At 37.1% G+C, this 72,089-nt stretch overlaps 4 protein-coding genes and 1 long non-coding RNA gene across 6 annotated transcripts in view; 2 read left to right on the top strand and 3 right to left on the bottom strand.

Annotated features, from left to right (window-relative positions):
* The first annotated feature begins 22,482 nt into the window (after positions 1-22,482).
* Positions 22,483-25,943, top strand: GCL1 (GCR2-like 1). Of its 2 annotated transcripts, none has more exons than XM_079078983.1 (5): positions 22,483-22,903; positions 23,155-23,348; positions 23,483-23,597; positions 24,647-25,114; positions 25,244-25,943. In XM_079078983.1, exons 1-5 carry the CDS (start codon positions 22,742-22,744, stop codon positions 25,577-25,579), a joined length of 1,275 nt encoding a protein of 424 aa, XP_078935109.1. In that variant the 5' UTR covers positions 22,483-22,741; the 3' UTR covers positions 25,580-25,943. The 2 variants fall into 2 exon arrangements, with proteins under 2 accessions (XP_078935109.1, XP_078935110.1); XM_079078984.1 differs by having other exon boundaries at positions 22,486-22,903; positions 23,486-23,597.
* An 8,531-nt stretch (positions 25,944-34,474) lies between these two features.
* LOC145159929 (Myosin heavy chain-related protein) lies at positions 34,475-37,170 on the bottom strand. Its single transcript, XM_079078981.1, has 4 exons — positions 36,974-37,170; positions 36,717-36,870; positions 34,831-36,625; positions 34,475-34,737 (listed from the first exon to the last, which is right to left on the bottom strand). The coding sequence occupies exons 1-4, from the start codon at positions 36,991-36,993 to the stop codon at positions 34,625-34,627; spliced, it is 2,082 nt and encodes a 693-aa protein (XP_078935107.1). The 5' UTR covers positions 36,994-37,170; the 3' UTR covers positions 34,475-34,624.
* A 4,338-nt stretch (positions 37,171-41,508) lies between these two features.
* Positions 41,509-43,714, bottom strand: LOC145159928 (uncharacterized). The gene is made up of 3 exons (XR_013737966.1): positions 43,106-43,714; positions 42,768-42,853; positions 41,509-42,565 (listed from the first exon to the last, which is right to left on the bottom strand). It is a non-coding gene; the product is annotated as an uncharacterized LOC145159928 (long non-coding RNA).
* A 415-nt stretch (positions 43,715-44,129) lies between these two features.
* Positions 44,130-44,616, bottom strand: LOC145158090 (uncharacterized). The gene is made up of 2 exons (XM_079077035.1): positions 44,238-44,616; positions 44,130-44,140 (listed from the first exon to the last, which is right to left on the bottom strand). Exons 1-2 carry the CDS (start codon positions 44,614-44,616, stop codon positions 44,130-44,132), a joined length of 390 nt encoding a protein of 129 aa, XP_078933161.1.
* Positions 44,617-66,087: 21,471 nt separating this feature from the next.
* LOC145159927 (fanconi anemia group D2 protein) overlaps positions 66,088-72,089 on the top strand; it is a 7,534-nt gene continuing 1,532 nt past the window's right edge. Inside the window, exons 1-22 of the mRNA XM_079078980.1 lie at positions 66,088-66,557; positions 66,746-67,202; positions 67,282-67,533; positions 67,622-67,834; positions 67,925-68,056; positions 68,154-68,283; positions 68,394-68,440; positions 68,524-68,634; positions 68,714-68,925; positions 69,032-69,126; positions 69,219-69,297; positions 69,412-69,460; positions 69,546-69,626; positions 69,724-69,816; positions 69,922-70,025; positions 70,124-70,565; positions 70,755-70,790; positions 70,918-71,116; positions 71,178-71,311; positions 71,383-71,557; positions 71,649-71,878; positions 71,970-72,065. Coding sequence (XP_078935106.1) covers positions 66,169-66,557; positions 66,746-67,202; positions 67,282-67,533; positions 67,622-67,834; positions 67,925-68,056; positions 68,154-68,283; positions 68,394-68,440; positions 68,524-68,634; positions 68,714-68,925; positions 69,032-69,126; positions 69,219-69,297; positions 69,412-69,460; positions 69,546-69,626; positions 69,724-69,816; positions 69,922-70,025; positions 70,124-70,565; positions 70,755-70,790; positions 70,918-71,116; positions 71,178-71,311; positions 71,383-71,557; positions 71,649-71,878; positions 71,970-72,065 — 3,756 coding nt within the window. The 5' untranslated portion in view covers positions 66,088-66,168. The remainder of the gene's footprint in view (positions 66,558-66,745; positions 67,203-67,281; positions 67,534-67,621; positions 67,835-67,924; positions 68,057-68,153; positions 68,284-68,393; positions 68,441-68,523; positions 68,635-68,713; positions 68,926-69,031; positions 69,127-69,218; positions 69,298-69,411; positions 69,461-69,545; positions 69,627-69,723; positions 69,817-69,921; positions 70,026-70,123; positions 70,566-70,754; positions 70,791-70,917; positions 71,117-71,177; positions 71,312-71,382; positions 71,558-71,648; positions 71,879-71,969; positions 72,066-72,089) is intronic.

The following is a 72,089-nucleotide window of genomic DNA, read 5'->3' as shown; positions in this document are numbered from 1 at the left end:
CATCAAGTTGATGTTTTCAAAAATCGCATGTGTTTCTAGGGTGATGAGAAGCTCAGTGCAATAAAGCACGATATGCACGAAGATAGATAGGTTTCAGTCTAGTTGATGTATTTGATGCTATTAATAAAAGAAGATTTATGTTCTGTGATTTGTACATGCCGTCAACCCTCGACGTTTTCGCCGTTGGCTGGGGGTATGACAATTTCGGTCCATCGCAATTCAACTTCACGTTCTGTAATCTAGTTAGCGATGCTCTGGAGGTTTCAGAAGGATATAAGAATGTAAGTTTCGAAGTTGTGCTTGCGGCTATTCGAATTTTTTCAAATCAAGTAAGTTACACTTACTCTAATCTATAATATTCATAGTCATTGATATGGACCTATAGTACTAGATTAGTCATTGATTCTAAATTAGCTTCCCTCATTTTTTGCCCCATTCTTTTTCAAAGAGTCTCTCTTCCTTTCCCTCGAGCATTTCGGTCCCTCGCAATTTGACTTCTCGTTCTGTAATTTAGTTATCGAAGCTCTGTAGGTTTTGGAAGGATATAAGAAAGTACGCATCGAAGTTATGCTCGCGTCTATTTGGATTTTTTCAAATCGAGTAAGTTACACTTACTCTTATCTATAATATTCATAGTCGTTGATATGGGCCTATAGTATTAGATTGGTCATTGATTCCAAATTAATGTGTTTATTGGTCTACTTATGGGAGAGGTGTGTAGTATAGACACGTTGGCCTGGTTTTTGGATTTTAGAAAAGCTATATGTCGTAATCGTCCCGCCTCCCGAATGTCTTGATTGGCTGATCCTTATTTGATAGTCATGAAAATATATTTTGGGATTAGTGAAGGGTCTAAATTTAGTTGTTCTACTCAAATAGTCAGTAACCATAATAGTATATTATAGGTTGTTACATGTTGGTTGAGCTATCTACAAACCAACCTACTTAGCTGCTTCGAGACTGTGCAAGTGAGTTTTCTCACTATACTATATATTACAGTATGTTAGGATGTTGCTATGTTGTAAATGTGTTGTTAGGCAAATATACTAGTTTAGTTAGTTGCTTGTTGTGTTGAATTGTTTGTTTGTTTGTTTGTTATATATATGCCGACATGTCATGTTGTGAGTTGAGGGCGGTCCAACGTTGTGTTGTAGGACAATATACTCGAGCGGACCAACTTTATACTGAAAGCAAAAGGGGCTGATCAATTTTATGCTGAAGGCCAAGGAGACAGACTAACTTCATGTTGAAGGTCATTATTTGTATGTAGTGTGTGTGTGTGTGTCTGTGTATTATTATATGTGGTATTTTGGGGAACTCACTAAGCTTTGGGTTACAGTTGTAGATTAAATATTTTTCAAGTAGTTCCTCTGATTGTGGGAAGGCTCTAGCGTGACCATATTTGCCTCGAGGAAATAAATATGTTTTAAGAAAGCCGTTAAACTCTCTTTTATGTTTAATGAATGTATGATTATGACCTTTTAATGGAAAAATGAGGTTTTGAGTTGTCCTATTTATATTTTAAAAATGAAAATTTTGGGTTGAAAATCGGTACATTATATAATAAGATATGTTTATCTTTCCAACATCCTAAAATGAAATATATTATTGAGTTATATGACGAAAATGATGCAATCCACATAATAGATGGTGTTCATACCTCATTACTAAATATGGAAACATTATTAGTTGTCAGTGGTGTTTTGGAGTATAGATGTACTTCCCATGTAAATTGATCGGCTATAAATAAGTGATTGGTGAGTGAAAATTGGTCGATTTAAAACTGCTCATAAGCAATTAAGTAGATAATTTCAACCATTTTATGGTTACCTTAAATGTTGTGTATTAAAAAACAAAAACATGTTGTTTGGATTATGATTCTATTGTAAGCAATCAGGTCGGTAATTTCCTACTTAAGATGGTTACTCCAAATGTTTTCAAAAACATTATCTTCCTTTGTCCACTTAATAACCCGCTGAAAATTTGTCTTGTTAGTGAGAGTAGTATCAAGGTGTGGAACATCTTCCCAATGAGTATAAAAAGTTCTCCGAGCAAGGGTACCATCAAACCCATATATACTTTTTAAAATTCCAATGATCTTAAACTTTTGGCGGTGCCATGTGAAAACAAAGTTATCCTATAGCAGAATGGTTGATATTTTCAATAAGGATAGTATCCCTCCCCTGTTGCATAAAATGAGTTCCCAATCATAACCCCTCCATTAAACACTTCCTTTTCTTGAATGTTATTTCTTGTAATTTATGTGGATGCATGAAGATCCATATTGCTTTCATAAATACACAAGGAATATCCACGGACGATGATTCTTACCAGGGTTTCATCATCCTCCTTCGAGTCATAAACATGTTATGTCTTGTCTTCCTCATCACTATCATATACGGGATCTACCTCGTCTTTGTTGTCTGTAAAATAAATTGGAACAGTGTCGTAGAGTGAATCGATTCCTTCGATAGGATCAACCTCATCATCTTCCTTATATCCACCAAGATTAATATCATATATGATATGATTAAAATTTCTAATACTAACTTGATGTTGTCATATTAGGTATCATCCAAAAGAGCTGACAAAAACCAAATAAGGGATTGAATGCCCACCACATCAAGGAATCCACATCAAATATATAAAGAATATGGTAAATTCATCACTCATTGAAGTCCACCAAAAAGATACAATAAATAAATAAATCTTATAGCTTTTTTTTAACAAAAAATATAATATAATCCTGAACTACTCTTAAATCTACATATGTCTCAGTGAACCCTAAACCTAAAGGAGGGAAGACAATACCTGATACCGCTGGGCTAGAAGCTCTTTGGTAAAAAGGGAGGTGCAACACTAGGACTTCCCACTTATAGCTTCTTTATGTTAAAAAATTCTCAAACTTATCATATTGACTCCAATCACAAGTTCAACTATTTATAGTCATTTCGGGACATTTTCCAAACCATTGGAAGATCAAAAGACTCCATAAATAACTTAGAGTTCATTAAACATGCATATATATCTTAATTAAAAGACTATTGCAAGCTAAAAGATCGGTCAAAATCGGATGAATCTATCCACTAAACAATCTACAAAATTACAAGCATTACAAAAATCAAATGATTTACCGTTTCTTGAGTTGGAAATTAGACTTTCGAAGCTTTCCAACCATATACATGATACACAACTTTTCTCCTCTTTGATCGTTCCAGATTTCTTGTCGAAGTTACACTAAAAACCTAGTCTCAAGTTTGATCTCCTGAATCAACCGCGAAAAAACATAATAAACATCCTATTTTCAATGATACAAAACATTTAGAGCATATGAACAAAATGAGTTAGAATGATGCGGTGTTTAAATATAGCAATTAGCGAAGGGTGAGACCATAGCTTCAAAATCATGGTAGCATATTCACAATGACATCATTTTTCGTATTTTTCTAACCACGATATGATGATTTTGTCTCGGATTTCACGTTTTTACAAGTCAACAAGATTGAATTAATGCGGCATCATCCTTTTTCTTACTGGATGTCTCACTTTCCGTAAAACTTATATAATTTGTCCCGGATTTCACGTTTTTATCTCGACATCATCCTTTTTCTTATTGTATGTCAACATGATTTGTCCCGGATTTCACGTTTTATTATTTTGTAATTTACAATAATCTTTCGTAATGAAATATACGATTATTATAATAGTTATTTGTCAAATACTACCATAATCTAGTATGTTGTTTTTGTGATTATTTTTCTTGGGAAATATAACAAATCTATCCATTTCTCTAAATTATTTTCCATGAATTAGCCATATATTCAGATTTTTCCACTTTTAACCGGCGAAACTACACGAAAATGCATGTAGTTTCATCAAACTACTTGCAGTTTCAGACTTTCAGATTGTGTATGTATAAAAAAAATGTCGTTTTCTCCGACACGAAATTGCAGATGACTTAAAGTTATCTCCGATTTCATGCATATTTCCCTTTTATCCCTTTTTTTTATGTACCATCATTATTTCCCTTTTATCCTTTTTTTTTGTTTTTTTGTTTTTTTTTTTTGTCTTTTGTTATCAAATCAAATAAACCTTCTTTCTCCCTTATGTAAAAATCAAAATATTGTTTTACATACCTCTAGGTGAAATAAATAAACTCATTTTGATTTGACATCATAAAACACATTTTGATTTGATTTTTTTTATCATATTTTTTGTCTCTTGTCTTTTATTGTCTTATTATTATTATTATTATTTCATTTTATTTTTAATTATTTTTGTTTTAGAAAAAAAAATTATATATATTTTTATTTATATTTATATTTTTTTCGTCCGGACTATCCATATGTTATTTTTTCGTTTGTACTATTATTTGGTTAGTTTTTTAGTTCAGAATAGCATTATATTATTTTTTGGGTCAGATTATACCTATGTTATTTTTCATTCCGACTATCCTTCTGTTATTTTTTCATTCAAACTAACCATGTATTATTTTTTTCATTCAGACTAACAATGTGCTATTTTTTTGTTTTTGTTTAAAAAACATTTACAAAGAATTATATGTATGTTGATGTGTGGGTTTTATTTAATGACTACGATAATCGCAACAAAATAATAACACGAGATAGTTCGAACTAAACAATAACACAATGATAGTCTGAACGAAAAATGAACGAAAAAATAACACATGGATAGTCTGAATGAAAAAAATAAAATAAAGGATAATCCAAATGAAAGAATAACAGAGAGATAGTCTGAATGAAAAAAAAAATAACACAAAGATAGTCCAAACGAAAAAAAATAATATGGGGATAATTCAACCGAAAACAAAACAACGCAAGCATAGTCTGAACATAAAAATAACACAATGATAATCGGAACAAAAAATAACACATTGATAGTCTTAATGAAAAAAATATCATATAAATAGTCTGAACGTAAAAATAACACCAAGATAGTCGAAACGGAAAAATAACATAAGGATAGTCTGAACGAAAAAATAACATAGGGATAATCCAAACAGGAAAAGAAAAAATAAGGGATAATGACTTGAAGGGTAATGGACTTTCGACTTTGTTCACATTCAGTCACTAGAATTTTTTTCAATATCTATTTGTCACACTATTGAAACTGTTTACATTTTACCCTTATGACCGGTAACAGCCGGTCATAAGGGTAAAATGTGAACAGTTTCAATAGTTCAGTGACAAATATATAATGAAAAAAAGTTTAGTGACTAAATGTGAACAAAATCGAAAGTTCATTACCCTTTCAAGTCATTATCCCAAAAAATAATACATGGATAATCCGAACGAAAAATGAACACAATGATAGTTTGAATAAAAAATAACAAAAAAAAATAATGTTAATTAAAAAAATATATTTTTAATGTTAACCAGAGGGGTTTCCCGTGCGTTGCACGGGACGGAAGGTGTTCGTTTTGTCAAATGAAATATGTTGCTTGCATTGGTATCAATAGTAAAGTACATTGCTATTATGTGTAAATCGCCATCAATCGGATGAGCAAAAATGCAATGTAAGTCATGATAGTAAAAGAAGTACAATGCTATATTTGAATAGATTTTCAAAAACAATGAAAACACAATCTTATATCCGGTAGTTTTAAATGAAAGTACAATGTAATCTACAACAAATGTAGAAAGAACATTCTATTGATGCGAAAAAAAAATCATCTTTTGACCAATTTATGCAACCGAGACAAATTATTTTGTCTGGAAAGCATATTCTATTTAACAAAAGTGTAACTTATAACTTGTATTGAGCAGAGCCATCGAGTAATGAAAATTTTTGAAGAGGGATAACACATGTCTGTCCATACTTCCCTTCCCTGTTAAAAAAAGTGAGAAACAACGAAATCAAATAAGCATATATAGTATTTCTTCTATTTCATGCTACCACAAGGTTCTTCTTGATCATTAAAACATAAAATTTCACATAAGAAGTTAAGAACTTGGTACACTCATATACTTTTCCTTTGAAATGATTACCTTACCTTTGAGAGTAGAAAAATCCAGAACCTATGAAAAGAAAGCTTAAGCATCAGTGATCCAACAATTGGATCTCTCCAGTTTCATATATTGGAATTTGGAAACCTGAAAAAAAAAAAACAGATATGAAGTTTGACATAGAAAAAATTAAAATTACACCTCAAACCGATGTATAACGAAAGAAATAACAATGTACTTCCATTTTTTTCTTAATTATATATAAAGCTTAGATACTAATAGAGATCAAATTTACCAGAATCACTTATGGAGCCGGAACAAAAGAAAAGTAGAAATAAAAATGCAGTTGAATCCCTAAATATATTGGACGAAATGGTCATGAAAATCCCTAAATATATTGGACGAAATGGTCATGAAAATGTAGATAGACTACAATTTCGCAGCTCACTCGATAAAACTGCGGACATATTGGCCTCATATAAGGGTGTTAATCGGGTGAACCCGATCGGATTTCGGGTTAATCGGGTCAAGTTAGTCAGACTTATATATATATATATATATATATATATATATATATATATATATATATATATATATATATATATAATTTTCATCTGAAACCCGACCCTATTAAGCTACAGGTTAGTCGGCTTTGGGTCAATTGAGTTACGGGTTAATAGGATCGGGTTTATCGGGTTAAGTGTAAAATAGTCATAAATTATGTGGACTTGCTACAACTACTAGACACAATGTACACAAACATGTCACATAGGTTTTAAGCATTTAAGTATTTAATTTTTCTCATATACAAAAGGCAACGTATTTATGTTAATAATAATAATGTTCTAACAAAACTTACATAAAACAATTATAAAATAATCCATGATACTATAATGGAAGATTGCATCAAATATGCACAAAATAGCAGACTAGAAAACAATCAAACGGATGAAAATAAAATGCATCGCTAATAAATATCTTAAATTACTTTCAGTTTGTTAATTAAGCTTACTAAGAAACAAATTAATTTTATGGACTGTTTTTGTTACGACACATAAAAAGGAAAGAAAAATGAAGTACAACATTACCATGGCTATTCCCTTGGGAGACGAGCTAACCTACTTTTTACTTAATGGGAGGTGATTTTTCCATGGGAAGAAATTTATAGTATAATGACAGTTATACCCTCATGTTATCTAAGAGATTAATTATAGCGTGTTCATTATTAATATCTGTAACATCCCAATTTTCAAAGCAAAAAAAAAAATCATTTTTCAATTAAGTACCTCATGAAATAGTGTACCAAAACATTGTCAAGGTTACATCAACTTATAAAAACCATAACATCATGTTTCAAAATCACAATATCAAGAGTTATGAAAATCAGAATACAATCCTAGAAACTCCATGCGGAAATCATGTGTGTGTGTGTGATGCGCTGCTACACCGCCGGCTCCTTCCCCTTAGACGAAGAGGTACCTGAAACCAAAACTGAAACTGTAAGCACAAAGCTTAGTGAGTTCCCCCATCATACCACATACATATTGTCGGGCAATTCTGGGGCGCCCGACCTACCCATGTCAAGTCATGCTGGGGTGCTGACCTACCCATGTCAAGCCATTCTGGGGTGCTGACCTACCCATGTCAGGCTATTCTAGGGTGCCGACCTACCCTCCGGTCTTTCTCAACCGAATCCGGAAACTGTAAGCACAAAGCTTAGTGAGTTCCCCCATCATACCACATACATATTGTCGGGCAATTCTGGGGTACCCGACCTACCCATGTCAAGTCATGCTGGGTGCTGACCTACCCATGTCAAGCCATTCTGGGGTGCTGACCTACCCATGTCAGGCTATTCTAGGGTGCCGACCTACCCTCCGGTCTCTCTCAACCGAATCCGGGAACTATTTCACCCCCTACCGCTAGCATATAATATCATATCATAATCATGCTGTCAGACATATCTGGGGTGTTCGACCTACCCATTGGTTCTAGCGACTGAATCGGGGACTAGTCCCCTCCTACTGATACTATCTCACATAACATAGCATACTAGCATACATATATATCAAGCACAAGCAACCCAGATGATTATCACAAAGACAATCATCACAACTAAACAATTACCAGTGGGGCGGCCTTGGTGCCTTAGACCCACTTCTACTGGAAGGTAACTCACCTTGATGTCGTGTAGTGTCTGAAATGTCCTCGGCGGGTTCTCCTTCAATCATACCATCGGGACCATCTTCATCCGACTCGCTGAGTTCATCCTTGAACTCATCGAGTTCATCTCCCTCATAAGAATGTGTTCATTCTATGACTCGCCGAGTTGTATGAACAACTCGTCGAGTCCATCTTCAAAGATTGGGAGATTGCCTTGGACTCGCCGAGTTTGCTCAACCACTCGTCGAGTCCCATGATTCCCAGGTCCTTTATGAGCCTAAACAATTGAGGGACTTTCCACCCTATCATCTGATCCCTCCACAGAAAGGATTTGGTGGTCATTACACCTTGACTCGCCGAGTCCCAAGAACGACTCGCCGAGTCCATCCTTGGCCATTACTATACAGTCGATTTAAATGGGTCTTAACACATCAAAACCATAGATTTGGCCTCCTAATGTCCATTTTACACGTAAAGTTCCAAACTTGATGCACATGCATGGGGTCATTGGCTCAAAATCCATAAAAGGTGGTCTACAAGGTGCATGGGGTGTTTATGGCAACAAGGTGGGCACCTTTATGCCATAAAAACCCTCAATAGCCCTAGATCTGGAGCACAAACTCATTCCTTACACTAAATCCCGAATACATCCTCACTAGGGCTTAGAAAATGGGGGAAAAATGGACCAAAATCAAGATATACACAAAGAATAGATAAGGTTCAGCTTTATACCTCCAATAAGATGGAAATGTGCCCAAAGCTCTGGATCTTTCTGATTCCCCCTTGATCTGACAAGCCTCCTCCTTATTTTTAAGCTTCAAACACCCAAAGTAACACCTCAAGGCTCAAAACACACTAATAACGGCTAGAGTTTCGAGATAATGCTTTCTGGGAGTAATAGGAACGATGGAGGCTGAGATAAGTTGTTTAAATATGGTGCAAACCCTCAAATTTAGGGTTTCACTCAAACAGCACCTACTCGCCGAGTCGGTCTCCCGACTCGTCGAGTAGGCCACTTAAACTTCCCGCGAATCACGACTCTACTCAACGAGTTGGGCCACCAACTCGTCGAGTCCCAGAGGAAATACATGAAATTCTTGAGTTTAAATACGTACCAGGAATCGGGTGCTACAAATCTCCCCCACTTATTTTAGACTTCGTCCTCGAAGTCTGCTGCTTAATCTGTAAAAAGCTCGGGGTAGTGCTCCCTCATCTCTTCTTCCGGCTCCCAAGTCCATTTCGACCCCTTGCGGTGCTGCCATTGCACCTTCACCAGCTCCACCCTCTTGTTCCTCAGATCCTTCAACTTTCTGTCGAGGATCGCCACTGGCCGCTTGATGTAGTTCAGGCTGTCATCCACATGAATATCTGTGACATCCCCATTTTCACGGCCAGAAAAGACCGATTTTGTTTATGCTTTATAAAAATTAGAGTACCTCTTTTAATAAAAATGTTGCGGAATTTGTTCCCAGAAAACATGATAAATACGTTATCAAAGCATTTCCGAAGAAATGTATTTTTATTCCTTTTAAAACCTTGGGATGTCATCGTCAATACAGAAACATAAGCATAAACAGAACTTACGTTCATTTACACTAGTGATCTACATCTCTTTTAAATCTCTCGGTGTAAAGTAGCCTCGTATCGACACATGTGATACACATAAGCTTGAGTGGGTCAGGTTGGGAAACCTGGTGAGTACATAGGGTTTTCAACCCACAATAATATAATTATTATGTTTAAACATCAAACAATCAACCCAATTACTCATCCCCATTATCTTCCTCACTCTTAAGGGTCTACCCTAAGAGTCATCTATCCTGCATTCATTCATTCCGAAGTCCCTTGCTTCCAGGGTTTATAAGACAGGCACTAAGTCCATAGATGCCAATGCTCATTCGTAAAGCACTAAATCCATAGCTGCTAAAGTTCATTCATCGGGTACTAAATCCATAGCTACCAGTGTTCATCTAATAGGTACTAAGTCCATAGCTACCCACATTTATCTATCAGGTATTAAGTCCATAGCTACCAACGTTTATCTATCAGGTACTAAGTCCATAGCTACCAACGTTTATCTTTTAGGTATTAAGTCCATAGCTACCAGCGTTTATTCAATAGGCACTAAGTCCATAGTTGTCGATGTTATTTATTAGGCACTAAGTCTATAGCTGTCAATGTTTACTCACATCATCTTTTATCTCTCATCATTCATCTACCCATGTCATACCCAACATATTTGTAGATATAAAATACGTATACATTTTAAATCATTTAAAACATGTATAAAAACGTTCATCCAGCATAGACAGCAAGTATTCAGACAATATGCACACATAGCACGTAGTTTATGTAAAATACTTCATATCTATGTGTAAGATGAAAGTAACTATGCACTCACTTGATAAGGTGGTGACTCGGTACTCAGACAACACTTCGTTTACTTTAAACAACTCCTTTGACAGAACCTAGTATTATTACCACTAGATTTTAGTCTAATATTCGTCGAGACTAATTAATAGTCTAACTATTATTACTATTATATAAGCGTTAACACAATACTTTTCACCCACTATGTATAGACAGGGGCCAGATATGGAACACCGGAGGGCATGATCATTTTGGCATATAGCACTTCTGAATCCAGCAACCCAAGCGACCCTCCAAAACAGATTCCCCGTACCGCGAGTGGTTAAAAAAATATTATAACGACACTTATATAACTCATAATAATAGCCCAAATATTTATTATAAGGTCCTAATAACATTATTATATTTAAATAAAAGCTATATTAAATATAGTATAGGCGTAGCTCACTTACAGCGGATTTTTTATTAAAAACCGGGCTTCGCTGAAGCAGCGTTTCTGAGTCGAAAGCTCTTCTTCTCGGAGCCGTCGGGCGCTCCAGGGCTTCCTTCTAGTGCTAGGGAGGTTCCCTAGACTTGGGAGGGGTTTAGGGAGGCTAGAGAGAAGTTAGAGAGAGAAAGAAAGACTTATGGTGTGAAGAAATTATGAAGAGTTCAACTCTTATTTATAGGAGTTTTATAGTAAAGTAGCCCCTAAGTTTCGTTCTTATCTTCCGCGTACGATCTCCGTTTTCTACGTTCTTTATATCCACGCGTAGGTATTTACGATTACTACAACTTTCATTAAGACTTCGTCGGCTAATTCTCATTCTATCTCAGATTTACAAAACTGTATCGAATTTGTCGCGCTTTGAAGAGTAGAGACTAAGCTTCGTCCATATATTTCGCATACGAACTCCGTTTTCGACGTTCTTTATATCCACGCATAGGTAAAAATAATATCTACAACTTTCATTTTGACTCTGTCGGCTAATTCTCGACCGATCTTAAATTTAACAGTACGAGGAGATTATACTGTTAAATGTCCGCGTAAAATTCATAACTTCTACATACGGACTTCGTTTTCGTCTGTCTTTTTACCGTTAAGTTCCTATTAATGAGATCTTCAACTCTCATTTAGGTTGCGTAAGCCAAAAACCGCTCGAACTAAAATTCGAGTTTCGGGCTGTGCACTGCTATGCCAAATCTTAGAAAATTCATAACTTCCTCATACGAAGTCAGATTTGGGCGTTCTTTTTTTTGTATGTTCTCGGTTTAACGTATACTACAACTTTTGTTTAGATCACTAAGGCTAAAAAGTCCTCTATCGTAAATTCACTATTTACGTCTCCCGGTGCCGTGCCGGTTTTGCCGTAAAACTTCGACGGGCCATAACTTCTTTTTATAACTCGGATTTCGGCGTTCTTTATATGTACGGAACCCTTGTAACATATACTACCACTTGGTTAATATTATTCCTTCTAAATAATCTTCCATCAAAAACTCATTTTTGGTGCTCATTGTCTCTAAATTTACTAGCCCGGATCTACGGGCGTTACAATATCCTCCAAGGGCACCACTGCCGAGTCGTCCACCAGACATTTCCGCAACTGGGAGACGTGAAAGGTGCTATGAATCTGACTGAGTTCGGCTGGCAGATCCAGCCTATATATCCACCCGGGTTACAACCCTGAAGGGTCCAATATACCTGGGGCCCAGCTTGCCCCGCTTCCTGAATCGAATGACGCCCTTCCAAGGCGACACTTTCAGGAGCACCATATCCCCGACCTGGAACTCCAAGTCCGATCGACACTTGTCGGCATAACTTTTCTGCCGACTCTGAGCAGTCTGAAGCTTGCTCCGAACCTGTTGGATCCTCTCCGTAGTCTTGAGTACCACCTCGGTACTCCCCATGACCCTCTGCCCAACCTCACCACAGCATATCGGGGTCCTGCACTTCCTCCCATACAACATCTCGAAAGGAGGACGGTCGATACTAGCATGATAGTTATTATTATAAGAGAATTCCGCCAATGGAAGGTAACTATCCCAACTGCCTCCAAAATCTAAAACACACGCCCGCAGCATATCCTCCAGAGTCTGGATGGTCCGCTCGCTCTGACCATCCGTCTGCGGGTGAAGGCGGCGCTAAAGTGCAGACAAGTACCCAGCTCGTCATGAAACTTCTTCCAAAACCTGGAAGTGAACCGCACGTCCCTGTCGGAAATCACTGAAACTGGCACCCCGTGTCGCGCCACTACCTCCCTGATGTAGATGTTGGCCAACTTTTCAACCGAAATGCTCTCCTGAATCGGAATGAAATGGGCGCTCTTGGTCAATCGATCAACGATGACCCAAATCGAATCTACCCCTCGCGCGGTCTTGGGAAGCTTTGTGATGAAATCCATAGTAATATCTTCCCATTTCCACATAGGGATATCCAACGGCTGCATCTTGTCGTGAGGCCTCTGGTGCTCGGCCTTGACCTTCCTACATGTCAGGCATCTCTCAACATACCAGGCTACATCCCGCTTCATGCAGGGCCACCAATAATCGGGACGAAGATCTCTGTACATCTTCGTTGCCCCGGGATGAATCGAGAATCGGGATTTGTGCGCCTCCTCCATCAGAACCTGGTGCACACCCCCGTGGTATGGAACCCACACCCTGCGATGTAGCTTCAATAACCCACGGTTATCATAGTCGAAGGAGGAAACCTGTCCCACAATACGCTCGCTCTTCCTATGTTCCTCCTTCATAGCCTCCTGCTGGGCCTCTCGGATCTGCTCCAAAAGAGGAGTCACTACCGTTATCCTCATGCATATGTCTCTGATCGGCGCTGCCTTGCGGCTAAGCGCATCGGCCATGACATTGGCCTTCGCCGGGTGATAGAGGATCTCACAATCATAATCCTTCACCACATCTAACCACCGACGCTGCCTCATGTTCAGATTCGGCTGATCCATGAGGTATCTCAAACTCTTGTGGTCCATTTAGATGGTACAACGGACCCCATAGAGGTAGTGTCGCCAAATCTTGAGGGCGAAGACGACTGCCCCAACTCCGAATCATGTGTCGGGTGGTTCGCTTCGTGAGGCTTCAACTGCCTCGAAGCGTAAGCGATAACGTGCCCCTTCTGCATCAATACCGCGCCCAACCCTGAGATGGACGCATCGCAATATACGACAAAATCCTCCACGCCCTCGGGCAGGGCGAGGATCGGCGCCTCGCACAGTCTCTGTCTCAACGCCTCAAACGTTGCCTGCTGCTCTAACCCCCAGCGAAAAACAACGGTTTTCTTCGTCATTCAGGTCAAGGGTACGACTATCTTGGAGAAGTCCTGAATGAATCTCCGATAATAGCCTTCTAGTTCGAGGAAACTCCGAATCTCGGATGGAGACTTCGGAACCTCCCATCTCATCACGGCCGCCACCTTGGCCGGGTCAACCAATATCCCGTTCTGGTTGACAAGGTGCCCAAGAAACTGCACCTCGTGCAACCAGAACTCGCACTTGGAGAACTTGGCATACAAGCTCTCCCTCCCCAGGGTATCTAACACATCTCGCAAGTGCTCCTCATGCTGCTCCTGCGTCTTGGAATAAACCAAGATATCGTCAATGAAAACTATCACGGACCGATCCAACATCGGCCTGCACACGCGGTTCATGAGATCCATGAACGCGGCAGGAGCGTTGGTAAGCCCGAAGGGCATCACCACGAACTCGTAATGGTCATACCGAGTCCGAAAAGCAGTCTTCTGCACATCCTCCTCCCTGACCCTCATCTGGTGGTATCCTGACCGCAAGTCAATATTGGAGAACCAAGATGCTCCCTGTAGCTGGTCGAAGAGGTCATCAATCCTCGGGAGTGGGTAACGGTTCTTCACCGTTACCTTATTCAGCTCCCGATAATCTATACACATCCGATGCGACCCGTCCTTCTTCTTCACAAATAAAATCAGGGCTCCCCAGGGCGAATTGCTCGGTCTAATGAATCCCTTGTCTAACAGCTCCTGCAGCTGTGTAGATAACTCATGCATCTCAGGAGGAGCCAACCGATACGGTGCCTTGGCTATCGGAGCCGCACCAGGAACTAGGTCGATCCTGAACTCTACCTGCCTCTCCGGAGGTATCCCAGGCAACTCCTCGGGGAATACATCCGCGAACTGTCGTACCACTGGCATATCGCCCACCATTGCCTTACCCGCCTCCCGGGTGTCCATAACATAGGCGACATATCCTGAGCAACCCTGTTGAAGGTAGCGCCTAGCCCTCGCTGCTGAACATAAGGCTGGCCCTTGTTGTGGCCTCTCGCCCTGAATCACCAGCTCTCCCCCACTTGGGGTCCTGATCCGCACCAACTGTTGCGCACAGTCGATCACCGCCCCATTGGGGCTTAGCCAATCCATACCTATAATAACATTGTTCCCCCGCAAAGGTATGGGAACCAAGTCTACCATGTAGCGCTCCTCGAACAGTCTCAAAACACAGTCTCTGAAAACTTCTGATACTCGTACTGACCGGTCGTCCGCAATCTCGACCTCTAGAGGGCAATCCAACATGCCCGAGGACTCAGAAAACTTCTTGCTAAGCGCAAGAGAGACAAATGATCGGGTAGCACCCGAATCAAACAACACCCGAACTGGGATACCGTTCACATGGAACAATCCTAAACAGAGCATACATATAACATATCAAAATCACAGCGACATAAAATAAGAACATAAGGAAGAAATCATACCCGTCACCACATCGGGTGCGACGCGTGCCTCCTCGGCTGTCAACTGAAATGCTCGACTCCGCACCACTGGAGCCTCTGCCTTGACCTTCCAGCCATCTGCAACTCTTGTTGTCACTGGAGTCGGCGCCACCACTGGCGCTGCTGCTGACAATCTAGGGCATTTGGCCTTTTTATGGCCCCTCTGATTGCAATGAAAGCAAATCAGGTCTGATGTCTGAACTGTGGGGCGGGGGCAGTACAATCCCTGCTAAAGTTCCCCGTATTGCCTCACTTGTAGCATCCTGACGATCCCGATCTACAAGCTCCCTCATGCGGCCTGCCGCATTTCCTGCAGCGGCTCTGGCCCGACTGGCCCTTCGACCTAATGTCGGATCCCTTGGGTTTCTTCCCCGAAACCCCTGTAACCTGCTCAGTCTCCGCCTTCCTTTTCCTGAGGTGCTCCAAATCAATCTCCCTCTCCCGCGCCCTGGCAATCATGGACTCCAAGGTCGGGCAGGCTGAATAGCTGACATGCTCCCGGATATCAGCCCTGAACATATCATGGTAGCGGGTCTTCCGCATCTCCTCGTCCCCCGCATACTGAGGTACCAACAAGGCCCTCTCCCTGAACTTGGGGGGTGATCTCCGCCACTGTCTCAGTCGTCTGTCTCATATCAAGAAACTCTCGGGCCAGTTGTTGAAGCTCCACAGCTGGCACGAACTCAGCCCTGAATCTAGTCACAAAATCTGACCAAGTCATAGCCTCGATGGCTGGGGCTCCCAACGAGTCACCAACTGACTCCCACCAATCTCTATCTCTATCCCTCAAACATCCCGTAGCAAAGCGGACCTTCGACTCTTCCGGGCAGAAGCTCGTCAACTGCGCATACTCAATGTCTGCGATCCATCTCCTGGCAGCAATGGGGTCCTTCACCCCGTGAAAGTCCGGCGCACCACTCCCCCTGAAGTCCTTGAAGGACAGTGTGCGCGTACCCGACTGGCTGGACGCCGAGTCCCTCCTGAACGCCTGGAGGTGATCCTCTATTAACTCGATAATCCCCTCCTTGATCGACCCGAAAATGATAGGGGTCGACTCAAGGATACCTCTAGTGATCTCAGACGCGATGAACTCGCGTAGTCCATCATCGACCTGCTCGGACCCTGCACCCGAGCCTGATCCTGATCCTGATCCAGATCCTGAACTTCCTGCTCCATGCCGTGTGACCGCCATACTGAAAATAAACACGTAAACGTCAGGATCATACATACTCCCGAGAGGTCTCACACTCCCCAAGTTTACTGGTTCCATCTCGGCTCTCCCTGACTCGAGTACGGATCCTCTGCTTTCAGTAGTACGGGCCCATACTACCTCCCACATCTATCCATACTTTCCTCAAGGATTGCCTCAACTTCACCAAGTCCCTTATCCAATATCCCTTTCCAACTAATCTCATCCTAGGCTTTCCTTCGGCACCCTCCGACCTACTCTCCGCCATCAGCTGTATTAGGAGTCCCTACCACCCTTCCCCAACTAGCTTGCGAATATTGTTACATATCCGCTTACTAGTTAGTTAAAGTAAGCCAGAACCCCTATAGCACAAAGCAAGCAGCATTCGTGCATTGAGTAACCAATTCAAGCATAACCTAATCAGGCTATCTCACAGCACTAACATACGGCTCAATGAGCTCCTATAGCAGGCATACAAGGCATCCTTCCTAGATCCTTAGCCCTATTCTAGCATGCAGTTATCATAAACACATAACAGGCATACAAGGCATCCTCCTAGATCCTTAGCCCTAGTCTAGCATGCAGTTCTCATAATCATATCATATGTCATAACATAAAAATTATGGGTATCTTGGGGAAAACTTGCTTGAGCTCGGCCGGTCGCACACATCACACACCTCATTCTTTCTCAAAACTCTTTAATTTAGATTTTTAAAAAAACTATTTCCTTGTAAAAATCCTTCAAGCCCTCGGTATGAGTTCAGACACCCCCGAGGGTGTGTCCGAATCCCTCAAACCAAGGCTCTGATCACTTGTAACATCCCAATTTTCAATGCCAAAAAAAATCATTTTTAAATTAAGTACCTCATGAAATAGTACCAAAACATTGTCAAGGTTACATCAACTTATAAAAACCATAACATCATGTTTCAAAATCACAATATCAAGAGTTATGAAAATCAGAGTACAATCCCAGAAACTCCGTGCGGAAATCATGTGTGTGTGTGTGATGTGCTGCTACACCGTCGGCTCCTTCCCCTTGGACGAAGAGGTACCTGAAACCAAAACTGAAACTGTAAGCACAAAGCTTAGTGAGTTCCCCCATCATACCACATACATATTGTCGGGCAATTCTGGGGTGCCCGACCTACCCATGTCAAGCCATTCTGGGATGCTGACCTACCCATGTCAAGCCATTCTGGGGTGCTGACCTACCCATGTCAGGCTATTCTGGGGTGCCGACATACCCTCCGGTCTATCTCAACCGAATCTGGGGACTATTTCACCCCCTACTGCTAGTGTATAATATCATATCATAATCATGCTGTCAGACATATCTGGGGTGTCCGACCTACCCATTGGTCCTAGCGACCGAATCGGGGACTAGTCCCCTCCTATTGATACTATCTCACATAACATAACATACTAGCATACTTATATATCAAGCACAAGCAACCCAGATGATTATCACAAAGACAATCATCACAACTAAACAATTACCAGTGGGTCGGCCTTGGTACCTTCGACCCACTTCTACCGGAAGGTAACTCACCTCGATATCATGTAGTGTCTGAAATGTCCTCGGCGTGAAAGTCGACTCCCCTCGACTCCTCAATCCCTACACGACAACCCTTCTAAGTTATCAATTCGAACATGCAACCATGGCCAACTCAATTAATTCAAAGTCAACATTGGTCAAAGTCAACATCCAGTTGACCTGACTCGCCGAGTTGGTCTACCAACTCGTCGAGTCCATATTCCTCTAACTCGAACAAACCCCCGACTCTACCCGTCGAGTCTAGCAAGAGCTCGACGGGTTCTCCTTCAATCATACCATCGGGACCATCTTCATCCGACTCGCTGAGTTCATCCTTGAACTCGTCGAGTTCATCTCCCTCATAAGAATGTGTCCATTCTATGACTCGCCGAGTTGTATGAACAACTCGTCGAGTCCATCTTCAAAGATTGGGAGATTGCCTTGGACTCGCCGAGTTTTCTCAACCACTCGTCGAGTCCCATGATTCCCAGGTCCTTTATAAGCCTAAACAACTGAGGGACTTTCCACCCTATCATCTGATCCCTCCACAGAAAGGATTTGGTGGTCATTACACCTTGACTCGCCAAGTCCCAAGAACGACTCGCCGAGTCCATCCTTGGCCATTACTATACAGTCGATTTAAATGGGTCTTAACACATCAAAACCATAGATCTGGCCTCCTAATGTCCATTTTACACGTAAAGTTCCAAACTTGATGCACATGCATGGGGTCCTTGGCTCAAAAGCCATAAAAGGTGGTCTACAAGGTGCATGGGGTGTTTATGGCAACAAGGTGGGCACATTTATGCCATAAAAACCCTCAATAGCCCTAGATCTGGAGCACAAACTCATTCCTTACACTAAATCCCGAATACATCCTCACTAGGGCTTAGAAAATGGGGGGGAAAATGGACCAAAATCAAGATCTACACAAAGAATAGATAAGGTTCAGCTTTATACCTCCAATAAGCTGGAAATGTGCCCAAAGCTCTGGATCTTCCTGATTCCCCCTTGATCTCACAAACCTCCTCCTTCTTTTCAAGCTTCAAACACCCAAAGTAACACCTCAAGGCTCAAAACACACTAATAACGGCTAGGGTTTCGAGACAATGCTTTATGGGAGTAATAGGAACGATGGAGGCTGAGATAAGTTGTTTAAATATGGTGCAAACCCTCAAATTTAGGGTTTCACTCAAACAGCACCTACTCGCCGAGTCGGTCTCCCGGCTTGTCGAGTAGGCCACTTAAACTTCTCGCGAATCACGAATCTACTCGACGAGTTGGGCCACCAACTCGTCGAGTCCCAGAGGAAATACATGAAATTCTTGAATTTAAATACGTACCAGGAATCGGGTGCTATAATATCCCATAAATTTCCAGCCTGTAATCTTTCTGTCTCGCTCTTATCTCTCTATATCGAAGTCCACCGGTGGTGGCGCTGTAACTATTCCACCATCGAATTGTTATTGCAAGATTAAATTTAAGAACGAACCTTCCACGTTCGTCAAGATCAGTTCTAGTGACAATGGTAACATGAATCAAGTGAACGATCAAGTTTAATCTTTTTTTAATTTGAAGAAATCGGAGTTTGATACCCTTGTTGATAAATCGGACGTGTTGAAGACTGAGATTTATTCGAGTATGATGATTAATCCGATTTGTTGGTTTGGAACTGGTACGCTTCTGGGAGTTGTGACGTTGTGTTTGGAATCAAAGGTGGTTGTTATCGAGGATGTGTGGTGGTGCGAGACAGCTAGGTTAGGATTGATGACTAGCATTTCAAAAAACTTGGTTCAGTTTCATTTTAGTGTGTGTTGAACATGAGTGTGAATTGTATTCCAGTTCGATGGTGAACCTGAGTCTATCCCGTAAGTATTCCAAGTGAACGGGAATTTTCGTCAAGTTGTTTTACCTGCAAGTTCTCAGTTTCAGAAACAACAGAGAACATAATCTAAAATCCGAATAAGTTCCCTATTATTGTAGTCAAGATGTTTGACGAAATAATAATCATGGAAGTGGAGGGTAGGGAGGGATTTAGAGTAAACCTATCTAACTTGTGGAAGAACAATTGTAGAGATTTTTTTCAAGATCTTCATGGGAAAAACTCAATGAAGCAGCATTAAAATGGCTAGTTGTTAAAGGACTGTTTATAAATCTTGTACTAGAGAGAGAAATATTAATAGAAAGATATTAATGTTAAGAATCTTAGACTCGTTGACATAATGAATTTGTTAGAGGCTTATTAAGACAAATACACATGGACATAATCAAACACATACGCTGTAAATAGATCATACATCGTTAAGATTATCTTTGGAATTAATAGAATCATATACTTACACAGGAAAAAAAATCAGAGATCATTTATTGAAGGAGAAAGAAGGATGTCGAATGAGGAAGAAAGGATTGCAACTGCCGATAATTAGACATGATATCTTTCTCTATCTTCTATATCTCTAAATTTAAATGAAGGACATAATTGTCCATTTACTATGAAAATCCGTGGATGGATTAAAAATAGCCTTGGAAAAATCAGTTCCCTTACTTAATAGTTAATACTCATGAATTGATTTATCCATAAATATGCTAATAAGACCGGAGGGTATGGGTGGAGAGTTTCCTTCACTTTTTGTGGGTCACACCACCATTTCACTCACTTTTCTTTCTCTCACCTAAAACCCAAGGAATGGGTGGGAAGCTCATCTCACTATTTTTTTTGTTTTTTTTTTCAAAAATATATTTCATACATATATTATAATCATTTTGTAGGGAATTAAAAACCATGAATTTTGATATATTTTTTATATTTTTTTAGTAGGTATATAATTTTATAAATATTAAAAAAGATAAAAAAAAAAAAAAAGAATTGGCCAATAGAATGAGGAGAGAGAGTGCGGCACCCCTCCCCCACCTCTTTCCCACAGGTTGCTCCCCTCACCCACGGTACGGTGTTCCAGTGAGAGGGAAGCCTTCCCGCTCCATACCCTCGGGCCTAAGAAGAATAATTTTTCATGTATCCTTATCATCCCTTGCTATTCTGTAAATACATGTTTGAATGGTAATATATACTTAGTATAGGTAACTTAAATCCTTATTTGGGTTAGTCAAGTTGACCCGAACCCGAAGAATATTATATAAAGCAACCCGAAACCCGATCCTAAATATATTTTGGGTTTTTCGGGTTAACCCGATTCGACTTTAGACCACCCGACCCTATTTGTCTTATTCAGATTCGGGTCAGATCGGGTTAATCGAGTTCGGGTATTTTTTAACACCCTTAAAGTATTTTACAAAAAACTTTAAAAAAATTTAGGTTGCGTTTAGTTGCAGAAAAATAGACCGTTTTCCGGAAAAAGATTTCAAAAAAATAAGAATTTTGAAAATGCATTTAGTTCGTCTTTTTTTTTTTTTAATTTTCACAAAAAATGAAAAATTTTCGTGTTCTAAAATTACAAAGAAGTTGGAAATTTTTGGAACACCGATAATCATTGTTTCCATATTTTTTAATTTAATTTTTTTTAAATATAAACACACACTCACTCTCATCTCACCCACCTCTACCTACCTCCACCTTAATACCCTTAACCCACAATACTCCTACGTACCCACACTCATCCACTCCCACACCCCCACCCCCACAAACACACATACACATGCACATACAAATACACCTACCCCCATCCCCGCAAAAACACACACAAACACTTCCGCACACATACACTCACCCACGCAACACAACTACCACAATCACCGACCTACCATCACCATCACCCAGTGGCGGATCCAGGATTAAAGTAAAGGGGTATCCTCGACAAGTAAAGGGGTATCCCGACATAAAAAAAATCACTTAATACACAATAAAGAAAAAAAAATTATGTAAAAAATTACACAACCAAATTTTTTTAGGGGTATCCCAGGCTACCCCGGAATATATAGTAAATTCGCCATTGCCATCACCACCACCACTAACTCATCACCATCACCACTAACTCATCACCACCACCACCACCGCCGCCGCTACCATCACCGCCGCCGCCGCCATCACCACCACTGCCACAATTGTCACTGCCACCACCATCGTTACCATCCCGTTGTTGTCGTCGGCGCCGCAACCACCACCGTCGCCATCATCGACACCACCACTGCCCCCCATCGTCGTCGCCTCCATGCCTACCGTAGCACCACTATAGTTTTCTAAAATTGAAAACCGATAGAAAAATACACATCTAAACACATTTTCTAATTTTATAAAACTGAAAATGAAAAATAAATAGGTTTTAATTAAACACGTTTTCTAAATTTTCCAATAAAAACTGAAACGAAAAAACAAAAACTAGAAAAAAAAAACTTTTCCGTAACTATAAACGACCTTAATCTTCTAAATATTTCACAAAGAAAATATATTTATAATTCCAAAACTTATTGTAAAATATAGTGTTTATCACAATAAATTCTCAAACACTATCAACGTATCAACTATCAAGCGAATCTCCCAAAGCAATTTAAAAATATATAGAGAGAAAAGAAAGGCACAAGTTATTCGTGATATATATCTGTTGGGGCCAAACACCGTGTCTATGACTAACGTGGCACGTGTACCGTATGTTCTCTGTCGTACCCGCCCCTTCTATCAATCATCTTCTTCCACACACCAACCTCCTCTTCAAATCAATCATCAGCATCACCGACCTCTCTGATTCCTTCTATATATTCTAAAGCCTGAGATCCCTGCTGCGTTAACTTCATTGGAACCTCTTTGAACTGTAATTATTGATTGTAGAGATGTCATCCATGGTAAAGCTTCCTTCCTCCAGTGATAACAATAATAGTCGTGACGATGGTCACGAACAGCTAGATTTTCTCCATTCGACGACGGTCGCCGCCGCCAATCTCTCCCTTTCACCGGACGCGTTTCTCGGAGCTGCTGCCGCTCTCAAAGAGCTGGTATTTTGTTTGATTTTTTTTTTCAATTCATTCTCATTTTGCGAAATTGCTGCTTTATACTTGTCGATCGGTGATTTTCGAATACAAAACTGAAAACATTTCAAATGTTAGTGAGATCTAGAATTTTTTTAAACTAGGAGATTGCTGTACGATTATCGGAGTAATGGTGTAGGTTAGGTAATACGTCGACCGGCGGAGCATGTTAGCAGTTAGCACTGATTGATTTCGCTGTATCTGCAAATAATGTACAGGTAGTGGAGGCGACGTGGACGGAAGCGTACGGCGGAGGTGGTGACATCGTGGATCCGACGGTTTACACCGGTCTGTTAGGGACAGCGATCACCTGCTTGCGGTTCTATGAAGCTACTGGTAGTCGCGAGGATTTGCAATTATCTGCTAGAATCGTCGGTGCTTGTGCTGCTGCAGTCGCTAATACTTCCACTTGGTAAACTATCTTATCTACTAATAAATAATCATCAATTGTATCCATGGATGTGCCAGATTTCAAACAAAAATTTTCCATTATTAGTAGTTCCGATAATGAAATTAAACCTACTTTTTTTGTAAACTAAATAAAAGCAGCTACACGACGTTTTTGTGTGGAAAAGGAGGGATTTATGCCTTGGGTGCAGTGATTGCGAATCATTGTGGAGACGTTAACAAACGCAACTTTTATCTTGCCGAATTTTTGGAGGTATTTTTTTTATTCAATTCACCATCGAAATAATATTTCTGCTATTCGTAGTTTCTATGCCTAAACGAAACCCTAATTTACGTGTACAATTACATAACATATCTAGTTATATTTCTTATATCTTCACGAATCTAGTGATATTTTACATCTAGCTAGCCACTCGTTTTTGCGTAAACCCTAATTTATTTATCAAGGCTCCTGGTTGGTGTCATTGCCTATCTTTATCAGCCAAATCTGGAAGAGAAGTATTAAAAAATAAGAAAAAAAATCTTTCTATAGACGCACATGTGAATATTTTAGGACGCTATTTTTGCAGTGGATAAGGACGTTCCAACTCATATAATGCACTAATTTTAGTGGAAATAAAATATAATTGTGTAATCACAATCTTTGGTTGTGGTCCGAATCAAGTATGTGGACACAGGTGTTCCAACTAACACCTATTTATTTATTTATTTATTTATTATTATTTTTTTTTTAAACGGCAAACTAACTAATCTACTCCTAAATAACCGACTTGAACCCTTGACCTCTCATATGAGATGGTCATTCCATACTGCTAGGCCATTGGCACTTTGGTTCCAACTAACACCTAGTAATTCTCTTTATCCACAATCGCAGTATGTGGGTCCATTGTTTAACTCGTATAATATTTATGGGTAGAGGGTCATGCCTAGATATTTAAAGATTAAATGATACCTTCTGTCTGTCCTATAATTATTTAATGGTTGACAAATCATTGGACATCTCCTTGACACTAAATTAGGTGCAAAAAAATTTAATTAGTGGACTATATATGATCCAAAATGACTATTTTGGACCAATTTCAACCAAACACCGAAACTTGTTTCTTACATTTTTAGATATATCCAACCTAACACTATTTCTTATATCATTTCGGTGTTGGGCGAATAGTGAAATACCAAAATTTGTATTTTATTTATATGTGTAATGATATATTAACTTTAACATGAATATTATATTAAGTTAGATTTGATAATAATCTATGGAATCCTATTTGAATGAACAAGTATGTAATATTTTTCTAGTTGGCGCAAGAGAGAGCTCTTCCGGTGGGGCCCAGGGAAGGCGGGTTCGGGATGTCATATGATCTTCTACATGGACGTGCAGGATTCCTGTGGGCCGCATTATTTATAAACAAACATATTGGGCCGGAAACCATACCATCCAATCTCCTCAACCCCATAGTTGAGGCTGTAATTGCAGGAGGGCGTGCAGGTGCGTCTGATCACGCCCTCTGCCCCTTGATGTACAGATGGCACGGGACCCGATACTGGGGTGCGGCCCACGGACTTGCTGGCATATTACACGTCTTACTTCACTTCCCCTTATCTGAAGAAGACACAGAGGATGTAAAAAAGACTTTAAGATACATGATGAGTAAGAGGTTCCCTCAGGGTAACTACCCTTCGAGTGAAGGCAACCCGAGGGGTAATTTGGTCCAATGGTCTCATGGCGCTGGAGGCGTGGCCATCACCCTTTGCAAAGCAGCTCAGGTTCGTATATGTTGGAGTCTCTTCTATCTCAGCCAAATGACTTTATATATCTAACATGGTAGCCAAATGACTTTATATATCTAACATGGTATCAGAGCCAAGAGCCAACACTGACTCTGTCTTGTTCAGGTATTCCCGCAAGACCGGGAGTTTCGGGATGCGGCGATTGAGGCAGGAGAAGTGGTGTGGAAGAGTGGGTTGTTGGAGAAAGCGGGGCTTGCTGATGGAGCGTCTGGGAACGCGTATGTGTTTTTGTCTCTTTTTCGTCTAACAGGAGATGTTATATATGAAGATAGAGCAAAGGCGTTTGGTGGGTTTTTATATGGGAATATTGGGAAGTTAAAAAATAATGCAAATTCTCATGGACATGGGTTTTCGCTTTTTCAAGGACTTGCTGGAGCGGCTTGTTTGTGGTCTGATTTATACAGACCAGAGGATTCGAGGTTTCCTGGATTTGAGATTTAGGTGTGTTTTAATTTAATGTGATGGAAGGGGGATTGAGTAATGGATAACATTGTCATGAAGCAAGGTACCACGGACCTAGGGGGTGTTGTGTATATATAGTATGTTTCTCCTTAAGGTTATGATTCTCATGTTAACAATTGAGAAATCATTGTAAGGGTGTAAGCACTTGCAGCAAGAAGCCGATGTGTATGGTTGGAGTGTTGGAACTTTCTTGAAAATGACGTGTGACGTGGATTTGGTTTATTTAAGGTACATTTACATGTGATACAGTTAATTTTATGCAATTGATAATCCTTACGAGATGAAAATGAGCTACTGCATATCAAAATGAACTTGGTATTAATAATTAATCTATATTGTTGTATGTATTGTTTGTTCTAGTCTTAGGCCTGATGTATAGTCCCATTTCTCAGTCTGTTTTGGCCCACGTTATATATTCTTGTCACTTTATTTGTCAATTGTCATGTGAAATTTTTGTTTTCATGGTATTAGAGCCCATTTCTAAATGACCAAATTCCTCTTTTTTTTTTTTCTCATTCCAATTTCCAATATCCCTCCTCACTTTGAAGCCGGCCCTAGGCCTTGTTCCATCGGCCTTAGGTAACAACCCTCTCCCAACCGGGCCGGGATCATTGGCCCTAAGATTAGAACAAACAAAATGGAAATACAAAATTTGCTTCAATTCACCATCAATATCTAATATAACTTAAAATCCTGGTCTTATTAAAGTATTAGATCTAGGTGGTAATCTACCAATGATCAAATACTGACAATTATCTTTCTCCAACTATTTGAATCACTCATTGTTCACAAGAAAAATCATTTTGCAATTATCACTCATATGTCCTAAATTAGCCAAACTGCCTTCTTCTCTAAACTAAACACAATAATATCATCAAAATGGCATACAACAAAACTATTTCTTCCATAACAATTAACAAATTCCATGTTAAAAATGATATAGATCAGATTTGAAAAAGTCGAAATTGTGTGATAGAATTTCCTTATCATGCAACAATTCAGCCGCAAATATAACCAAAAAAAAAATAAAGATAGTGTCATCACTAATTATGTAAGCAAGGTCCACGCGTGGGCGCAACCACCGGGTGGGCGTACTGCATTGTAGAGATTTTGCCCCATCACCATTTTTTATTAAAGAAAATCATGTATTTTGGCTTTTGCATGCACCATGCGCCCAACCATAAAAAAGACATGACTTGTAGTCTTGCACAATTAATAACTTTATATTTATTTTTTATTTAATAGCTGGTAGCTTTTAGTACTTGTATATCAGTTAGTAGTTATTAAAGATTTAATTTTAATTGTTAAGATTTATTTATGGTGAGCATGTTGAGCAGAATTAGTATCTGTTAAATTACTTATTGTCGATCTATACTTATTAGTATTCAGTCTTTAAATAAAAGTTGGTTGAAATCAATTTGTTATTGTAATTGTTAAGTGACAGTAGTTAATAGTTACCTATGATTTGTTAAAAATCAAAATTTGATTGATAATGTGTAATGAACTAGCTTGCAATGTATAAAAGAACTCAAGATAACTGTTGTATTGATTTCTTAAATAATGAAAAGGGATATAAGCTGAAAACTAACAGGAACAATGCAATAAGAGGAAAATTGGATAGAATTAGCAATTCGAGAAGCTAATGATCTCCCAAAAGAAAGAAACTTCTAATATTCTCGCAATCCCCTCCAGGACATTTTGCAGACCTTATATTCAGTGATGACAACCTTTAATGACCATATTGCCCCTGTTCTGTCCCTACGATGGTTGCCACCTGCTGGTTGGTGGTGGTCCCCCTCTGATTGTGACCCTTTTGTTGTTTTTTCCTCCTGTACGTAAATTGAATTGGTGGGTGCTCCACATTACTCCGTTCCTAAAGACTAACCTTGTCCTCAAGGTCAAAATCTGGAAAGTTTCCTTGGATGGTAATCACATCTTCCCAGGTGGAGTCAAATTCTGGGACATCTTTCCACTTAATCAACACTTCTGTTTTTTGACCCTTGTCCTCAACCAAAGTTCGCATCCCCCTGACTTCTTCTGGTACCCATTTCAACTTCATATCTTCTGTCAATGGTGCTGGAAGTTCGATTGTTGCTGCTTGATTTCCAATTGCTTTTTTTAATTGGGACACATGAAAAACTGGGTGGATCTTAGCTGAGTCTGGCAGCTTGAGCTTGTATGCCACTGCCCTAATCTTTTGCACAATTAAGTATGGTCCATAAAAACGGGCTGCTAGTTTTTAGAATGGCCTTTGAGTCATGGAACGTTGCCTATATGGTTATAGTTTCAAATACACCCAATCCCCCGCCAGGAACACGATGTCTTTCCGACTTTTATCCGCTATTTTCTTCATCTTTTGTTGGGCTAGGAGTAGGTGGCCCTTAAGGTCATCCAAAATTGCATCCCTTTCCAGCAATTGCTCTTCCACTGTTGACACGGTTGTTTCTCCTTTTTGAATTCGGATTAGACTTGGGGGTCTCAACCATAAAGAGCTTTAAATGGGGTGCATTTTCCTGTGGTATGATATGCGGTATTGTGCCAGAACTCCGCCCAAGGCAACCACTGTGACCATGTGCGTGGTTTGCCTTGTATGAAACATCGCAGGTACAGCTCCACTAATTTGTTGATGATTTCTGTTTGCCCGTCTGTCTGCGGGTGGTATGCAGTACTTCTCAGCAATTTGGTTCCTTGTAGCCTAAATAGCTCCTTCCAAAAAAGGCTCATAAAAACCTTGTCTCGGTTGGACACGATGGTGGAAGGAATCCCATGATGACGGACAACTTCTTTAATGAAGACGGAAGCTTTGGTGGTTGCTGAGAAAGGGTGTTTAAGGGCAATGAAGTGTGAATATTTTGTGAGCCTGTCCACAACCACCAGAATGGCATTGAATCCATGTGAGTTGGGAAGCCCTTCTAGGAAATCCATAGACACTTCATCCCAAACTTGGCTGGGTATTGGTAGAGGTTGCAAGAGCCCTGTAGGATGTGTATGTAATGCCTTCTGGGACTGACAAACCCCACAATTTTGGACATGTTTCTGGACTGATTTCCTCATTCCAACCCAGAACCAATCAGCAGCCAATCTTTGATAGGTTCTGAGTTCCCCGGCATGTCCCCCAATGACCGAATCATGAAATTTGTTCAATAATTTGGACACAAATTCTGATTTCTGGGGAATGACCATTCTGCCCTTATACAATAACCTTTTATTTTCAATGGAATACCCATGATGTGCCTTGTCCCCGTCGGTTAACTCTTCTTTCACTTGTTGTATAAAGGGGTCCATTGTTATTTCCTTCTCCAATTCATCCATGGGAATTGACCACATAGTTGTGATCACACCAAGTTCGGGGCTCATGATAAACTCACGGGACAAGGCATCCGCAACCTTGTTGGTGGATCTCGGTTTATAGTGTATTTCAAAGTCAAATCCTAGTAGCTTGTACATCCACTTTTGATATTCCGGGGCCTACTTCGCGCTGCTCCATTAGATACTTGAGGCTTCGTTGGTCCGTTTTGATCACAAAATGTCGGCCCATGAGATAATGCCGCCATTTCTTGACAGCTAAGACTATTGACATCAACTCTTTTTCATAAATTGGCTTCATTCGATTTCTGACCCCTAACACTTGGCTATAATAGACTATAGGATGACCATCTTGGATTAACACAGCTCCTAAGCCCACCCCTGATGCATCCGTTTCAATCACAAAAGGCTTAGAAAAATTGGGCATTGTAAGTACCGGAGAATTGATAAGGGCTGTCTTGAGAGCATTAAAAGCATATGTTGCTTGTGAATTCCACCCGAAACAGTCCTTCCTAAGCTGATCTGTATGAGGAGCTGCAATGCTCGCGTACCCAGATATAAATTTTCTATAATATCTGGTGAGTCCCAAGAATCCCCGAAGTTCTTTAATTGTTGTGGGGGTTGGCTATGCCTCCACTGCCTTGACCTTGTCATCGTCCACAGCCACCCCATGTTCAGAAATCACATGTCCCAGATATGCAACTCTGGACTTTCCCAATTCACATTTGCTAGGATTGGCGAATAGCTCGTGTTTGTTCAGTGTTTCTAAGACCACTTCCAAATGTGTGAGGTGTTGCTTTGCATTGCTGCTGTAGATTAGTATGTCATCAAAAAATATTAACACGAATTTTCGGATATAGGGTCGGAATACCTTGTTCATAAGAGATTGGAAGGTGGTCGGGGCATTCGTGAGGCCAAAAGGCTGTTGGATTAGTGTCTAAGTCCATAACTATTTTGGTATGTACTTGACCCGATGGTGCATGGTCCTTTTGGGTTGCCTTCACCAAAGCAGCTTGATAGGATGAATTATGGAGAGAGAGGATTAATTATGATTTATTAATATATTATGAGAATAATATATTAAAGGAGAAATCATATTGTTTAATTAATATTAGTCAATAATCAATTAAGAATTAATTTTGTGGCTAAAAGAGATTAATTAAACTTAGAGGACTAGAACTGTCAATTGTGTGATAGTTGAATATTGGGCTAATGGACTCCATATAGAGGAGTGGACGAATTCTATGGGGAAACCCATTAGAAATCGTCCAAGGCCTCTAAAGGAGGAGTCCATGGGTTGCTTAGGGCCTAAGCAGTCAAATTAGGGTTTCTTTGTTAGATAACCCTAATAGCATCACTATTTAAGGACCCCTAGGGCACCAAAAACGTGGCTAACTGATTCCTTAGGGTTTCTAGACGTTTTTGAGTGCCTCTCCTCTTCTCCTTCTTCATCCTCTTACTCTTGGTGTTTGTGAGCCATTAGAGGAGTGACATTTGTGACTCTAAGCTTTCAGAAGTCAATTACAAGAAGGAATAGATTGTTATTGCTACATAACAATCAAAGGTAAGATCTAAACCCTTTCATATGTTAATATTGATTATCACATGTTAGATATAGGGTTTATGGCTTTGGATGATTATTGCATGTTCATTAGACAAACTAGATCCAAAGCTTTAGGGTTTGCATGTACACCATAGGAATGTTGTAGTGCTCAAAACCCATCAAAGGCATCACCTTAAATTTGTAATGGCCTTCATGTGTTCGAAAGGCTGTTTTAGGAACATCTTCTTTTCGCATCCTAATTTGATGGTAGCCCGATTTCAAGTCAAGTTTCGAGAAAATCCGAGACCCTTGGAGTTCGTTAAGTAACTCGTCTATGACCGGTATGGGAAACTTATCATTAACGGTGACCTTGTTGAGATTTCGATAATCCATACAAAACCTCCATGATCCGTCTTTTTTTTAACAAGGAGGACCGGGCTCGAGAAAGGGCTTATGGAATGTTGGATGATCCCCGACTTAAGCATATCTTGTAATAATTTCTCCATTTCTGTCTTTTGAGAGTGGGAGTATCGATATGGACGCACTGAAACAGGCTCTGTTCCTTCCTTCAGCTGGATCGTGTGTTGATGATTACGAAGGGGGGTAAGCCTCCCTTCCATGAGAAAACTGCAGTATACTTCTTGATAAGCCCTTGCAAATATCTTGGACACTGAGGTAAGGGTTCTTGGGCATCTTGTTCTTCAACCTGGTTGAGTTGAACCATGAATCCACCACCCACTGACCCTATTGTTCTTATCATAGTTTTTAGGGACACCTTGGCTCGCTCCAATGCCGGATCGCCTTTCAGAGTGACTGTGTGCCCTCCGAATTGGAATCTCATCACTTGGATCCTCCAGTTTGTGGTAACAGCACCCAATTTCTCTAGACACTGAATTCCCAAGATGACATCAGAATTACCCAACGTGAGAGGTAAGAAATCTTCCTTAATTCCAAGTCCTTGAACCTGCAACAAAACCCCTTAGCACTTTCCTTGCCCTGTAACCGTCATCCCTGTTCCGAGTGATACTCTGAATCCTTTAGTTGTCGCAATGGGTATGTTTAACCTTTCCACGACATCTAAAGACAAGAAATTATGTGTTGCTCTCGGGTCAATGAGCACGATTACTTCAGTTTCATCAATCGTTCCCTTCAATTTTAGGGTTTTGGGGTTGCTGATACCTATGAAAGAATTGAGGCATATGCCCGATAAGATGGTGGTCTCTGATGTTTCAATTGGTTCTTCATTATCCAGCTCTTGAATCCTGACTCCCTCTTCAACGTCTTCTTCATGTGCCAACAACACACTTAATTCCTTCTTCTTACATTTGTGACCTGCATTCCATTTCTCGTCACAACGGAAACACAGTCCCTTCTCCCTTTTGCTTTGACATTCTTTATCAGATAACCTGCGAACTTCCCCTGTCGATTGCCCTTTTGGTTCAGTGCCCATGGGAAAGATCATACTTGGGACCTGCGAGTTCCTTTGAGAAAAAATTGTGGTTTTAATCGGAGTGATCAAGGGAGATCCGGTTAGGGTTCCGGTTGACGTCGATCGCTGTGTATTTCCCACTCTGTTCGATGATGACTTCCTGTGTTGTTGGGAGCGTAATTTTCCTTCTGCTTTAATCGCTAGGGACATCGCATGGTCTAAAGATCTGGGCTCTAATAAACAGACCTCGTCCCTTATCTCCTCTTGGAGCCCATTAACAAACTGGCCCATGGTGACATCGTCTGGTAAGACGCATAATGGGGCTAATAACTCGATGAAGGATCTTTGATACTCCTGAACTGACCCGGTTTGAGTTAGGGATAGTCATTGCTCGTAAAGCGTACATGCGTTCATCGGCCGAAATTGCCGGAGTAAGAGCGATTTGATCTCGTTCCACCGTGTAATAGGTCGTCATTTGTGTTCCCATTGAAACCAGAGTAGCGCATCACCTTCAAGCGCCACCACCACAGCTTCCACCTTGTCTGTTTCCAAGAGTTTATAGAAGTTGAAGAACCGCTCTACTCTTAAAATCCACCCGTCTGGGTTCTCTCCACTGAATAGGGGCAGGTCTAATTTCCGAAATCGCCAATTTGTTCCACTACCATAGTTATCTCCTGAACCCCCGCTACCACCGAACCCACCGCTCTTCGGAGTTCCCTTCGGGGTTTCATCTTCTCTTCTGATGAAGCTTCCAGAGTTAGAGATGGTATTTTTAATGGTTTATGTGGCTATATCGGTAAACCTTTTGGTAAGTGCTTCCATCTGTTCTGAGATCTGAGATGAGAGTTGCACCTTAAGATTATCTTGTAAATTTGCCATTGTCTCCTTCATTGATTTAATCTCTTCTTCAACCACCTCCACTCTAACCCCCACCGTATCAGTCTTTGGTGGAACCATTTCTTACTCCAAGGAAGGACGTGCTCTGATACCACTTTGTAATGAACTAGCTTGCAATGTATAAAAGAACTCAAGATAACTGTTGTATTGATTTCTTAAATAATGAAAAGGGATATAAGCTGAAAACTAACAGGAACAATGCAATAAGAGGAAAAGTGGATAGAATTAGCAATTCGAGAAGCTAATGATCTCCCAAAAGAAAGTAACTTCTAATATTCTCGCATGCCCCTCCAGGACATTTTGCAGACCTTATATTCAGTGATGACAACCTTTAATGACCATATTGCCCCTGTTCTGTCCCCACGATTGTTGCCACCTGCTGGTTGGTTGTGGCCCCCCTCTGATTGTGACCCTTTTGTTGTTTTTTCCTCCTGTACGTAAATTGAATTGGTGGGTGCACCACATAATGTTTACTAATTAAAAGTAGAGAAAATTGCAAATTTAACCAAATTCTTTAATTACTTTGTGGAAAATAGCCAAAAAAAACCCAAATTACAAATATAGTCATGGAAATCGTAGATGGATTAAGCTCATCTGCGATTTTAGCATTCCATCTATGAACATACAAGTCGCTAAAGCACAGTCGTGCTTTAGCGACTTGTACGTTCGCAGATGGTTTTTTTTTTTAGTTTTTTTTTTATTTTTTCCGTATAAATACCCCAATCTTTGACTGAAATCGCAGATGAACTAAGTTTATCTGCGATTTCCTCTCATCCCACCTGCGATTTTGCGTTTGTCTTTTGAATTTCTTTTTTTTTTTTTTAAATTTTGACTACAAAATTGATAGGGTTTAACTACGAAATAACATTATTATGTATAAAGTTTTACAAAAAAAATATAAATTTAGTACTTATTTTTTTGGAACATTTATTTAAAACATCTTTAATAAAATGAATTCTTCAACAAAAACTTTGAAAAATAAAATCGTTCATAATGACTCTAGAGAGAGTTCTCAAAAAAAAGTTTGAAAAATGAAAGAAGGAAAAAAAAAATTACGTTTTTATACCCCTAAAAAAGGGGAAATCACGGATGGACGCAAAATCGCAGATGGACTAGTAAAATCGCAGATGGACTGAGTCCATCTACGATTTTGGTGGCTATTGTTGTAATTTGGTTTTTTTTTTGCTATTTTCCACAAAGTAATTATGATATTAGGCTATTTTTGTAATTTTCTCTTAAAAGTAATCACTTGGGGACTTTTGCTTGTCATGGGGTGCCTACACATTATATACATGTTCGTGAAAATTTCCATCCATATTCCGAAAACAAATTTCTAATTTTCATTCGTTGACTATTTAGCTTATACGGGTGGATTCTTAACACCTATATAAGGGTAATTAAAGGATAAGCATGACTAATTAGGTTTTCATTCGTTGACTACCCTGCTTAATTGCCAATTCTTTATTGTTCTTTGACTTTCTTAATACTTGCGAGAGCACATTGGGGGTAATATGATATGCAAACAAAGGTGAGTACATAGTATTTGAACTCATGTCCACATATGACATCGTACTTTCATTTTCATGTACCATGTGATATTATATACAATCGTAAAACAATACCCGGTTCAAAACAAAACATATATAAATAGACAATAAATCTAACAACTTAATGTATACAACTCTTATAGGCATAAATATAAATATAAATCATATCATCTAATCATCAAAATGTAAATATATTACGTCCCACAATAAGAAATGATAAATTACAATTGCAAAAAAATAATAATAACCTGTCTATACTTCATAAGAGGTGAACAAACTCCTTCTGTACCGAGCTTTTTGTATCAAGAATCCTTTGAACCACCGTAAGGCCCGTAATATAAAGCAACTTTTTTCCATCCAGCGGTTGTGTATCCACTAAATCCACTTGAATGATGCGTCGTCGTTTCTGCAATCGCTATAAACATACACACAGATTTAACTCATTACAACAAAGAAAAAACTATAATCATAAAATCTGAAATCACTATTAAACAATCAAACTACATACCTAGCTCTTTACCCTCTTTACCCTCTTCTTTTTCTTTACCCTGCTCTTTTTCTTTACCCTGTTCCTTTTCTTTTTCTTTACTCTGTTCTTTTTCTTTACTATGTTCTTTACTCTGTTCTTTGCTCTGTTCTTTTTCTTTTCCATGTTCTTTAGGCGTTTCTGAGCCTTCTTTTTTACTGGTTTGTTTTCCGACGATAAGTTCTCCGATCTTCTTAAACAGCTTCTTCCGGCTGTAGTAGCTCCTATCATCTCCATCTTCCGTATGACCATGGCCATGGCTATGCCCACTACTACCGGCGTTCTCACCTTCCTCCCCTTGACCCACCCCACCTGCGTCCGTATAAATCGACGAAGCTCGCCGGTGCTCCGGTTTATACTTCGGCGTCTGCGGCTCTGATTTAGGAGACGCCGACATGTCAAAAATTGAACCTTTCAACGCCTCCGCCTTCTCCGGATCATCACCTACAGCGATATCAGCAACTGTGTCGTCCTCGAAGTTGTTGAAAACGTCGTCGTCTTTGTTGAACGCTTTCAGATCATCGAAATCGAAGCTGAATGTCTGCCGTGGTGTTCCTCTTCCGTCGTAATGATCTTCGTAGAGACACGAAAGCGGGGAGTCGAAATCGTCGTTGTGTTCTTTTTCGTCGTAGAATTTTTCAGCTTCTGCTTTTGCAGCTAATAATCTCTTGAACTCTTTCACGTTTTCACGAGCTGCGACTTCGTTGATTCGTAATCGTTCGTTTTCCTTTGTGAGGAAATGTAATGCGTCTTCTTTTTCTGCTAGTAAGTCCTTGAGTTCTGAATTTTCCGATCGAGCGATGTTGGAGGCTTCTTTAGCGACGTTTGATTCGTTTAAGGCTTGTTTGAGAATGTCTCGAAGCTTGAAAGCTTCTTCTCTCGCGATTCGTGCTGTGTTTTCGGCGGAGACTAGGGCTTCTTTCAGCCGGTTGTTTTCGTGTTTAGCGGCGGCGGATTCTTCATCGGATTTTTTTATACAAGTTATGAATCCCATTTCTTTTGATGACCATGTGAGATAAGATTCCTCAGATTCCACTCGTAATCGATCATATTCTTCCCTTTGTATCTCGAGTTCTTCCGTTAATCGCTCGACTTCTGAACTCAAATCGGTTACTTTCTCTTCTGTTGATCTTAGTTTTTCGTTTGTCATACTTGCTTCTGTCGCTACTTCTTGTAATGCAGATGCTAAACCATCCATCGCCTTCTTGCTTTTCTCCTCGCCTTCCATTGCATGTTTTACTTCGTTCTTCAGCTTTGCGATTTCTTCTTTTAATGCTATTGTCTCCATTGATGCTTGATTTTGAATTTGATTTTGATTTTGATTTTGATTTTGCTTTTGATTTTGATTATGATTGTAATTGTAATTACCTTTTGATGTGTTGTTGCCACCATTCTCGAGCCTCTCGTAAAGTGAAGCAACTTCAAGTTTCGATTCTTCTAAATCCATTTTAGTTTGCATAATTTCTTGCGTTTGAAACATCAGCGACTCCAACATTTTTGATTCCGATTGCTTTGCTTTTTCCACCTGATCTTCCAATTCCTGCATCTGTTTTTTGCTTTCATCCTTCAATGTGGCCAATTCCTTTTTCAATTGTTCTAAATATTTATCCCTTTCTGCCAATTTAGCCTCAAACGCTTTTGACAATCCTGCATTAACCTCCGTAATGAGTCGGTTTTTTTCTCTTTCTGCTTCATTTAATCTCGCCTTTGTGTTCTTCAACTCCTCCTCTAAATCGGTTACTTGCTTTTGCATCATTGCAGCCTTAACAATCCGATTCTACGCAACAAAAACAAAAACCATCATCATCGTCATCATATATACACAGAAATTTAACCTAATTACACCAAAATTTAACAATTTTATATACCTCTGATAAACTAATTGACTTGCGATCAACGGAAACGACGGCTTCTTTAGCGACTTGTGAAGCAAGAGCATCTCCCCTACAAATCTTCGATCCGGAAATGCTTCTAATGAGAAAAGATTGATGCTTCTTTTGCCCGAATTCCAAATAACCAGATCTAAAAATCAACGATACTTATCATAAATCAAGGATAAAGACGACGAAATTTACACGTAACGTATGATGATGATACAGAGACAGAAATTTGGATGTGGTAGTACCTGGATTTGGAACGTAACATTGTGGAAGATTAGGCGCTGTCAAAATTCGACTATTTCTGGAAACCGATGAAAAATCGGAGAGAAAATGGTTGAAATCCGGTGGGTTTGAAGGGGTCCGAGGTTGGCGGGTACTCGATACAGACACTCACTTTGAATCAAATACTACAAAGGAATTCAGGGGAAATTGACAAATGGGGAAAAGAAAACACCTAAGCCTACATGGAAATTAATTGACTAAATCTTATATTTCTATTCTTTACCCTTGACTTTTCTATTTGTTCTTTTGTTCTTTGTTTTTTGTTTTACAACCTAAAAAGGTTATTTGCAAAAGGGTAAGGTGTTTTTATTATTTTATTAATTCATATATTCTTCAATCATTAAATGTAACTTATTATACATTTTTTCTCATTTACATAAATTAAACCGTTTAAATAAGAAAGTTATTGAAAATTAACATGTAACTAGGTTAATTTTGTATTATGGACATGTTTGGTAAAACTAATATGAAGTTAGTTCGTAGTCTGTAGTTGTTAGCTGCTAGCTTTATTTGTGTATAAGTATTCGGCAAAAGTAGCTTAAACTTTTTGAAATATATGAAGTTACATAAAAGACAATTCTTTAAAAAATATAAATATATAAACATATATTTCAGGGTAATATTATAAATTTGTTATAATATGTATGAGCTTTGTGTTAAACGCTACTTGTAGCTTCTTATTATGAATTTTTTGATTAAAATAAAAGCTAAAAACTCTTATTGTCGAACGATTTTTTTTAGTCTTTCTTAAAAACTAAAATCTAAAAGCATGTACAAGTGTTGTGCCAAACATATTGAATATATTAAACATTAAAAATATTGATTTCTTAAAATTATAAGCTAAAATATACGTTGTATTTGAATAATAAATGGTTGAAAGTATTTTTTACTTTCACATGAATTCAAATAGAGTTCAAAACAAAAGGAAATGATATTTAATGTCTACTAAAGATCTCAAAAATACAAACATCAATTTATATAAAAATATGAACCCTGATAACAACTATATATCTGATTAAGGTAGCACTCTTGTTTCCCAAAAATACAAAAATAAAAAGACATAAAGAGTAGAAGGTGTTACATTTTCATATAATAGTAGATGATGGGTAGTTCTGAAAACTTTGAGTAACTTTAAGGGGTTTAGTGTACATAACCGTTATAAATGCAAAAGTAATTAATTGGCGTAGGCAAGGGGCGTGTGACCGTGTCCAACGGCCGGCCAACATTTTCACAGGGATGTGTGAAATTGGTCAACGCTCATAATTTGGGTTCAGTCATCAATTTGGGCTTTTGAGTGTTTAGTCAAGAGAATCAAATGCATAAATATTGTTCTAGACTCTAGAGAGTGAGGTCTTTTTAGTGTTTTTATAAGGTTAAATTCTATAAAAGCTTATTATAGGTTGAGTTAATTAATTTTAATCATTGATAATATTTTATGATTTAATTATCGAAATTTTGATTTATAAAAAAACACAGTAATATTACGAAGGGTTTCTTTTTAACCATAAAACTTTTAATTACATAATTAACCACTATAATTTAAGGTTTTTATGATTTATCATTTAAAAAATTACAATCTAGCCACAAAAATTTTATTTGGTTAAACACAACCTCAACCTCATACGATCGTCCATCTCGAAACACTAGTTTTTTTACTAAACCTCTCATATAGTTTTGATACTCGTGTGATTTATAAAAAAACATTAAATATCTTAACAACAACAATAGACCCCCATGAATCCCATTGTAATGATGTATGATGAGATAGATGTCTACAGTTATACCTCTATAAAGAATAGAACAATTGTGTCACATAGATGACATCCAACATTTTTAACTTATACTTGTAGAAAAAACAAACGGACAAACAATGTATAGTAAAACCAAGCTAGTCGCAAGATATAAACATGATAGAATCACTTTGGAGTATATTGATCTGAGACCTGCAAAATGAGACAAAACCAAAGGGAGTAAGGGTGTGTTTCTTTTTTACTTAATGCACTTAATGTTTAGAAAACTTAATATATATATATATATATATATATATATACTAGCCGTTTACCCGCGCCAAGCGACGGGTGCGAATAGTTTATTTCGGCAATAAATTCCGTTCAGAAACATGTTATATATCAAGGAGCACAAGTTACTTTTCGACAAATTGTTTCCTTTCGGTGTTTATTGTTCATTCACAAATGTCCCTTTTTATTGATTGTTATGATTAACCAAGAAACGGTTATTATATTTTCTTAAAAAACAATATTTAAAAAAAAGTTAAAATTAGAATTGAAAATTAGATTGTATAATTATTCAAACAAATGAAAATAAATTTATATTTCTTGCATTTAGCCCGATCATGGGCTAAATGCAAGATATAGCAATGTAGTTCCATTTGTTTGTCTAATCCAGTGTCATACTTTCATTTAAAATTCATAAGTTTTTAAAAAAAATCATATTAAACCTTAAATAAGAAGAAAAAAACAAAAAGTTAGAATTAGAAATGAATGTTCGATGTTATAAAAGTAAGTGAAAGCACATTGCTATTTTTTGCATTTAGCCCAATCAAAAGGTAACTGAAATATATAGCAATGTATTTTCATTTGTTTGTCTCATATAGTATCATACTTTCATTTCAAATTATTAACTTTTTTAAAACATTTATGCAACATATGCATACTAATTATATTATTTAATTTTCAGTAACAAAATACGTAAAAAGGAAAACCAATCAAAGTACATTGATACTTCTTACGGTTAGCACCTAATTAGGCTAAATGTAAAAAAAATAACAATGTACTTTCATTTGTTTCTAGAACATTGCATATTCTTTTCATTTATATTTCTTTTTAAAAATTTATTCTAATTTTTCCCTATTAAACCATAATATTACAAAAGTACAATGCTATAATATGAACGATATTGAAAGTATAATGCCTATATTGCAAATAAAAGCAATAAGCACAATCAAAACCAACACCAATCAACAAACAAATCACAAGGAAGCAGCAAAGCAAGCACCAAGGGCAAAAATGGTCAACCACACACCAAAAGAGCACCAAAATATGATAGTAGAGAGCCCAACACAGTCTTCCAAGAAGAAAAATATATATATATATATATATATATATATATATATATATATATATATAATAATTAAAAAATATGTGTTAAAACATGTATATAAAAATAATTAAAACATGTGTATTAAGGAAAAAAACACTTTTTTGACTGTCATACATTCTTAGGTATTCTTACTGATAACTACTTTAGTAAAAACAACTCAAAAAAAGAAAAGAAAAATTAAAGTCAATAAAATATATAATTTTTATTCCTTTCTCGTTTATAACAAACAATTTAATAAAAAAACTTATATTGAAAATGATAATTTTAAAATGCTTAATATCATCAGTTTTTAAACAAATATCATATTTTATATTATTTTGTCGTATATATTTCTAAATTTGTTATGTTTGTTAATTTCTTGGTAGTTTAAACAAAAACACGGATCAATTTCTTAAAGTATCTATTCTAAGTTTTCATGGAAATTCAAATTTTGAATTTGAAATGTATCTTTTATGTTAAAAATATACTTTTAATATGAAAACAATGATTGAATTTGAAAGCCTTTGTTTTTTATTTTTGATAAAAAAAAATTTTTGACAGCTATCCATTTTTGTTTTGCATACAACTTTTTATAAGGGAGTTATACGTCTTTTTATTAGAAACAACCATGTTGTAATAAAAAACAGAAAATACAATAATGTTATAATAAGGAGAAAATGGAAAGTACAGTGTTATTTCTTACATTTAGGTCTTTATTTTTTATATATAAAAAAAATGACAGCTAGTCGCATACCCGTGCAACAAGACGGGCGACGATTGGGTTCTTTTCGACAACACTGCAGTGCAATGTCATTGTGGCGAATAGTTTCCTCCAAAAACAAATTCAAAATTGTCATATAGTGCGTGTAAGTTGGTTGTACATCCCAATACCAAACTGGGGTTAAATTATTTTTTGTTGATAAACATAGCTTTAAGAAACTTCTAGGGTGCATTTTTTTCACAACATCTGTTGGAAGAATCTGATTTTGCCAAAAGAATTGAATAACGAAAATACAAAGAACGTTTTTTCGGCGTAATATGAAATAATTTTTTTTTAACCATCTCCAAAATGATTCACATTGATAAAGGATATTAGTATCGATTTGGTGCTTTTAATTTTAATTTTTTATTTCAATTTATACAACCAAAGTATCAAGTGTGCCAAAATAAGAGTGCATATATTAATTTCAAAACCTATCTATTAGTGGATTTGTTTTATTCATATTACCATTTTTATTTCATTTTTAAACTATTAAATTACTTATAAATCAATATTAAATTATCTGCTCACTTTTGTTAATTTACAATTGGTAAAATGTAAATTATGATTAAGTAGTTGTTACAAAAACTCAACAAAGTTTCGTATCAATTCAAATAGAACTTGCTGTAACTATAAGTATTAAAAGAAATAATAAACCAATTTAAAATTATCAAATCACTTTAATTAGTTGACTAACAATTGGTAAAAAAACAAACTGTTATCAACATGCCACAACTCTCTTCAAACGTTATTTGGTGTCGTTTTACCCTCTTGGAACAGCTTTGCCTTATTGGCCTTTTAGAGCAATCTTTAGAGATAAGATAAGTAATGAATTAAAGTAGAATGCTATAAAAGAATATCTTAAACATACACAGTAGTAAAAAAACAACAAAAACAAATAATGTTTCTTTTTGGGGTTGGATGATCTGACTTAATGACCAATTTACCCTTCTATTGGTTTAAATGAAAAATGATCACCTTCTACATGAAAAAAAAATGTTGTGAATTTTAATAACATAAAGAGAACACTACAATATTTCTTCATGCCAAGTGTTGAATGATTTTTTTTAGCAAAATAGCAATTTAAAATGACCAATATACCCCTTCCCCTGCCACAACAACACACAAATACAGTCACATGCACACTGATTTTCTATCTTTAGTATCGTTAGAGCATATACAGATACAGTGGCATGTAATATGCTCTAACGATAAAGACTTTAAAGTAAGTTTTGAACTATTTGAAATCATTTTTTTTAATTCAAACTTTTCTATGATGTGGAAGAACTCTAAACCCATGAGCTCTTGAAGCCACATTCTCGTTTCCAACAACGCCTTTCTATAAGTACAAACTTTTCTATATGTAGATTTTTTAACCCGCATACACACATAGTCATTTTACCTTTTCATATGAATTATTGACTTTTACTAAAGAAATAAACATATCGAATCAAGTGCAATTTACAAAATATGATATTTTCTTCCATTTTGCCCCACCACTTTATCAACCATGTAATTATTCACAAGAGAACTTAACCAAAAGCAAAAAGATCCCAACTAAATCCAGGAACAAAACACGCATATCCTGCCAAACAACACGCATATACACTAACCTCATCAGTCCACTTCTTTTAAACCATACCTCAAAATGTAGCAGAAGTTCCTTTCATACCCATGGCCTTGAAATCTTCATCTTCTGTTCATCACAAAAAAAGGATTGTAAAAATCCTCATAACGAAAACAAAAAGAAAGAATTTAATTACTGAACAACGATTATTTTAATTTAACTGAAAAGGTATAGGAACCAAAACCAGAAGCTGCCATTATAGATATAACACAACCCACCAGAGCAAATAAAAACAAATTGATCATAACTATGAACACTATATTTCACCTACCTTTAAGAAAAAATTTCAACACTGTAGGATTTGGGAGAAACTGGGATTGAAGAGAAATTTTCACCCAGCCTAGTCTTGAACATAACCTGTAATGTTCAAAATTACACAATGTTTGACATTTTTTACAATATCATAACTCCATAAGCTTTGAACATGAAATTTGATTTTAAAAAATTATACAATCAAACTTTTAACCTGAAAAACATTACCATGAGTGTCAAATAAAAATCATGAACAATTTTCTAGATCTGGTTCTAGAAAAGTAAACAGTTAAATTAACTAACACATCTTCCATATCCGATTAACAAACCTCTGTATGAGTAGATTAGGCCAAGTACCTTATTCCTCTTCAAGAAAATGGATACATTGTTTCTTAAAGATGACCCTTGGAGACTTGCTTACTAAGACCATCTCCAACAACATCCTTTGTACCTAAAAAACCCCCCCAAGTACCACAAGTCAGTGGTCTAAGTGATCTGAAACATCAAGTTAGTAAATCAAGGCTAGAAAATAAAGAACACGCATAATTCAAAATTGATTTAGGGTTAGAAAACAATATTAGTTAATTATAGAAAGCATCGACCAAAAATAAAGAGCAGATACATAATTCGAATATAAATAACATCAACCAAAAATGGATTCAGGGCTAGAAATTAGCAAGCATAAATTAAGATAGTTCTCTGATTAGGGTTAGAACCAACAATAAAAATAAAAAATTACAACACCAACGTAAACACATATCCTTCCATTGTCGCCTGCATATCAATCTTATCTTCATTAATACAAAAATGAAGATCGCGACATCGCCATCATTGGTGTGGTTGTATGGTGGTGGTGACATCGCCAGTTTTTTGGTGGAGTGTGCACAGACAGACAGAGAGCAACGAAGGTGGTGGGGTTTTTCTGTGATCGTGGTTGAAGGCAATGTGGGTTCCAATATGGTGGTTAGTTGGTGATGGTGGCATTAACACTCCTAACACCTTACACCTTGCCACGTCAGCTTTTTGAATGCCACCTTATTTTTCTCCATTTAACACTTGATCTTAACATTTGGTAGGGAGTGATAACACTCCTAACACTCCATTTGTTTTATTTTTTTAGTTTAATTTAATTACTTTATTTTAATAAACAAACATTTTTTATTTAATATTATATAAAATATTTTTTTAAGATCTTTTTCTAATTTAATGTAATTACTTTGTTTTAATGAACAAACAACTTTTATTTAATATTATACAAAATATATTTTTTAATATTATACAAACATTTTTTTGATTGAATTAATATGACATAATTTTTTTTAACGGCACACACTTCATATTAAATAAAAACGATTACAATAACTTAAAGCACGATTTCATGCTACTTAAGACCTAAAACACAATTTAATACATAAAAAATACAGTTCATAACTAAAACACACTTCATAAAAAACACACTAAAGCAACGGGTCTTCCTCCAAATACTGACCTTCCAATTCGTCTTCCGGTGGCATATTTAGATCAAGATTGTCCATCGTCCAAAGATGATCGGTCAAATGACGGCGAAGATCGGTATAGATTACTGAATTGTGAATTATCCTCATTCTTTGTATCCATTCTTGACCACCATATTCTAGTGGTTGTGTATCTGGGATGACTTCATTCTCGTCGTACACACATATCGCATTTCCTTCATGTTCTAAAATCATATTATGCAATATGATACATGTATACATCACTTCTGTCATAGTAGAAATATCACGAAACATGGATGCTTTTGCAACTATTTGCCAACGCTTTTTAAGTGCTCCAAACGCTCGTTCGATATCTTTTCTTGCTTTTTCTTGGACTCTCTTAAATCTGGACATCTGAGGGTCATCCGGACATGACAAACTTTTAACGAAAACAGAAAGTTCAGGATAGATCCCATCCACAAGATAATACCCAAATTTGTATTATGTTCCTCGGAGTATAAATGACGAATCTGGGGCAGTACCGTCATACACCTTGTTGAATATTGGTGAGTTATTGAGAATATTAATATCATTAAGCGAGCCGACACTACCAAAAAAGGCATGCCAGATCCACAAATCCTGTGAGGCTACAGCCTCAAGCACGACCGTAGGATAATGATAATTGCCCTTTGTGTATTGTCCATGATATGCATTAGGACACATACTCCATTTCCAATGCATGCAATCTAAACTTCCTAACATCCCAGGCAAACCATGCACATTTCCATTATGAGCATACAACTTTTGTATGTCACTACCAGTAGGACGACGCAAATATCGTGGACCATACAAAGACATGACAGCTAAGCAAAATTCGTGAAGACTTTCTCGGGCGGTACGTGCAGACATCCTAAAACTCTCGTCTAGTGCATCAGGGGGTGGCATATGCTAACATACGAAATACAGCAGTACATTTTTGAATTGGATCAAAGCCTAACGTACCTCTTGCGTCTGGGCGTTGCCTCATATACTCAGACACTGAAGTCACACCTTCTACAATACGCATAAACAAATCTTTATGCATCCGGAATCGTCGGCGGAAATAATATCCTTGAAAGAGCATTTTCGTCAAAATAATCTTGCATGAGACGTTGGTGGGCCGCTTCACGCTGTCTTTGGATATATCTTCTTCGTTTACGTTGCGTATTGCTTGATTCAATGTTGTTAAGATGTTTTTCTAGCCTATTACGTATGGAGAAGACTGACTGTACTACGTTATCAAAAACATTATCCGATGAAGATGACGAAGACAAAAATGACAATTTCTTTATGAAGAGTTGAGAATGTTTTTTTATGTAGAATTAAGGTAATATGGTCTTGTATATATAGGCCCATATAATTGTTCACTAAAATGACAAATTTATGGTTAATATTCTCTTTTTGTAAATGACTACGATATCTTCATTAATCCTCTTCCTATGCATTTAAACTTTTCTGCATAAGATTCCTTACACTTTAATGTACATATATTCTCTTCCTGTGAATAGGCGTACAGTACACAATTATTATTCTATTACATATTTCTAACTACATCCCTTGGACTTATATAGAACTTTCATTTATTACTCATTTATCAAAAGTTTAATTTAGACCTTTGTTATATTAATATACTCATTTAAATTCTCTTTTAGCTTTTGATATATAATGCTTCATATTTACATGTATGATGCATCTGTCGTTGCCATTATTTTATTTGAATTCTCTATACTTGTATTTATTTATATTACTCAATAAATATATGAAATTACCTTTAAATGGTAGTAATTTAGTTAAATATATAGTCTTTAAGGTGCATATTAATATACAAACTAAATTATTAAATCATTTAAACTTTATAGATTAAAACATGAGTCACAACATAAATTAAAACATTAATTAATTAAAACATAAATTAAAACTTTCTAAATACTACACTAAAACACGACTTAATACTAGACGGAAAAAATAAATTAAAACATAAATTAAAATACGACTTAACACAGCTAATCTCAGTTGTATTGTTTAGCAATATCCTCCTTTGCCTTGTTAAAAATCTGACGGTCCTCCTCGGACATATTCTCTACTGGGGTTAAGAAAAGTTGTAACGCACAGTTCTTTTCTTTTATCGCACGGTTCTTTTCTTTTAGCTTTCCCAATTCCAAAAAACCGTCAAGCTTATCGTCCAACCCTTTGATATCGCTCCTTATCTCCTCCAATTCAGTCGATGAACTTTGGGTTCCTTTCAGCTTTCTTTTTGCTTTGTCCCGCCCCATAGGACGAGTTGGAACTTCATAAGGATCATTGTTGTTGAGGTCAATCCCTCCGACACGTGCATCAGAAGAGTTACTGCGAGTGGTCTCAGAAGTTTTGCTTCGTTTGGAAGCGTCTGCGTAATCATCAGCACTTCTTAAATTAAGCCATTTCGGTTTCCCCTTCACAACTTCCCAAAACCCCTCATTGCCAAAAGGTTTTCCGACTTTGGCCTTGTAAATCTTACGAACTTTTGCTAACACATCCACCTCATTTGCACCGCTTTGGGGGTTGTGGATCGCGTTCATGTAGATGCCGTTAAACTCCATTGCGGCTTTGTTGGCAGTCCTCCATTTGGAGTAAAGTTGATCAGGATTGCGGTACTGCCTTTTCATTCGGTGACAAAAATTATGCCAAACTCTAGCTTTGAAGGTCGTTGAATCTTGGTCGTCGCCCGTCGCTGGATCCTCCGACACATCTAGCCATCCTTGCGCTAGTGTCGTCTCTTCATCATCTGTCCACCCTTTGCATTGAGCCTTCCTTTTTCCCTTTGCTTGGAGCTCTTGAAATGACTCTTCAACGGGCTCTTCAACGGGTCCTTCATCGGAGGAATCGGTTGACTCGTCGAGTAGACGGCGTGGTTGGCATTGAAAATTACTTTGGGGTTGAGGTTGTGAAAAGAATTGAGTTTCTTGAACCGTCTCAAGCGGATCAAGATCCAAATTTGGACGAGGTATTAGTTGTGATTGGTTTTGGTAAAAGTGGATTGGTTGAGAAGCGTACGGATTGAATTGATACATTTGAAGAGCCATATATGGGAAGTAGTGGCTAGCGGGTGAGTGAATGGGTTGATCAAATGAAGGTCGATAACATTGTGGTGATGGAAGGTTTGGTAATTGAGGGTTTGGAGATGGAAGGTTTAGTGATGGAAGGTTTGAAAAATTCTTTTTGTTGTTTATTGAGGTTTTGTTTGGGTGAGATGAAGACATTTTTTTTGATGAATTGAGATAGAATGTGAGGGAGATAATGTTTTGTGTGTGTGTGTAATGTTGAATGTGTGATTTAATTTGTAGTATTTGAATATTATGAATTTTATTAAAAATGTTTTTTGTAATTAAATAAGAAGTTGGTGAAAAATTAAATTGAAAATTTAATTTTGGGGTTGAAAACATTAAAACCATAAAATGGGTTGAAAACAATAAAATGTTACTTGTTTAGGAAATTTATTTGCAATTCAAAGAAAAATAAAGCAATCCGTTCACACACTTTTTGATTTAAAGCATTAAATTTGTCACAACTGACATTTTAGCTAGGAAATTATGTTCTTGTGTAACCATTCAACTATTGTAAAACATATACTCTAAGTAAATCTCACTCAATGCTCATTTAGATTCACCATTCATGTTCATCAAAGAGTCTGAAGCCCTAAGATCCATGGTTTAAGTCCACATTGGACTAGGAGTTCCTTATTGGGCCTAATGGACCAATAAGCACCCAATTCAACTTTTTTTTTTGGACTTAGAAACCCAAATTGGATCCTAATTGGACCCAATTTATAAATCTAAAACATTTTGGACCATTTGGGCCTAGAATGATTCATTCTAACCCTAATGGGCCTTATTGGGCCATAACTAATCCAATTAACCTTAGTGAGCCATAAGCCCATTCTTTTATTCTAATTGGGCCGTGAATGTTTCCAAGAGCCCAATGGGCCGACAAATTTTATGTTTAGGATCCGAATATCCTAGCTAAAGTTAATGGGCCCAATCTACTCCACCTTTTCTTCTTGGCCTAAAATCTCGCCCCATGTATGAACAAAAAAAAGGAAGAGAATTAAGGGGGTTGACTTTGGAGGTGCCACCTCCATAATATCCAACATGCATCAAAGTTTAAACCACCATGCAACCAAGCTAGTCACCTCACCCCTCTCTCCCCTCTCCTCTTCTACTCTCGGCCGAGAGCCAAAACACACACACACATCACACCAAATTCTCTCCATTTCTCTCAAGAATCATCCATCTTCTTCCTCTAAAATTCTCAAGATTTTGCTTAGGTTTCAAGAGGATTTTCACAAGATAATCATCATTCTTGGTAAGCCTTTACACATTCAAGTTTTATAACTCCATCTTCATGATAAATCACTCTTTCAAACAAAGTTTTTGGTGATCATACTCTTAGAAATCTTCTTAAGTTCGAGATCTACTCAAGGGAGTTGCTAGGGTCGAAAATCACTTCATCTTTTCCACTTCTTCTTCAAAAACCGAAACATCAAGCAAAAGGTGAGTTCATACCCCCTCTTGTTTTCGGTTTTCACATGATTTTTGGGGGAGAATGCAAGTAAAATGTGTAGATCTATGTGTTCTATGCATGTTTTCTGAGAATTCTTACTTTATTTGGTAAAAATGTGTTAGATCTTAGTGAATCTCGAAATTTTAAGTATTGTTTAGCAAATATCTATGAACTATGACATTATATACATCATATTATCAAGTCAAAAGTGATTACATGTTTAAGATACAAAAGATTTCAAAAAAACCTTGTTAAATGTCAAAATTGTCAAAAAAACAAAAGATAAGGGCAAAAAGTGGCATTTATGTTTTTATAAGGTCCAAACAGGTCCTACATGTATAAAAAGGTATTTTTATGTCAAACATACTTTAAAAAGGGCCAAAATGCAAATTTGAGCTTAATGGGCCAAAACCTTTCTCACGGTTTTGGGCCCAATTTGCGAAAAAATGAAGTTTTGGGGTTTAAAAATGTTAATTGGCCAAAGTTTGAGTCATAAATGTAAATAAACCAAATTTAGGGATGAAAATAACATTTATTTTCAAACGGGACCAAAAATGTAAAATTTTCCAAAATTGGGCCGAAAGTGTAAATTTTTACAAACAAGGGGCTTAAAATGTACTTTTCTACAAAACAGGGTTCTAAATGTTAAAATATAACTTTTTGGGCTAAATCCGTGAAATTCCAAACATTTGGGACAAAATTACAAATTTTTATAAATTATGGACTAAAGTGTCATTTTTACAAAACTTTGGGCCTTAATTAAAAATTGGAGTATTATTGGCCTAAATGTCATTTTTACAAAATGAAAGCTTTTTATCATTAATCTATTAAACCTCGAGCTAAAACAAACAACAGAATAAAACAAACGAACGAATTACGTCAATAATTAAGTGTGTATTAAGCCCAATGTTTTCCATGACATGTTTATTGGGATTTGCGACCCACTTACTTGTTAATTTGGGCCTAAGTTATGGATTACATGTTTATTGGGCTTTTGTGGCCCATTTGCATGCCTATTGGGCCTAAATTACCCATTTACATGCCTATTGGGCCTAAATTACCCTTTTACATGTGATTGGGCCTTTGTAGCCTAATTACAGGCTAACAGGGCTTGGAATGGAAATTTCATGTTTTAGTAAGCCATAATGATACTTTTACGTAATCATTTAACTTCGTATACTTAATCATGTACCTTTCGAATACAAAGACATATTACATATACGTAAACATTAAACATAGTACAAAAAGAGGTTGAGAATCTAGTGAGACTTGTCGGTTGGCACCACTGAGTGTACAATCGTAGCTTGTAGTTATAATCAGAGTTTCCTGGTAGGAAAGCGGGAGTTTGTGTATAGATCTATACGGGGTGACCCCCCACGCCCTAGTTGTTCACTACAGCTAGACTAGGCCAGTCTAGGGCGACAACATCCTTAGCAAGACCGGCATTTGGAAAAATACCAAGACGGGCGACCTAGTCATTATCATGCATGGTTATAACTGCTCAAATAGTGATTCAATACCAAAAGTTTAACCTGTTGAAGATAATCTCTTCGATTGTGTCAATGCAAAACAAACTATTTAACGATATAAGAATCTAGACGTTGTTATAAAACAGAAAATATCGGATTTTCTGGGGAAATTATTCATATACATTTATCATTTATTCAAAATACAATGAATCTAAACTTCACTTCTATAAGTCATAACTATGAAATTCACACATGCATCTATACTTGATTTTCACAACATTTTTAAACATTCTATAGAAAATATCGGATTTTTTGGGGAAATTATTCATATACATTTATCATCTATTCACAACACAATAAATCTAAACTTCACTTCTATAAGTCATAACTATGAAATTCACACATGCATTTATACTTGATTTTCACAACATTTTCAAACATTCTACAGAAAATATCGGATTTTCTGGGGAAATGATTCATATACATTTATCATTTATTCACAATACAATGAATCTAAACTTCACTTCTATAAGTTATAACTATGAAATTCACACATGCATTTATACTTGATTTTCACAACATTTTCAAACATTTTACAGAAAATATCCGATTTTTTGGGTTTTTATGAAAGATACAAAGACTTTTACTCAAACATACTTATGAACTCACCAACATTATATATGTTGACCGTTTTCAAAATAACTTGTATTCTCAGGTAATCGTTAAGATGGAAGATATGCAAGTGTGTATGGTTTCGTTTTATGTAATAGCACTTATTGTACTTTTAACAATTTGAACTTATGTATTTTAACAATGTACTCGATGTGAACAATGCTAGTTGTACTATGTAATGTTGGTGATGATCGTGTTATGATTCATGTATATTCATTGTGATGATTATTCAATTGTTAGTCACATGAGCCCCGGACGTTTCCGTTGTCTGGTTCGGGAGTGTGACAGGTTGGTATCAGAGCAATGTTTATAGTGAACTAGCATATCTAACAATACATGATATGCAACTATAAACATAATGGGACTAAATAACTCTGAACAAAACAAAATTTTCACACTTATATGCGCATAGTAGGATAATAATCCAACAATATTTAATAAAAGCTTCTGGAGGAAATTGAACACTATGATTAAATATAGGCAGTTATGTAGTCATATTAGGGATAAATATAGTCTGATCAACTATATTTATTCAGAATATGACCAACGTTTGTTCGGGAGTAATCATAGCGGGAAATGAATCCAAAAGCCTACCTCACTCTCCAAAACTCTAGGGAACCCAAAACTTAAATAACTAAAAATATACTATAGTAATAATCAAAACATGACTTGTTCCCGCACTCTCGTGCAGTCAGTATGGCTGGTTTCCACCTCCCCGGATATCCTTATTTTCCCAATCAGGGAAATAATGGATGGCTGGAAGAGTTTGATGAGGAACCTGAAGAGAATCCCGTGGAAGAGGAGGACCCGGAAGAAGAGATCGAAGAGGGACCTGCGGAACCGGTGGCAAACGCGCTGCCCTGGGAAGAGCTGAAGGAGATGATGTTAGCAGAATATTCTCCTAGAGGTGAGATTCAGAAGATGGAGCAAGAGTTGTGGAACCTCACGGTTCAAAACTCCAATATCGACGCATATATATCCAGGTTTAGTGAGCTATCTCTTCTGTGTCCTGGAATGATCACCTCAGAAGGGAAAAAGATTGAGAGGTTTATCTAGGTATTGACTGCACCTATCCAAGGGAATGTCATTGCGGCAAACCCTGAGACGTTTGACAGCGCCAAGAGACTGGCCAAGAAGCTGTACGATCACGGTAACAAAAAGGGCGTCAAAACAGCAGAAGCGGAGATCAAGAAAGAAGGTGAGAACAAGAAGGGGAGAAACAACAAGAGAAAGGGAAAGCAAAACTCAGAATCGTCTAAGAAGCAACAAACGGTGTCTGTCCATGCCGCAACACAAGCTACCACCACCCCACATGCTCCAGCCTCATCCACGCCAAATGCTTCAAAGCAGTATTCAGGAAATCTTCCCAAGTGTAACAAATGCAACTTCCATCATCACGGGGAGTGCAGAGAGATGAGCTGCACCAGGTGCAACCGGAAGGGGCATACGGCAAAGTATTGTAGGACTCAGCTTCCACAAAACCAGATGACAAACAACAACAACGACGACAATAACAACAACACCAATGTTGGAGCCAGCTATACTTGTTACGGATGTGGGAAAACCGGGCATCTCAAGCGAAACTGCCCCAATGTGAACAACCAAGGAGCAGGAGCAGCAGGGAGAGTGCTGACAATGGGTCAGGGTGAAGCAGTGCAGGACCCAGTCGTTGTCACCGGTACGTTCCTACTTAACAACTCGTATGCATGCATCTTATTTGATAGCGGAGCAGAGCGAAGTTTTGTGAGTAATAAGTTCAAACACTTGCTAAAACAACAACCCCAAAAGCTTAATGAAGCCTTCACGGTGGAAATGGCTAATGGGAAGACTGAATCAACTAAGGATATCTATATAGGATGTACACTAACTCTAAACAATCACACCTTCCAAATAAACTTAATGCCTATAAATATTAGGAGTTTTGATGTAATCATCGACATCGATTGGTTAAGCCCCCATGTGACATCCCCATTTTCACGGCCAGAAAAGACCGATTTTGTTTATGCTTTATAAAAATCAGAGTACCTCTTTTAATAAAAATGTTGCGGAATTTGTTCCCAGAAAAACATGATAAATATGTTATCAAAGCATTTCCTAAGAAATGTATTTTTATCCATTTTAAAACATTTGGGATGTCATCGTCAATACAGAAACATAAGCATAAACAGAACTTACATTCATTTACACTAGTGATCTACATCTCATTTAAATCCCTCAGTGTAAAGTAGCTTCATATCGACACTTGTGATACAAATAAGCTTGAGTGGGTCAGGTTGGGAAACCTGGTGAGTACATAGGGTTTTCAACCCACAATAATTTAATTATTATGTTTAAACATCAAACAATCAACCCAATTACCCATCCCCATTATCTTCCTTACTCTTAAGGATCTACCCTAAGAATCATCTATCCTGCATTCGTTCATTTCGAAGCCCATTGCTTCCAGGGTTTATATGATAGGCACTAAGTCCATAGCTGCCAATGCTTGTTCGTAAAGCACTAATTCCATAGCTGCTAAAGTTCATTCATCGGGTACTAAATCCATAGCTACCGGTGTTCAGCTAATAGGTACTAAATCCATAGCTACCAACGTTTATTTAACAAGTACTAAGTCCATAGCTACCAATGTTTATTCTATAGGCACTAAGTCCATAGCTGCCGATGTTATTTGTTAGGCACTAAGTCTATAGCTGCTAATGTTCACTCATATCATCTTTCATCTCTCATCATCCATCTACCCGTGTTTTACCCAACATATTCGTAGATATAAAATACATATACATTTTAAATTATTTAAAACATGTATAAAATCGTTCATCCAACATAGAAAGCAAGTATTCAAATAATATGCATACATACCACGTAATTTATATAAAATACTTCATATCTATGTGTAAGATGAAAGTAACTATGCACTCACTTGAAAATGTGGTGATTTCGAACTCAGACAGCGCTTCGCTTCTTAAAAATAATTTCCTTCGACGAAACCTAGTATTATTACCACTAGAGTTTAGTATATTATTCGCTGAGACTAATTAATAGTCTAGCTATTATTACTATTATATTAGCGTTAAAAAAATACTTATATAACCAATAATAATAGCCCAAGTACTTATTATAAGTTCCTAATAACGTTACTATAATTAAATAAAAGCTATATTAAAAATAGCGTAGGTGTAGCTCACTTACAACGGGTTTTATAGAAAACCGGGCTTTGCTTGGAGCAGCGTTCCCGAGCCAAAAAGCTCTTCTTCTCAGAGTCGTTGAGCACTCCGGGGCTTCCGCCTCGTGCTAGGGAGGTTCCCTAGGCTTTTCGAGGGGGTTTGGGGGTTAGAGAGAGAAACTAGTGAGAGAAAGAAAGAATGGGAAATGTGTGAAGAAAATGAGGGTGGTAGATGTTCTATTTATAGGGTGAAAAATGGTTGAACTTGGTGCCACATGTCACCATCTAGTGACAAGACTTGGGGAGAAAGCAATGGTCAAGATTGTGTCATATCACCCATTTTCGCACAGCACACTTCCGACTTCTAAAATCCGTAACTTTCACATACGACCTCCGTTTTTTACGTTCTTTATATCCATGCGTAGGTAAAAATAAGATCTATAACTTTCATTTTGACTCCGTCGGCTAATTCTTGACTGATCTTAAATTTAACAGTACGAGGAGATTATACTGTTAAATGTCCGCGTAAAATTCATAACTTCTACATACGGACTCCGTTTTCGTCTGTCTTTTTACCGTTGAGTTCCTATTAATGAGATCTTCAATTCTCCTTTAGGTCGCGTAGGCCAAAAACCGTTCGATCTAAAATTCGAGTTTCGGACCGTGCACTGCTATGCCAAATCTTAGAAAATTCATAACTTCCTCATACGAAGTCAGATTTGGGCGTTCTTTTTATGGAGGCTCTCGGTTTAACATATTCTATGACTTTATTTTAGATTACTAAGGCCAAAAAGTCCTCTATCGTAAATTCACTATTTACGTCTCCCGGTGCCGTGCCGGTTTTGCCGTAAAACTTCGACGGGCCATAACTTCTTCGTTATAACTCGGATTTCGGCATTCTGTATATGTACGGAACCCTTGTAACATATACTATGACTTGGTTAAGATTATTCATTCTAAATAATCTTCTATTAAAAAGTCATTTTTGACGCTTATCGTCTCTAAATTGACTAGCCAGGACCTACGGGCGTTAAACCCCATCATGCCAATATTATGTGTCGTGAGAAGGTCGTTCGCCTTCATCTTCCTAATCACGAAACCCTAATAATCTATGGAGATAAACCCGGCGCAAACCTTCGCCTTATCTCGTGTATCAAGGCACAAAAGTGTCTACAAAAGAAGAACTACACCTTCCTTGCTCACGTAGTGGATAAAACCAAGGAGGAAGTGAGCATTCACAACATCCCAGTGGTGTGTGACTTCCCGGACGTGTTTCCAGAAGATCTCCCGGGAATACACCCAGAACGACAAATCGAATTCCGAATCGACCTAGTGCCTGGAGCCACTCCAATCGCCAAATCACCCTATAGGTTGGCTCCTGTAGAAATGCAAGAATTATCAAGTCAACTGGGCGAACTCCTGGAGAAAGGATTCATCAGACCCAGCTTCTCGCCGTGGGGAGCTCCGATTCTTTTCGTTAAAAAGAAAGACGGATCCTTTAGGATGTGCATCGACTATAGGGAATTAAACAAACTCACCGTCAAAAACCGGTATCCACTTCCACAAATCGATGATCTATTTGACCAGCTTCAAGGAGCTAGTTACTTTTCAAAGATAGATATGAGATCCGATTATCATCAACTCAAAGTCTGAGATAAGGACATTCCTAAGACTGCTTTCCGAACTCGATACGGTCATTACAAATTCGTCGTAATGCCCTTCGGTCTAACAAATGCCCCCGCTGCATTTATGGACCTCATGAATCGAGTTTGTCGCCTATTTCTTGATAAATTTGTAATCGTTTTCATCGACGATATTCTCGTGTACTCTCGAAGCGAAGAAGATTATAGCCAACACCTTCGACAAATTTTAGAAACCCTACGGGCTGAAAAGTTGTATGCGAAACTCTCCAAGTGCGAATTTTGGCTCCGCAGTGTAAACTTTCTGGGCCATGTGGTCAGTTAAGAAGGAATACATGTGGACCCCTCCAAGATCAAAGCAATCGAAAACTGGACAATTCCGTCAACGCCAACAGAAATTCGTCAATTCTTGGGTCTTGCAGGTTACTACCGAAGATTCATTCAGAACTTTTCCAGGATAGCCAAACCCCTCACCACGTTGACCCAAAAAGGCGTACCTTTCAAATGGACCGAAAAGCAAGAGTTTGCCTTCCAAACCTTGAAGCAATCCCTCTGTAGTGCTCCAGTGCTATCCCTACCGGAGGGAACCGAAGACTTCATAGTTTATTGTGATGCTTCGAATCAAGGTTTAGGTTGTGTCCTCATGCAACGAGAGAAGGTAATTGCTTATGCATCCAGACAACTGAAAACGCATGAAGTAAATTATACCACGCACGATCTCGAACTGGGGGCGGTGGTCTTCGCCTTAAAATTTTGGAGGCACTACCTCTATGGTACCAAGTGCACCATCTTTACATACCACAAGAGCCTCCAGTACATTCTAAATCAAAAGGAATTGAACATGAGGCAGTGAAGATGGGTTGAGCTGTTAAATGATTATGAGTGTGAGATCAAATATCATCCAGGCAAGGCTAACGTGGTGGCCGATGCCCTGAGCAGAAAGGAGTATTCAAGTCGTCGTGCGAAGACTCTGTAGATCACCATCCAATCTCATTTAGCCTCACATATCAAAGAAGCCCAACTGGACGCATTGAAAACGGAAAATGTCGCTAGTGAGTCACTACGAGGAATGGAGAATAAGCTCGAAGCTGGAGACGATGGAACCCACTACTTCATGAATAGAATCCGGGTTCCCACAATTGGGGGATTCAGAGAGAAGGTCATGCATGGAGCTCACAAGACGCGATATTCTATTCATCCGGGGTCAGATAAAATGTATTTGGATATCAAGCAGCAATATTGGTGGCCTAATATGAAGGCAGAGATAGCTACTTTCGTGGGAAAGTGTCTTACTTGCGCCAATGTGAAAGTGGAATACCAAAAGCCCTCGGGACTATTACAACAACCAGCGATACCCGAGTGGAAATGGGAAAGGATTACCATGGACTTCGTGACCAAATTGCCAAAGACAGCAGACAGATTGGATGCTATCCGGGTAATCGTCGATAGATTAACAAAATTCGCCCATTTCCTGCCAATAAAAGAATCCTACAAGATGGAAAAGCTGACCCGAATCTACCTTAAGGAGGTTGTGAAACTCCATGGAGTGCCAGTATCGATTATCTCAGATCAAGATAGCATATTCACTTCAAGGTTCTGGCAATCTCTTCAGAGGGCAATGGGAACGCAGCTAGATATGAGCACCGCCTACCACCCACAGACGGATGGTCAGAGTGAGCGTACCATCCAGACACTCGAGGATATGCTCCGAGCTTGCGTGATTGACTTCGAAAAATATGGGATGCCCACTTGCCTCTGATCGAATTCTCTTATAACAACTGTTACCATACGCGCATCAAGGTTGCTCCCTTCGAGGCTCTCTGTGGTCGTAAATGAAGATCGCCCCTATGCTGGGCCGAAGTGGGTGACACTCAACTAGCAAAAGGGAAATCGCCAGCCAGTGCTCTTACAGGACCCGAAATCATTCGTGAAACAACCGAGAAGATAGTTCAGATCAAAGCTCGACTTCAAGCATCGCGAGACCGTCAAAAGAGTTATGCTGACAAGCGACGAAAGCCACTAGAATTTCAAGTCGGGGATCGCGTGTTGTTAAAGGTCTCTCCTTGGAAAGGAATGATTCGTTTTGGGAAACGAGGAAAATTGAAGTCGCGGTACATTGGACCATTCGAGATTCTTGCCCGAATTGGCCTAGTGGCTTACAAGCTGCAACTACCCGCTGAGCTCAGCAACGTGCACCCAATGTTCCACGTTTCGAATTTGCAAAAAGTGTCTATCAGATGAAAACCTTGTCGTCCCTTTGGAAGAGATAGAGATAAACGAGAATATCCTATTCGTCGAAGAACCAGTCGAGATTATGGACAGGGAGGTGGAGCGTACAAAGCAAAGTCACATCCCGATCGTGAAGGTTCGATGGAGCGCAAAACACGGACCGGAATTTACGTGGGAACGTGAATACCAGATGAAGCAAAAGTACCCTCACTTATTCTTCCCTTCACGATCCTAGTTTTCAAAAGAATTTTGGGATGAAATTCCCTCTAACGGGGGGATGATGTCACAACTGACATTTTAGCTAGGAAATTATGTTCCTGTGTAACCATTCAACTATTGTAAAACATATACTCTAAGTAAATCTCACCCAATGCTCATTTAGATTCACCATTCATGTTCATCAAAGAGTCTGAAGCCCTAAGATCCATGGTTTAAGTCCACATTGGACTAGGAGTTCCTTATTGGGCCTAATGGACCAATAAGCACCCAATTCAACTTTTTTTTGGACTTAGAAGCCCAAATTGGATCCTAATTGGACCCAATTTATAAATCTAAAACATTTTGGACCATTTGGTCCTAGAATGATTCATTCTAACCCTAATGGGTCTTATTGGGCCATAACTAATCCAATTAACCTTAGTGAGCCATAAGCTCATTCTTTTATTCTAATTGGGATGTGAATGTTTCCAAGAGCCCAATGCGCCGAAATTTTTTATGTTTAGGATCCGAATATCCTAGCTAAAGTTAATGGGCCCAATCTACTCCACCCTTTCTTCTTGGCCCAAAATCTCGGCCCATGTATGAACAAAAAAAAAGTAAGAGAATTAAGGGGGTTGACTTTGGAGGTGCCACCTCCATAATATCCAACATGCATCAAAGTTTAAACCACCATGCAACCAAGCTAGTCACCTTACCCCTCTCTCTCCCCTCTCCTCTTCTACTCTCGGCCGAGAGCCAAAACACACACACACATCACACCAAATTCTCTCCATTTCTCTCAAGAATCATCCATCTTCTTCCTCTAAAATTCTCAAGATTTTGCTTAGGTTTCAAGAGGATTTTCACAAGATAATCATCATTCTTGGTAAGCCTTTACACATTCAAGTTTTATAACTCCATCTTCATGATAGATCACTCATTTAAACAAAGTTTTGGGTGATCATACTCCTAGAAATCTTCTTAAGTTCGAGATATACTTATGGGAGTTGCTAGGGCCGAAAATCACTTCATCTTTTCCACTTCTTCTTCAAAAACCGAAACATCAAGCAAAATGCGAGTTCATACCCCCTCTTGTTTTCGGTTTTCACATGATTTTTGGGGGAGAATGCAAGTAAAATATGTAGATCTATGTGTTATATGCATGTTTTGTGTGAATTCTTAGTTTATTTGGTAAAAATGTGTTAGATCTTAGTGAATCTCGAAATTTTAAGTATTGTTTAGCAAATATCTATGAACTATGACATTATATACATCATATTATCAAGCCAAAAGTGATTACATGTTTAAGATACAAAAGATTTCAACAAAAACCTTGTTAAATGTCAAAATTGTCAATAAAACAAAAGATAAGGGCAAAAAGTGGCATTTATGTTTTTATAAGGGCCAAACAGGTCCTACATGTATAAAAAGGTATTTTTATGTCAAACATACTTTAAAAAGGGCCAAAAATGCAAATTTGAGCTTAATGGGCCAAAACCTTTGGGCCTCACGGTTTTGGGCCCAATTTGCGAAAAAATGAAGTTTTGGGGTTTAGAAATGTTATTTGGCCAAAGTTTGAGTCATAAATGTAAATAAACCAAATTTAGGGGTGAAAATAACATTTATTTTCAAACTGGACCAAAAATGTAAAATTTTCCAAAATTGGGCCGAAAGTGTAAATTTTTACAAACAAGGGGCTGAAAATGTATTTTTCTGCAAAACAGGGTTCTAAATGTGAAAATATAACTTTTTGGGCTAAATCCGTGAAATTCCAAACATTTGGGACAAAATTACAAATTTTTATAAATCATGGACTAAAGTGTCATTTTTACAAAACTTTGGGCCTTAATTAAAAATTGGAGTATTATTGGCCTAAATGTCATTTTTACAAAATGAAAGCTTTTTATCATTAATCTATTAAACCTCGAGCTAAAACAAACAACAGAATAAAACAAACGAACGAATTACGTCAATAACTATTTATTGGGCCCAATATTCACATTTCTTGGCCATTGGGCCCTAAGGGCCTAATTAAGTGTGTATTAAGCCCAATGTTTTCCATGACATGTTTATTGGGTTTTGCGACCCACTTACGTGTTAATTTGGGCCTAAGTTATGGATTACATGTTTATTGGGCTTTTGTGGCCCATTTACATGCCTATTGGGCCTAAATTACCCATTTACATGCCTATTAGGCCTAAATTACCCTTTTACATGTGATTGGGCCTTTGTAGCCTAATTAAATGCTAATAGGGCTTGGAATGGAAATTTCATGTTTTAGTAAGCCATAATGATACTTTTACGTAATCATTTAACTTCGTATACTTAATCATGTACCTTTCGAATACAAAGACATATTACATATACGTAAACATTAAACATAGTACAAAAAGAGGTTGAGAATCTAGTGAGACTTGTCGGTTGGCACCACTGAGTGTACAATCGTAGCTTGTAGTTATAATCAGAGTTTCCTGGTAGGAAAGCGGGAGTTTGTGTATAGATCTATACGGGGTGACCCCCCACGCCCTAGTTGTTCGCTACAGCTAGACTAGGCCAGTCTAGGGCGACAACATCCTTAGCAAGACCGGCATTTGGAAAAATACCAAGACGGGCGACCTAGTCATTATCATGCATGGTTATAACGGCTCAAATAGTGATTCAATACCAAAAGTTTAACCTTTTGAAGATAATCTATTCGATTGTGTCAATGCAAAACAAACTATTTAACGATATAAGAATCTAGACGTTGTTATAAAACAGAAAATATCGGATTTTCTGGGGAAATTATTCATATACATTTATCATTTATTCAAAATACAATGAATCTAAACTTCACTTCTATAAGTCATAACTATGAAATTCACACATGCATCTATACTTGATTTTCACAACATTTTTAAACATTCTATAGAAAATATCGGATTTTCTGGGGAAATTATTCATATACATTTATCATCTATTCACAACACAATGAATCTAAACTTCACTTCTATAAGTCATAACTATGAAATTCACACATGAATTTATACTTGATTTTCACAACATTTTCAAACATTCTACAGAAAATATCGGATTTTATGGGGAAATGATTCATATACATTTATCATTTATTCACAATACAATGAATCTAAACTTCACTTCTATAAGTTATAACTATGAAATTCACACATGCATTTATACTTGATTTTCACAACATTTTCAAACATTTTACAGAAAATATCGGATTTTTTGGGTTTTTATGAAAGATACAAAGACTTTTACTCAAACATACTTATGAACTCACCAACATTATACATGTTGACCGTTTTCAAAATAACTTGTATTCTCAGGTAATCGTTAAGATGGAAGATATGCAAGTGTGTATGGTTTCGTTTTATGTAATAGCACTTATCGTACTTTTAACAATTTGAACTTATGTATTTTAACAATGTACTCGATGTGAACAATGCTAGTTGTACTATGTAATGTTGGTGATGATCGTGTTATGATTCATGTATATTCATTGTGATGATTATTCAATTGTTAGTCACACGAGCCCCGGACGTTTCCGCCGTCTGGTTCGGGGGTGTGACAAAATTTATTTTATTTTGGAAAGTAGCGGGTGAGGAAATTAAATACGGTCAAAAGCAATCCTTACAAAACCTTTTCAACCAATCACATTGTTACATGGGTTTCTCACTCCTCTCGCCAAAATCAAAACGAGAATATCTTAGCAAGCCTCCTAGCGAGTGCTAGGGGGCGGTGTTTCAATCCTCTTAGCGACTTTAACGAGTTTGTTTAGCGAATCCACTCCGTTCAGCCTAAGCGTTGCTGGTTCTAGGTTTTTCAGAAGTGCGATGAATGGATCAGTAGTCGTGAGTGGTGTGATGGTGGTGTTTCAAATAGCGATTCTCCAATGTTCAGTGTTTTAAACTACATGTTGGGCGGATGAAAGAGAAAGAACATGTCAAGATAAGGACATAAAGGAAACAGATAGGTGGGGCTTGGTCAAATACACACGAGACTCAGTCAAACGATAAGTAAAAAGCGAAGATGTGATCAAATAGCGTGCTTGACCGATTCAAAGGGTTGAGAGTAAGGATTACCGGTTCAAACATTCGTCTTAGCCTTTACTTTCTGATTTTTGTTGACTAATTAAAAGTTCAATGCATAAACTGATTGTACAAAGTGCAGTAAGACTTGTATATCTTAAAATTCAGCATTTAATGCTAAATGCTTATTAAGGTATATATATATATATATATATATATATATATATATATATATATATATATATATATATATATATATATATATACATACATACATACTAGCCGTTTACATGCGCTAAGCGACGGACACAAATAGTTTTTCAGATATACTTGAACACATGATTAATTGTACATTACTAATGGTGCAGCATTTTTTATACACCGCATTTGATTTATAGACTTCATTGACATTAGATTTTGCGTCAGGGTTCAGTAATATTTTTGTATTGGTATGTGATATTCCTCTCAATAATGCCCACATAAAGCTTGATATGTAAGAAAACCGATTCTAGAAGATAAATACATATAAGTTTCCTTTTGGAAACATGTCATATTCTAAAGAGATACATTTCAAAAACATCTTCCACATAACTAACAACGAATTGGTTCCAAATAACTGATAATCTATCTGCAACTATCAGTTACTAATAAGTTTCGAGCATCGATTGTTATAATTGGTCGCATCGAATTGTTTATTTTCATACACGGCATATTCTAGAGATTCCATAGGAGACAAAATATTTTCGATTAAAAATAGTGAAATAGTTTATTCCGGCAAACACTTTCCGGAAGCAATTAGTTTTTTTTTTGTAGGCTGTTTCAAGATAAATATAAAAATACATTGCTAATTAAAAAGAAAAATATGTTGAACGTTTGTATTTGAAATAAAAGTATGTTAGTTTGGGTTATAAATAATAGTTGTTTTTTTTTAAACGGCTAATGATTTAACGGAGGCCTCACCACAATATGTAAGTGGTGACCCTGCGTTCGAGCTCCTTTACAGGGCAAACTCAGCTCATCCCTCAAAGGATTTTCAGGAAAAACTTCTCACACGTTGAGAATAATTGCAAGAGACAAATTTTAAAAGGTTCAAAGATTTGTGCTGACCTCAAACCTACGATATCAAACCAGTGCATCAATCCAACTAAGTTGGACATCACTTGCATTAATTAAATATAATTAAATATTATTTTAATAGTTAATCTGAATATTTTTTCCTTAGCAACCTATGCATATTAGGACATCAAAAAATTATAACTAATATGATAAGTAATGCATCAAACAGATGAATAGCCCTTGTGAATAAATATATTATAGGGAAAAAATTATGGGTCCTATTTTGGACACATCAATCTACAACAACAACCTATATTATTAGGTTTACTTTTTAGGTTAATGATGGTAATTATTATCATATAATTATTTTATTGACCATACTTTTTAAATCATAATGACAATCTAATTATTATTTGACCAACTTTTCTTATTAATTCATTATTACATAATCATAAATTATTATTATTTAATAATTACATTTTTATTACTAACTTTATTAATAATAATATAGTTTTTATAATATAATAACAGAAATAATATTATAAAAAAATAAAATTCCAAATAAATTTTCATTAACCTAATATCATTGATATTATAAGAAAAATAAAATCCAAACAAATTTTCATCATTTTTTTTTAATTTTAAATATTACATAACAAAAATCCGAGACATAAATTTTCATCAACCTAATATCTTTCCGTAGTATTACTGTGACGTATTTTCGGCGATAAATGCTTTGGCGACGTATTTCCGACGAGCAACGTATTTCAGATGATATTTCCGGTAGTATTTCCGGTGATATTGATGTATTTAGTTTAGAGTATTTTTTGTAAATGAGTTTTTATTTTTTATGTAATTTGAACAGTAAATTTATACTAATATATTTTATAGTTTTTTATATTTGTTTTTTGAAAATCTAAACTCTGACAGTAAATATATTGGAAAAGATGGTCTTAGAAACACAAAGTCAAAATAGACTTTAAAATATAGGTAACAGATGTGGGTTAGATTGGTGTGTATAAAGAAGAATCATGTTTAGAATCGTTCGTTTATCAAATAAATAACAATGAATTTATTTTTGTCAAACAGTTTATGAACATTCAGATATATATATATATATATATATATATATATATATATATATATATATATATATATATATATATATATATATATATATATGGTTTGTTTACCTTTATATTTTAGTTACAACTAAAAGTATAAATGTTAAATGACATATTAATTAAAACTTAGTTGATATTACAAAATATTTTATTTGTATTTTGCTTTAATATATTATAAAACTTAAATAAAAGTCACTGGAACAATCTTTATTATTAATCGTATAGTAAATAAAAAAAATTTAACGGAAAGGTTTATTAATATATATAAGGTTTAATAATAAATATCATAAAATTTAAAAGTTTAAATTAAGAGTTTGACCAGAGGGTTAGTTTTAAAAAAAATTAGAAAAATGTTTAAAAGCTGCGTGGTTTGTTAAAAGCCAAAAAGACACGTGACATTTTTTTTGAAAAAAAATGCATTGGTTTTTGTAGATCAAGGTGGTGTACATGGATGCTGCCATTAAATTGTCTAGTACTAGATTGGTGTGTAATAGGGTTGTATAGGATGGTGTGTAAAAAGAAATATCCAAAAATTATAACTTGTTGTAGAAAACATTAATGATAATACCTATGTATAATTAGACCATGATATCCATGCAACCGGGATCAACCTTCACCTAAACAAATCATAGGTATAATCATACCCTCGTAAGTAAAGCATAAAATATGAGATAAGCATTCACTTGATGCTAAAAATGTGATAATCCATTGTCATTTGCAAAAATTCATTTGAATGGATTCTAACCGTAAATTAGATTCATTTCCAATAGGTTCATAGGTTATAGGTTTCAACCTATTTTCATTTGGGTTGGTTTCTTAGTTTAACCCATAGGTTCACAGGTTATATAGGTTTCAACCTATTTTCAGCAAATGTAAACAAAGTAAATTAGATTCATTTCCAATGTTCCAACCGTTAATTAAAACCAATCAAAAACACTAAAAATAATTAAATAGTTAAAAGAGATATTAAAATTATTAAGTTTAGAAGTTTACAACCAAAGCATGAAAACACCATCAAGATAAAACAGAAACAATCTATTACAACCAAAACATTAAATACAATCAGAACACTAATCTTCGATCCTTACTTACCGAGTCAGGTTACTTATTTTAGTTTTCTTATTTTAAAACATATATTAAATAGAACGGGTCGGTTTCTGAACCCAAACCCAAACCCAAACCCAAAACGAAAACAAAAACCAAAACCGATACTTTTGGTTTTTGAAATCTGAACAAAACTGTCTGTTTTTGTTTGGTTTTGGTTTCATTGCTTTTTCGGTTTCCGGGTTTGGTTTTGTCCACCCGTACCTATCACACCTCACACAACCACACCAACACAATCTTCGTCCTCACTCCATCATCATCGCCTGGGAGGTGCAATGTTCTCTCTATTCACGTTGTGAAGAGGCGCCAAACGAGAGAGGATTTTTGCCCGACACCACCCCGCCTCAGTTACGCTCCTCCACGCCAACATCACATAACGTCACTAGTCACTAGGATGCCAACATCCCATTCAAGATGACTAACCTGGTTTTCACTTTCTTATAAAAAATTTAAAAAGATAAAAATGTTGTGTATAAGAACAAAACGCACAATTTCACTCAAACAATGTAACACCATTTCACTAATTTACCCTACATGAAATTAAAAGTTTTCCAAGTTTGAGTTTTGAGTTCTTTTTCAAAACGATCGGATTTTTGGCGCCATTTTCGTGCCCCTTCTTTTGTAGGCCTTCATACGTCTTCTCCACCCTCCTCAGCCGTAGAAGTTTGAAGTTCAAACAATTCATCCACGCCGACCACAGAAATGGTGTTTCTTCGCAACCCGAACACTGCCCGTACCAAACGACCTTCCAATTCATTCGTTTCCCCAGTCTCTCACCCTTCCAAAATCCCTAAACCCACCGCTGCCTCCACCGTCAATGTCAGCAACTCTGTACATATTCAAAACGACGACTCAATAGCACCTCCGCCTAAGCCATCATCAGAAACCCTAAACTCAATTGACAAAATGGCTTCGATCCTTGCAGATGCCGGTTGTACATTGCTTAACACTTCCGGCCCTCCTTGCCTGCCTGCTGACTTACACAAGCTCCGTCACCATCTCCAAATTCGTTTGTCTTCTGACTCTTCTATTCGATCCCAACTGTTGGAAGGTTTCTCCTCTTATATTGACAACCAAAATGATCTTCGCAGGTTAATTCTTACAAAATCTTAAAAACAGTTTATTATCTTGTATGTTCCGATTTTTATCATTCTCTTCTCATTCGATCATACAGTTTAACCCTATGTTAAACGGAATTGGTTGAATATGTACTCGTTGAACTTAGAATCCAAACAGCTATGTGAACCTTAATGCAATGGAAACTTCATTACACTTGTAGGGTTTTATTACCTTCCCAGCGTTATAGTTCTAGCAACGTCCGAAGTGAGAGCTTAGTCAGGGTGCTGTTGCTGATTCCTTCGATCCAGTTAGATCTTCAAAACATGTTGCTCGAGAAGCTTCCAGAGTATTTTGATAATGATAACTGTGGACATTCATCATCATCTACCATGCGTCTGGATGAGGACATAGCTAGATTGATACTAAACCAGTTCCGTTGGCTTGACTTTCTAGTGGATTCCGAGTCATTTACCGAGAATCTGTTCCAAGTTTTATCAATTTGCCCCCCACACTTAAAGATGGAGATCATTGGATCATTGCCTGAGATTATGGGGGACACTAACAATAAAACTGTGGTTGAATCACTTGAGAAGGTGTTGCAAGATGACTCAACTGCCACAGTTGCTGTAATTGATTGTTTCTCCAGTCTTAACTTGGATGAACTCTTGCAAGATAAGGTCATTTGGTTTACATACATATACATTGTCATAACTTGTAGACTAATTACTAATTAAAGTTGCATTTGATTATCTGAAGGTTATAACTATTGCACTATCATGCATTCGAACGATTGAAGCAGAAAAATTGCCATATCTACTTAGGTTTCTACTGCTTTCTGCAACAACAACAAATGCTCGAAGAATAATATCACAATTCAGAGAACAATACAAGATGGTTGGAGTCTTTGATACTCCAGCCCAACACAATAAACTCAAGGGAAAATCAATCATAAATAACGTGGAGGCTTCTGTTCTTGATGCTTTGGGGTCAAGTTTTCGTTTTAAAAATGTACTTGAAACTTAAAGTATTATTTACAAATTGTATAACTTTCTAGCCTTTTCAAATAATATCTTCTTGTGTATGTCAATGCTTGCAGATACTATGTCAGGAAATACTAAAAGAACTTCAATACATTGATAAACCCCAGGATCATAAAATGATTGACATTTGGTTGCTGATGCTAATTTATAAGAACTGTGAATCAATGCAAAAGAGTGTTGAAAAGCTACTAAAGAAGAAAATCATCGAAGGGTCTATTCAGGATGTTTTATTTGAGCAATGCATTTTTGGGTACAAGGAACTGGTAAAGGTATGTTGTCATTTCCTTTCATCTGAATGAAATTGGGGTTTTGTAATTTTGAAAGATGGTAATTTTGTGCCTCTTGTTTCTTGAATTTAGGATCACTTTTCCTCATTTTTGCTGCTGTCAGAATACGTATTGGCCTGCAAAGAACAGAAAGCAAGCAAATTTGGCATTCAGATGTATAAGTACCTATTCGAGGGGTTTCCTGATACCTACTCAAGACAAGAAGTAAGTTGCTTACTTCCTCTAATATGTACTCTTGTTTTTAGAAGGAAAGAAAGGAAACCCCATTATTCAGAAACTTATCATATGTGGACACTCACAGGTGTTAGGTGCATTAGTCACCCATGTGGGGTCTGGTATTATGTTTGAAGTCAATTCAGCTTTAGAGGCTATGGTCTTGCTAGCCTCTAAGTACTCTCAAGAACTAATTCCAATCTGTTCTTACATAACTGGTATACTATAATTACTCTCATTTCTTCATTGTTTTCTATTTGATTCATTATTTTTTCTCCAATGTTGTAGTGTACTTTATACATGACATGTTGGTTTTTGTTATATGTAGGTATATTGGATTATATGGAAGGGTTTACCACTGAAAACCTGCATAAGGTTACAAATATGTTTACCCAAAGTATAACTCTTGTATATTACTATTTCACATGCATTTTTTCACTTGGATACTTGTATTGCAGGTATATGATGTTTTCTGCTTTCTATCAAGGTCAGCACAGTCAACACAATCTAATAAAGAATCATTCGGATCATCCATTGCAAATGAACTTTTCATGATTGTAAGGAAGCAGGTAAATGTAAATCCAATTGTTAGCTTTCAAAATCATTCTTTTTAAATGAAGTTTTTGGAATAACTGTTGGATCCAACAGGTTAGTAATCCAGAATTTAGGTACAAGAAAATGGGTCTAATTGGAACCTTAAAAATATTATCCCACCTTGGAGACACAAATGAGGAGGCTCTAGAACTTCTGAAAACATCTCTGGATTCATGTCAACAGTTGCCAATATCATTAATCCTATTCTGTGATGAACTATCTGCAATTCTTGATTCAAGAACCCTTCATCCAGCAATCATGGAAAGGTGAGTTATATGTTACTAACTGCTAACTGCTCAATTAATAATAAGAATTAATGAAACTCATGTTTTCTTTATAAGATATTTTTGTGACAAATGTTCTTATGTGCAGGGTTGGCCAACTTGTTGGAGAGTTTGAATCCATGTTTTTATCTGATTTAGAAGATGGGAAATTGCCTGCTTCTGACTTATATTGTGGTCTAGAAGGTGAATCACAGGGATGTGACTTTATTGTCCCCAAACGATTTTTTTTTTCTTTTCAGTAAACTTTATTTTTTGTTAACTTTCCTGTCACACAGGAGAGCTATGGATGAATTTAGATGGAGATATATCTCCTATCTGCATGAACATATTGTCTCTAGCTTCCTCATCATCAAGGTAAACTTAAGTTGACCATATTGACTTGTGAGTTTTCTTTCACTGTTTTAACTTCCAAAAAGATTTGATAAAAATGAATAACTAGGATTACTAAAAAAGATTTGTTATGTGCAGGCTAACATCACTACAAACTCTTCCTGCAAATTTCCGCTTGCTTTCTGTTGTAGGTGTCTTTTAAAAACACAACTTTTTGTTAATTTTTATTTCTTCATAATGATTTTTTTTTTGTATCTAATTTTTTTATCTAGATGGAAAGGTTGGGAAATCAGGGATCTCTTGGAGGAATTGATGCACTTCTCGGATGTCCTATTCATCTTCCTTCTTCTAAGGTTAAGTTCATGGATCTAACTTGATTTCTTTTATTAAAGTAGTTTCTTTAATTCTAGTCATTTTTTGGCTAATAGCTTCTTCCCATTGGTTTTGCAGCTTTTCTTGAAATCTTGGCAATCATTAAATAAAAAGCAGAAACATGTTCTATGCCTCTCTCTTTATTATGCAATTAATTGGATCCGAGAGCTAGTAAGTATTCACTAAATACACTAATGGATTATACCATATTTGCTTATTATGGCAGTTTAAATGACAGTTTATTACTATTACTGTTTTTAAAAAAATCTCAAATAGCTTAATGCCTTTGGTACACAAGTTGCTGGAAGATTTGACTGCATAAGTCAAGCTACTAAGGAGGATACAGTCACCAAAATCTTGAAACGTTTGAAAAACCTCATGTAAGTTGAAATTAGTAATTAAACCTCGCACTAAAAGAATTTTTTCTTCAAATAAGTGATTTGTAAATTAATTGCTTAACAGTTCTTATGTGATGCAGATTTCTTGAGAGCTTGTTGAATCATCTTCTCCAAGAGTGTCCTCTATCCTTACCTGAACTCTACCTTCATATTGAGCCCACTCGTTCTGAAAAGAACACAACAAATCAAGATTCTTTACAAGTAAACAAGAGAAAGGATAAAAAGTCATCAAAGGGATTGAAAAATTCAGTCACCCAAAGAAGCAGTGCCACTCAGCTTACACTTATTGAAACATGGAAAAAATCAGGTGTAATAAACAGCAACGATGTTTTAAATGAAAAATCTACTGGAGTCCCTTCTAGAAGCAGTCCATCTGAGTCAGCAACATGTTCTACAAGCAACTTAAATGAATCAGTAGATACTGATATTGAGATTTCTGAAGCTGTTAAACTTCTAGAAGCCCAAAGACACAAACTTAGACCTCTTTTGGTTGATTGTTTCTCCATTTTGTCATATTCAGAGGTCAAATATCAATCCATATTCAGTGATCGTAATAATATGTTTTATTTACTCACTTACATTACTAAAGAAGTCATTCAAGCTGAGTCAGCATACATAGAGAATGTTGCATACGTGGTTTTGATATGTATATATAATATATCTATATACATCTAGTGCCTAATGTGCTTGTTTGATGTTTCTTGAATACAGGATCATGCTTCTTGTTGTGCAGATCCTACATGTGAGGTAAGCCTTTTAAACAAAAATAAGATGCTATAATATATAAATAAATAAAAGTACATTGCTATTTCTTGCATTTATCCCTCAAATTTATTGCAACTTAACTACTTTTCATGTGAATTTCATGTTCTAGTTGCCTGTGTATCTATACCTCCTCCGTGATCTTTACAGCAAGATAGAATCTTTTTGCCCTAAACCAACACCCTTCAGATCCATGAACACTCCTCCCAGTTTAAGTGAAATATCTACAGTTGAATTCATAAACAAGATTCAGACATTGTTCCCAACTTTAAGGAGACACCTAGATTCTGCTATATCATTACTTGAACAAGGTAAGATCGTATAATTTTATACAGTTTTAAAGCATCTTGTATCTTACAAAGTACTTTTCAGGTTCTGAAACTTGTCAAACTCATTGGAAGGATCAATCTTCCTTATCTGGTAATCCAGAAATACCTAACATGGTAGTTTATGTACCTTTTGTTTCAAGTTCAGTAGTCAAAGAGACACTTCATTGCTTCAGCAAGGTACTCACTAACTACCCTCCTCCCTCCTATGGATTTCTGTAGTTTGACTGTTTGACCATGATCCAACACAGATGCTGACATGTCCAGATCTTATAATGACAAAACATTCGGTTCTCATGGATCTCCTCAAGTCTTTCCAACCTAAAAAAGAATCTTCATCTTCATCTTCATCTTCATCATCAACAGGAGACATAGGTTTATTATATGGTGGTGTCTATGCTTTCCTTGAAGGGGTTCTTGATGTGGGTATGGTTTCTTTTTCCATTTTTTTTTCCTATTTGTAGGGGAAAGTAGGGTTCTTAATTGATATAATCTGGTGGATATTTTGATTTTGCAGCTGTTTGTTTCTCATTTATGCTTGCTTCAGAAGTGGTGCTCACATTAGAGTCAATAGTTGTTTCCCTTGAAAAATTTCTTGAAAAGCGTATTGATGGAAGTAGTAGTAAACATATTGTGGTTGACATTCGGGAACTCATAGCCACTATGCGCAAAAAACTCAGCTCTTCTGCTAAAAAACTATTGACTCATGATTGGCATAAAGATGTTGAAAATGGTTGGAAAGGAAAAGTAAATCTCTATATTTCAATCAATTATCTCATTCGGTTGAATTTGTTTTTTTTAATTGTTTATTTAACTTTTACTGCTGTTCACATCACAGGGGGAAATGGTGCAGAAGATTGTTCATGTTTACTTGGAAAATTGTGAGTCTACTTCACAAACACTTGATGAACTTGCATGCTCTATTTTGCCTATGGTAAGTTTTTTACAAAATTATCAT

The sequence above is a fragment of the Lactuca virosa genome, chromosome 2 (assembly GCF_052849685.1).
Source record: "Lactuca virosa cultivar CGN04683 chromosome 2, Lactuca_virosa_CGN04683_v6, whole genome shotgun sequence".
Taxonomy (NCBI): Eukaryota; Viridiplantae; Streptophyta; class Magnoliopsida; order Asterales; family Asteraceae; genus Lactuca; species Lactuca virosa.
The sequence above is the reverse complement of the archived record's forward strand: the minus strand, read 5'-3'. Positions and strand labels throughout refer to the sequence as shown.

What these genes read in the sequence shown, in the direction of transcription:
- GCL1 (XM_079078983.1), top strand. Translation starts at nt 22,742, where the DNA reads ATGTCATCCATGGTAAAGCTTCCTTCCTCCAGTGATAACAATAATAGT. An exon ending in GTCGCTAATACTTCCACTTG is followed by an intron (nt 23,349 to 23,482) that starts GTAAACTATCTT and finishes ACTAAATAAAAG; the next exon opens with CAGCTACACGACGTTTTTGT. An exon ending in CCCTTTGCAAAGCAGCTCAG is followed by an intron (nt 25,115 to 25,243) that starts GTTCGTATATGT and finishes TGTCTTGTTCAG; the next exon opens with GTATTCCCGCAAGACCGGGA.
- LOC145159929 (XM_079078981.1), bottom strand. Translation starts at nt 36,993, where the DNA reads ATGTTACGTTCCAAATCCAG. An exon ending in ATGTTACGTTCCAAATCCAG is followed by an intron (nt 36,871 to 36,973) that starts GTACTACCACAT and finishes GTTGATTTTTAG; the next exon opens with ATCTGGTTATTTGGAATTCG. An exon ending in TAAAGAGGGTAAAGAGCTAG is followed by an intron (nt 34,738 to 34,830) that starts GTATGTAGTTTG and finishes GTATGTTTATAG; the next exon opens with CGATTGCAGAAACGACGACG.
- LOC145158090 (XM_079077035.1), bottom strand. Translation starts at nt 44,616, where the DNA reads ATGTCCAGATTTAAGAGAGTCCAAGAAAAAGCAAGAAAAGATATCGAA.